General features: G+C 32.9%; 1 protein-coding gene across 2 annotated transcripts; it reads left to right on the top strand.

The window, feature by feature from the left end:
* Positions 1-15,159: 15,159 nt before the first annotated feature.
* Positions 15,160-36,605, top strand: LOC107165857 (uncharacterized). Of its 2 annotated transcripts, none has more exons than XM_015514275.2 (3): positions 15,160-15,618; positions 20,601-21,399; positions 34,597-36,605. In XM_015514275.2, exons 2-3 carry the CDS (start codon positions 20,648-20,650, stop codon positions 35,825-35,827), a joined length of 1,983 nt encoding a protein of 660 aa, XP_015369761.2. In that variant the 5' UTR covers positions 15,160-15,618; positions 20,601-20,647; the 3' UTR covers positions 35,828-36,605. The 2 variants fall into 2 exon arrangements, with proteins under 2 accessions (XP_015369761.2, XP_015369760.2); XM_015514274.2 differs by having other exon boundaries at positions 15,161-15,618; positions 20,636-21,399.
* Positions 36,606-53,383: the final 16,778 nt, after the last annotated feature.

The raw sequence follows: 53,383 nt of genomic DNA, 5'->3' as shown, positions 1-53,383 counted from the left end.
TTAATCGGTTGATTTTCTAACGCACGAGTTGTTTTTAACTGGGCGGCCTGGGCCATAAATTTAACTACACACAAACACACCTATATAGTTTATTATAGGTGTATATGTATAAAATACATAAAATAATATAATGTTTATGACATAATTAAATAGCATTAAAGCATGTTTAGTCGTATAATATAATGTTTAATACCCAGAAACACGATGGATTTGAGTTGTATAAGTAGTTAGGTTTGTGCTGCCGATCGGTTTTCAAAAGAGAGAGATACGGTCAGGGCAGTGAATTTATTATTTAATATACTAAAAAATTGAGAAATATGCATTAAAAATTAGCAAAAACATTAAATACAAATTACAAGATATGTTAAGATAAAAAAATAAAAAATAAAATATACAATAAATATATAACATAATATAAAACATAAGATAAACATTAACTTTATACTGCGTAGACTATAAGAACAGAAATGTTTTGAACTTATTTTTAAAAAATCCACTTTTTATACATACCTATATATATATAGGTTCATTTTTTATCAATTATACTCTATAATTCGAAGCAAACAACGATAGTTTAAGGAATTAAAATGACTGTAGCAGTGACACTATTTAATATTATAATCGTGATCATGATGAATTAAGCGGAACCACTCCTGTATAACGACTTCGTTGTCCGAAATTTCAAATTTGATCGGGCATCGATGTGAAATGTATGTACGGTCACATTTGCATACAATGTATAAAATAGGTACAATAAAATCAATCCAACAATTGTAAACATTCTCATAATATTATAATATGCCTATACATCGTAAGAAAATCTGTCGAATGCAGATCAAAAAGCTTTTATAAATTTAATTCAAGGTTCTTCATAAGTTTATATTATATGTAATTCAAAAAATGTTCATTCGTTATAGCCTTATAGCTAAAAATTGCCTATATTTAAAACTAGGTTACTCATAAATATTTCATATTGTAAACATAAAAATCTAAAAAAATATGTAAATACAGTTATTTTTAATAGATATTTTAAGTTCAAATTTAGACAGTTTTAATTAAAATTAGTTGAAAAAAAAAATTGTTCGTGGGTACTTGAATGTTTTAAAGTATATTATTATATATTATACTCGCAATAACATTTTATTATGCAGTGTTTTCGGCAAAAAAAAAAAATTCAACCTGTTATTTAACCTATTATTACTAATAAGTAATAGCAATGATTTTATAATATACATATTAATTAATAGAAAATCAATACTATAATATTAAAATAAATTACTTAAATATAGTATTACAATATTCTGATGAGTTCTGCTTCGTGTGAGGAAAGCTTCTCATCAATACGTCGTCAAAAAAAGTGGCTAAGCGTTAGTATGGAGCAACAGCGTTTAAGATATTTATATCAATATTAAATATTGAAAAAAATGTTATTAATAAAATTAATTCATCAGAAACAATGGAAAAGTATTCTATCTATACTAGCAATAGAAAAATAATATTAGTATGAAATAATATATTTAAATATAAACATGTTTAATCAAATAGATATATTTATCTATAAATTATAGCTTAGGTATACAAGTAAATCTTAAAAAATTATTTTGTATAATTAATTCTTAATTATTGTAACAAATGTTTAAACAAAATAGTTATTATAATTTGTTTTTATTTAGTTTATATTTGTATCACCTTAATGACATAATATATGTACCTTATGTGTTATGTGTTATGTAATTAGGTATATCGCTTTTTATGGATGGTTAATGGTTATACTGGTTATAGTAATTAGTATATTTATTAAATTGAAATATGGTATTTGGGGGTGTAGTGTTATAGCCCCCACGAGTTGGTGTCCTTTGCATAATTTTAACAACCCCATTGTTTGGCCTCTATAGTTCCGCCTATAGCTTATAGTTATATCGGCTGACAGATCGTCTTCGCTCAATCATTTTTCGTATACAATAATTTTATATCATTGCATTCAAATTGAATGCATCGATTATAATGTCCCAGATAGGTACATATATGTACATATATGAACAGTAGAGCGGTACTTATTTACATAACTTTTTTAATCTATAATTTATGACATTATTATTATTATTGATTTGACTCGCCAAATTTAGATTATTAGATAATATTAAAAGACGTTTGATTTGTTCTATGTTAAGATTTATAGATTAACATACAATCTAGATTTTTCCGGGATATATTCATCAATCCCAGCATATTTTTATGTCCTTCGCTCCGATCCCTTTTTTCCGACCCGATGGCCAGCGAATAAAAGACGAACAAGACGAATGCCCTGTAATCTGTATGTTATCATATATGTTTGACGTGTTATATTATAATATAATAATAATAATGTATTGTAATAGAGTATTGTTATTATCATTATTTCTTTCTTTGCGAATATTTTATTATAACCGTAGGTATATGTAATAATAATAATATACACTCGGAGAGATTTTTACACACAATGCTATGCGTTTTTTTTTTGTGTTTGCGTTTTTTTAGCCGTCGCGTCGCCGCCGAATACTAATCAACTGGACGGGAATGGCGGGTTCCCCCGGGGGCGGCGGCGCAATAAAGGAATACGACTGTATAATACGCGAGACAAACGCCGTTCCCCTCCACTCCTCGTCGCGAACGAGTGAAAACAAAAGGCGACGCGGTGTGGAAAAGAGACAAGCGCGGTCGTCGAGAATAGCTATCGGTATTAGAATAATAATTATTATACGATCGTAATAATATCCTAGGCAGGTACAGGTCGTATATATGTCATAGGATCTAATAAAACGGACGTCGATCACGCATGACGTATTCTGCAGATATTAATTATGTTTGTTAAATATTCAATTTTGAATAAAAAATAAAAAAGCACGGTGGAGGCTATAGACAAGGGTTGTTTGGTCTTATATTCAAGAATAATTATTTCCCTACTTCCTAAAATGTTTTTGATTGCGTGGCGGCGGTGGTAATTTTTAAAATCAATAATTAGTGATCACGTTATTTTGATCAGTTCAGATAGAAACGATTTCGTATACGATATTGTCAGATCTAATATTACATTGAATATTGACCTATAATGAAACTTAAAAGTAAGAATATAATCAGTGTAGTTGTTTATAATTTGGCGTGTTACGATATTTTTAATTATAAAAGAATTATCATTACTGGATGACTTCTCACATCAAGCCTGTTAATATTGATTATTTTAATTGTGTAAGCGATTATTAAAATTGATTTATATGTTTACTCTAACCACATAAGCATATTGTGCCCATAAGGTATAGATTGCTTATTCAAAAAAAACAAAATGAATTAGGAATTATGAGTTAGTAGTAGCATTGCAGGTTTTCTAATATATTATAGTAGATATATTAATATATTATAAACAATATTATATATATATATATATATATATATATATATATATATATATATATATATATATATATATATATATATATAATACATAGAATTATAAAAAATGGTTTATAAAATACATCACATCATCCTCTTCATAAAATGTTTCTAAGACGGCCCAAGACCGTCGAATTAATTATTAAACCAACAATTTACGCAGCGGTATTTGATTGTGTGTTTTATTATAATGGATATCTGCATTTTTGTACACCCAATGTTTAAACGTTTAATATTTATTTTGATGCAATGCGAAATTCAAGTTATTTCGATTTGGCGTAGTATAATACGCGTAGGATGTACATTTTTCAATAAGTATCGTCCTCGAAAAAATGTTACACAGGCGCGCATTATATACACACATAAGACACATTACGTCTATAACGTTTATTTTTATTTAACTTTCTATACAGATAATAACATGAATATTTATAATGATTATTTTATTGGTCGCGTAAAATTTGGCACGTCCAAGATAAATTGAATATAGCTACGCAGCTTTAATGTTAGAAATTTAGTATTTTGTTTAATGATTATTTTAAGTTGCTAGTGTGTAACCATACAAACTGCACTTAGTGATGTCCTGTTTGAGGTTGTGTGAGGTCCTGAATATTCTTTTTTGCACACCAAGTTCTATATGAATCCTTTGACGTGCAAATTCTGATCAGTTTGAATTCTGTAGTTATATTAAGCGTAGTACAAGGTATCTCGTATATATACGACTATAGTCGTATCTATACCATACTTTGAAACTCAGTTATTCTAATTAAGCATAATAATATATTACTTTTCTACGTTGTATACAAACACTAAATCAGTTGCAAGTTAACTAAAATCTTCTTTATGACCATAAAAACCATATTTATAAATGTAGGTATTCATAAGTGTGTCCAGACTTCATTGGTAGGTCATGCACAATAGTAGCATATCCAGGGGAGGGGGGTAACCTTATTTTTATTAGATAGTATTATCAGTTTGGTAACTTCTAAATCATAATATTATTTGCTATATAAAATATAGTTAGTATATTTTTTTTTTACATTATAAAATGTATGAAAATAAAATTTACCTGCAAATTAATATACATATAATAATGTATTCTTTGCCGCGTAAGAATTTCCATATCTCGTTTTTATATTCGTGTAGAAATTAACATATAAGATTTTGTACTTGAAACTCTCGTATAGGAACTTACAATTCTTCATTCATATAAACCTATACTCACACCACTTTTTCCACCATGTTGGGATAACTTACATCATATACGTACCTTTTTTTTTGCTTTGTAGAAATGTATATTTTTATATATTCATATATCTCTATCCTCATTTCCATATCTATCATTTTCCTATCGTGTTGGAAGTAACACGTGTATTTTTTCACCTGCTAGGTCTCGTGTCAGAACTTGCATTCACCCATATGTGCATTTGTCACGTTTCTCGCAGTGAACACGCCTTTGCGGTGCACTGCTGTGCATTGCATCGTAACGGAGAACCGCCGGAACGAATTTAAGACTCGTACGTATAATACTACTCGAATACTATGAAACCATCATTATACCCCATATAATACCACACTTAATTATTATTGTCTCGATTAAAAATAAAAACGTACACGAAATCGGGTGCACGTCGAATGTTGAACAGTTTTCGGCTGGTGCGATCGGCCTGCATAAGTCGGCGGTGTGGGTGTGACACCCTTTTCCTTTTGAAAAACACGTCGCGTATATATTATAATATGCGTGCACGGACGCACGGTTAAGCTTAAATCCGTGCTAGGAATAACAATATTACCTATAATACAAAATTATAAATAAAAATAATAATATTATTAATACTTTATCGTACAGCATAATACATAAGATCTGCACTTCGCAATGTATATGTATGTGGTGTATAATGTATTGATGCATGTATAGATATGATAATCGTATAATAGTACAAAAATATTTGGCTCGGGTGATGGCGTTACTCATTATTCGACGTATAATGACGTGGCCTACGGAAAATTATATAAATGGCGCCGTCGTATGTATACTAGTTCGTTTGGAAATCGAAATTATTTACATTTTCGTAGATCAAAACCAAACTGAAGCCAAACTGATTAATTTCACTGCGAGAGCATGTAAGGTGGCTCTGGACTAAAAACGATATTTTGAGAAATTCATCATTATATATCTATATAATACAGCGGCGGCTCGTGAACCGTATGAAGGGTGAGGCAGATATTTTCAAAATGTAAATACACCATAGGACAATGGGAAATAATTTCCCACCAAAAAAATTAAAATCTTGAAGGTTCTGTTATAATAATAAATTAATCGGTAGAGTGCGTCAAAACAAATGTCAATATATCACTTAACACAGATGATTGTATATTATATATATATATTATTATTAAATTTCTATTTAACTATTTAGTATTTACTACACAATTTTAATTATTATTATTATTATTATTTTTTTTTGGGCGGGGGGTTATATAAAAATGAGTTTTAAGTTAACTTTTAAAATAATTCAATTTAATATTTAATATTAACCTTTAAAAATATATAAATAATAAACCATACTCAATATTATCTGAAATATCAGAATAAAGTCAACTTAAAAAAAAAAATAATACTTATTACATAAATCTCATTTACTAAAACAATAACAAAATTCATTTTATATTATGAATCGATATTTTACAAACTGCTGCTGCAGGGACGTACTCATAAGTCAATATAATATATACAATCAAATAATAATTTATCATTTCGTGATGTACATATTATGCAATGTGGTCGACGACTCATTTACGGACACGCTACTTTGAACATAATCCGAGAATCATTTCGGGACCCACGCTGAGGATTAGATAGAACCAGTGAAGTTGGATTAAAATCCTCTTTGGTACCGGCTATATATTATATATAGATGATTCCCCGTAGACTATTATTTGTCATAAGATATGTTTCGCCGCAAAATTGACCGTTACGACGCGTCGCCTAATATAATTTAAGGTAATCGGGCTGGCGCTGCAGCAGGTACGACGGTCTTATAGGTTTTCAATATTATATTATATGTTTTTCAATACCGGTACGGTAATATAACATAATGCCGTCTCACGGGTTGCGCAATCCCCGTGGACAGCCCGCTATTATACGTAATACTATTATTATAGTCGTGTGTGTACAAAGGCGAGTCGTGTTTATATGTACGGCGAGCATGACAGTAGCTTCGTCAAAAGAACCCGTAAAACTGCGTCGACGTCCCTTTCGTATACACACGCGCACATATGTGTACTTCGAAAACAATAAAATCGTAACCGTATAATCGAAAAAGAGAGATAAAATAACTGACTATAATAGGTATTAGGTACCATGCTACGTTCGAATGTGTAACACATTTTTATGAATCCCCGAGGTTTACGCAATATATTGATTTATGACGGTTTTAACAGTTACGTCTTTGAGAGATGAATACACGCCGCCTCCGCCGCCGCCGACTTTTATGACAACAGATTATATCCAGTATACAAGTAGACTTAACGTCGGGTTTCTCTTGATTTTTTTTTTTTTTGGTAAATATCGGTGCTGGTCTACTTTGCACCACATTTATACAACGGCGACAATTCAATATTGTATAATACGTACGTATACGATCCTGTTACGACGTATACAGAGTGGTGTTTCACGTTTCACCGCCGCGTTTGTCTCCGTCGATATCTGTATTTTTATTTTAACGATTTTGAAAAAAATATTACTTAATCAGTAATCTGCAGCTATTACTAAAAATACAAAATACCTAAATCGTTATTTTACGTTTTATTTTATTTTTTTTTAATCTCATGCAGACGACATAGAGCTAATTTCCGATTTGAGTTGATTATTTTATCTGAGTAAATATTTTAATAGCGATGAATTACTCTATTTTCCGTAAAACAATATAATTAATTAGTTATATACGTTTTAGAATGGCGGGCTGATGTGTGCGATGATAAGCACTCTGTATATACATTATATTATGTATGTACACAAATTCAACGTGTCTTAAGACACACACACACACTGCTGCTTTAAGACCGTTCGTTTACACAGGGATTACTGTACAGTATTACTGCTCACACGCACACACGCATACCGCATACGTATATTATTATATATTAAAATAACGTGACATAGAAATGTATTATACTATAATAGAAAATCTGTACTTAAGGTTTTTTTTGTCGGTTTCCTGCAATATAATATCTGGCCACCGTCAGTAAACCTACTGCATGAAATGGTTTTTTTCCCTCAAATCCGTGTACCATAAAAACTGTTTATTTTATGATGGCCTATGTATACACATTCCACTGTCAACGAATAATCGTACGAAATGCTCAAATGCAACGATTACAATATACATTATACACTTATATACATTTATTATATAAATTAAAATACCAGCATGTTAGACACGATAAACGATAATTTAAATATCATTATACATTATAATAAAACACATTACTGGATTACCGTATTAAAATGTAGTATGCGAAAGAAGCCAAGTTTCCGTTTTTTGTGTATACAATAAATTTTCACTGCGAATCGTCTGACGTGAGTAATACGCGGTTCCGCATAATTATTGTATATTACTGTAACCTGCACCTAAGCCTTAATAATGCTTTACACAAACGGTTTTCGTTATTATTCGTATTACAAATCTTGATATTATTTCCTGTTGTTTGTAATATACAATGCGTACATACATATTATACAAAGATCGACGTACTACTGTATGTTTATTTTATACATTATAATATGTTTGTATGTCTAAAACACGTGAAGAACACAGAGTTTAATGCCGTGTGACTGACTTCTGTATGGTGTTTTTCCTAGATTATTAATAATTGTATAATTAATTTTAAACCGGGTCGGGCATAACGGCATAACTACGACGTTGGCCGCCGCGGTTTAAGTTCGTTTATATAGTTACGCATACTTTTTATAACCTTCTTGCCGGCGTTATTTTTTCATTTAGAAGAAAAATGTGAAAATTTTGCAGTTTGTACTATATATTTTTCTACGGAAGCTAAATTTGTAATTTTCTAAAAATAATTATGAGTACGAAATATGTACAACAGTTCTGCAAATAACTGTTGTAATTACGGTTATGGGCATGTTTTCAATCGTTTGAGATTAGATATTTATGGAAATATTACTGATGATGTACACGCAGATACTTCTTTAAACTTTTTCGTATAATTAAATGAATAATTTATAAGTTGTAATCGATATGGGTTATAGGAAATAGGTCTTCAGATTATGTATAATTTAAAGTATTAAAGATTCAATTAAAGGGTCACAAAAATTTGACTTCTTCTAATACCAGTACCATATATCATTAACAATACCAATAGAACTCAGTTTTATCATTTAAATAAGTTCTATTTTTTTTTTTTTTTATATAGATGTTTTAGTGTATCGTATAATATTCTAAATAGAAACCTATATTTGCATGATGCCGGTAGTAATAAATTCAGACTGAATTTATAACTTGAAGGGAAATTAACAAATAACAATTAATAAGCTATAGCAGAATAAAAAAAAAATAAAAAAAATAGTATTCAGAATATATTACTAAAAACTGAAAATGTTACAAATAATCTGATTCATAATTTTGTATAATAATTAATAATTATAAAAATATATTGTATTCAATACAAACTGTTGTTAAAAACAATATTGTATCATTTGCATCATTATTTTATTGTCATCAGCGTATCTAAATGTTTAAAAAATAAAATAGAATAATATATATTTATAGACTTTAGATTCTGCATTTGAAAATGTAAGAAAAAAAAATAATGATTTCAAAATAAAAATATGATAACAATTCTAACTAAACATAATAGGTACTCTTTTACAGCTTATATTTCTTCGTGTACTTACGATAAAATTAGTACAGGTAATAATATATACTTACAAAAATATAATATCACCTGACACCTATAGGCTATAATATTCATATGTTTGTTTTATAAAATAGTTGCATTTAAGATATAATCTCAGTATCTTTGAGCTTATTATTTATATATACTGATATAAGAATCAAAATATTCTTTCGAAAAATTAAAATGGAGAAACATGCACGAAAAACCTATTAATTTTAATACTTTTTAAACAGCACTGTCCACGTATTTGTTAATTACATAGGATAAAATTATGCTGCATTCTCTCCCAAGCGATATTAAATCAAAACGCAAAATGTATTTTATTAATGTATTAAATAACCGAATATTTTTTGTTCGCTATAAAAATTCAAAATAAAGTTATGATGTTCAAAATAATTACCATAAAATTACGAGGAAGTCTTGTTAAATAAAAATAAATATTAATAGTAATTGGCCCAAGATTAATGGCCTAAAGGTTTCGGGAGATTTTTTATCTTTTCAGTTAATCAATTTTCTAGGGTTCATTAAATCGATATAGTGAATTGATTTTGTTATTATTCCAAACGATTTCCGAATATACTTGTGATAACAATTAGGAATTGCATTGTCATAAATTAAATTTATCAAAAACGGGATTTATAAGAAAGTAGTAATTATTTAACAAACACGATTAAAAGTATTAAAATTAAAAAAAAACTTTATCATGAGACTTAAACAATGTAAACATTTTTTCATAACAACTTACACGAATTCGAAGAAAATCAACAATATTACTTAAAATGTAAAGTATATAGGTATTGACGAATAACTTGAATTGGAAAATTATAAATCTCTGAGGGAGTGTTTACAGACGACGATGTGTTTAGTGTTTAATTCTCAAATTATATATTTTAGGAAAATTCTATACGTATACGTACCTACCTATAACTGCATTTTAATGATTTTCCATATCGAAGATGATATTATGAAGAAAACTCGATAAGTAGGTATACATTGAGGTAATTTTTGAGATCAAAAATTTTTTATTATTTTTATACATCTTTAGAATTTAACTACAATATTGTTGAAATGAAAAAGCTATATCCTATATATGATACTGTCTAGTTAATATCTTATCTAAGTTATAAATCATAAATTATAAGTTTTTTTTATTTTTTATTTGATTTTATTCGATTTATTTGTATTACTTGCAATTTGCATTAAATATCGCATGTTATATTAAACATAATAAATTCTATTGTTACTACATATATAGTAGACATTCTACCTTGTAGAAGGTACATGTAAATCTATAATAAATATATTATAAGAGATACTATTGTTTTGTACCTATATAGTGATGGGCTTATTAATAACATCATATGTATTACCTTTACAAAATTGAATATTTTATTTTCTTCTAAAATAACAGCAGTGAGCTTACAAAGATTTAATTTTATCTGGTTTAAATGTTAAAGTTTTTTTTTATTATAAATAATTAAAAACGCGGGAAAGTGGGTATCGCTCTGCTGTACATTAGGTGGTGGGGTGGACCTCTGACTAGGGTAGGTTAGATTTGAATGCAATGATGCATTAATTTCAGTGGTCTATAAATAACTCAAAAACAAACAAAAATTTGTGAAAATTAAACTGTATATAGATAACACTAACATAAACATTTGGTGAAAATTTCAAGTATTTACGGTGGGCATGTACCAGTTGCCACCAAAAAGTACCTTTTTTATACCAATTCCCCTCAAACTACCTAGAGAAAAATGCACCAGTTGCCCTCACATGTTAATATATACACGATTACAATATATAACCCGTAAAATAGGGGAGGTGAATATACAAATAATAAATAAAATATAAAATTATTTATGAAAATAAAGTAAAATAGTATAAAATGATTGAATCAAATTCATATGATTGGAATTACATATAATATTGTATTAAATATAATATACGAGTACTATACAAATAAGATGGATAAAATTAAAATTTTTTTAAATAATAATAGCCTGCTTGGTGCAAAGCTGTGGATGAAATTTCCAAACGCTCATTAAAACTAATACGTGAAGAAATTCAATCAAACGCCGTGGATATAAGTGATATAACATAAAACGATGTATAAAGTCCATTCGCAGAAGCATTTATCGTGCGAGAAGAAAAACACTTCTACCACTACCAAAATCTATTTCTGAAGTTCACTCAGCATTAACACTGTTACAATTATAAATACTTACAAAGGTATCATTTTGTAGTTGTTTTTTATTTTTTTTGACAAATTATCACATTGAGTTAGTAATTAGTATTATAATTAAATTATTTATTATGAACTTTTGTCATAATTTATTTATTATTTGTATATTCACCTCCCCTATTTTACATGCTATATATTGTATTCGTGTATATATTAACATGTGAGGGCAAATGGTACATTCGGTTGGGGGCAACTGGTATATTTGGTTGAGGGCAACTGGTATATTATTAAAATTCCGATAACAGCCGTGGGGGGCAACTGGTCAACACCCTTTACGGTGATTAGTTTTTGAATTACAACCATATAAAAAATTCGATTTGGTCGAAAACTGGTTTTGCATAAAAATTCCCGTTTTTCTGTCATTTTAAATTCTGAGCGGAGCGATGAATGTATTGATTTTACCATGATGTGTGTGTGTGTGTGTGTGTTTTTTTTTTGTGTCTGTCATCACGTTTTGGGGCAGTAAAAGTGCTTCGATTTTTGACTTCAGTATACCTCGTGCGATCAGAAAGTGAATCTAGTTGGTACTTTGGGGGGTCAAAAGTTTTCTAAATAATCGAAAGAAACAAACTAAAAACTAAGGGGAAAACGGGAAATTTTACGCTTAAGTTAGTTTGACTTAAGTTGAACTATTCATAGACATTTGAAATTTTCGATCATTATTAGTTTTTTTAAAATTAATATTAATAAAAATTTATTTGTTAGGCAGAAAAGCTTGAAAATTTAATACAAGACTCTTAACATATTGTTACAATAGCAGTTGAAAAATAAAATAAATTCATAGTCACAATTCTTTTTTATAAGCATTCAAAGTTTAAATTTTGACAAAATACGTAAAAATCACGAAAATTCACAAATTATTTTAAGCTAGAAATTCATAAAAGTTTTTCTTTTTAAATCTAAGATTTGACAATTTAATACAAGATTCCTTAAAAGTTTTTCAATCTTTATCATTAGTAAAAAGTCCATCGGAATTCAAATTAAATTTTTATGAGCATTTGAAATTTAAATTATTACAACATTGGATTTTCACTTTTAGCGATTTCCTTATTTTGGCGTAACTCTAAAACAAATGACCGCAGATACTTGAGTAACCCACTTGTAACCTACTGTACAGCGGAGCGACATCCACAACTTACCCGCCTTTTTTTTTTTTTCTCGATTTTTTTGAAAACTGTTGGAAAATGTTTACTTTTGCTATAATGCACCAAGGATATTCACTTTTACGTCGGAAACCACCCCCAAAGTTTGAAATTGTAACATTATTTCGACTAGTTATGTTGTACATAGACATAAAAAAAACATACATCATTGTAAAATTAATACATTCTTCACTTCGTTCAGAATCTAAAATTTTTTGTCAACTTTCCGCCTAAAATGTATTTTAATTAAAATATTTTATATGAACACATAGTTATTTACTATATAGTCTTTGATCACCATACCGCTTACACTTGTCCATAGTTAAACGAATTTTTAATACTTTATGTTTGAAGTATATATCCAAAATACTGGGTATTTTTATTAAATAACGAGTATATAATAAAGAAATTTACCAAATTTATATTTATTGGGTATTTACTAATTATCCATCACTTTATCTATATTTATATTTATATATAATGTTATGTGTATTATCTTTGATTTGATAATAATGCAAATACATAATTATACATATAGCTGTAGTATAGATATATGAGTAAATAGTGATTTATATACATATAGGTTGTTGTCATTTTAGATTTTTTTCTGATGTCTGATTGTTATTTTTTATTGTTGTGTAACTAAACCTAATAATATACCTTTCGGCTTATCAAATTTTATTAGAGATGTTACAAACCATAATATAAGGTCGAACCGAACCCGAACTGAACTTTTATTTAAATTAACGAACTCGAACAGATCCGAACCTATACACTTTTAATCGAACTCGAACCGAACATTAAAAGTTAAATTTGATATTATTTTATTTAATATTTATTTATTTATTTATTTATTTATTTATCATTTAGCCACCATACCTCAGAATTATTGAATAAAGATTTTACTACTATTTACTTAACTACTTTAAATACTTTAATAGTTAATAATTATGCATGAGATTTTTAATTTTTAATTATTAATATGATGATAACTGATGAGAAAAAGCGAAAAACATTAATATTTTAAACAAGCAAACATTAAACAACTAATAAAATCTATTTTTGTATCGAGGGTTTTCATAACGAGGTCCCCCTTCCCCACCGCACAGAGTATTTACTATCTAGACAGTCTCGGATAATGCGCTGAATGGTCATTGGCTATGAGTGGTAGGAAAGGTGTGAGGTGGCCGGTTAAAACACGCAATTAACAATAACAATAGTAATAACTAATAACTTATAAATAATAAATATTAATTATTTATTATTTATTAATAATTTATAATTTTAGCCGTTACTCCATCGACTTATATTTTTATTTCTCTAGTTCGATTATCGAACCGAACTATTAGATATTTGGTTCGGTTCGATTATTTGGAATTTCCAGTTTGGTGTTCGAAAATCGAACAGTTCATAACATCTCTAAATTTTATATTAGTGCCGCGTGATAATTTATAAATCGTAAATTAACCATGCTACGATATTATAACATATTACTTCATATTTCAATTTGTCCATCATACCTACAATCATTGTTGTCAATACTGTACTTTTTTTCGTTTCCTACTGCCTGATTCAGGTTCTACTGTCGCGGCCGTTATCCAGTAAGGCCAGTGTCGTGCTAGAAACAGTTCAAACTACACTGCTGTCTTCCGAGATTACTCATTAGTTATTACTTAATTACCTACCTATGGTATGTTACTCATTTGGTATAATATTATCGACACACCGTCCTCACTCGCACGTACAAGTCGTGTGCTAAGAGAAGGAGGATGGTACATTGGTACGAGAGCTTAAAAAAAATAATTATAATAAATAATAATAGAATAACAATAACAATAATAACTGCACCATATAGATGACTTACGAGTATTATAATTCATATTTTACTATTTAGTGTACACCGTGTCGCTGTACTGTAATAACATTCTAATATAGTACGCACACTACTTATATTATGCCCGTCGGGTGGACGTCGTAACCGCCGCTGCCGCTGCCGCCGCCTAGGTCGTACGCTCACTCCTCGTACCCACCACTCGAGATTTCTATTTGGTTATAACTTTTCCGTCTCTTCTTCTGCTTTTCGTCTTCCCCGTAGTTCTACCCCACTTCGCCAACGACGACGCTGACGACCGTGTAGGCAGGCGCAGGTGGCACGGCGATGTACAGGTAGCCGTCCCGGTCGCCGGTCGGTCGTAGGTATATACCTACAGTAGTTTTTAAATTATTATTATTATTATCGTATACCTATGTACATGACGTATAAAGTTACGTGAACACCGCGATAGCGCACGCACGATCACATCGTTAGTGCCAGGAACCGACAACAGGTGACGCTACTATAGCGTCGTCGTTCGAAGGGCACCGACACCGTAGCCGCAGCCGCCGCCGACTCCCACTCAGCCACCGTACTCCCCCCACTGCACCGTACAGGTCGTCACCCGCGCACCTTGGCATCTGACGGCCACCGCCGTTGACGACGACACGACGGAACCAGTACCCAATACCAGCAGAGGCTGAGCGATCGGGTACCTGTTTCGTTAGTCTCTCGTCAGTATCAGTATTTATCCGTAACGACTAAATAGCAAGTACGTCTCGCCGTGTATGTACGCGCCCTGCGTGAGTGCGTCGTTATACAGTGCGTCCGCGTCCGTCCGCCCGTTCGTTCGTTCGCCGCATTTTTTCGGCGCGGATCGATGCGTTTTTTTATTCGACGGCGCGAATTACGATTTTTATTATTTATTAATCGTTTCACTCGATCCGGACGGTAGTCGTCGTTACGACGTGACGTATGCGTGCGCCAGTAGTGTTCCGTTTTCTATTTCCCGATAACAGCGGCTCCGCCGCCGCGTGTGGACACATCGGGTTTTCCGACGTCCGTCCTACTATCACGTAAGTGTAAATTCCAAAAGTCGACTTGTAATTATTATTATGACACAGGAATATCGCTGATTTTATATTTTTATCCATCATCCATGCGATAAGCAGGCAATGTGTACTTACCCGTGTTATCGCCGTCGTTACTGTCCGACGACATGCGCGTATTGTTACGTACCTTCCGGTTCGAAACGATTAAATATCGTTCTTTTTTAATCGTTGTCTAGCCACAGTTATCCGCGCGTTTCGTTCATAACGGCGGAAAACGTCCAAAAATATTCGCTAGTGGGTATGCCGTCGGTGCAGATAAATTCGATCTGTTGGGTGGTGGGGGTGGAAAAACCGTGGTGACAATATTTTCAAAACAGACGTAGGTACATTCAAATTAACAATTTTCAAAAATATCGTGGAGGACGTTCGAATGACCCACGACCACACTCCCTTCGCCATAAAGCAATGGTGTCGAGTGTTTAGAGTGTTTACTGTTTAGACGTCAGTGAGCACAACTCTGAACACCGTTGCCGCACATTGAACCTCGCATGGACCTTCGGAGGGAGATATCGCGGAGGCCCCGTCCTTGCAGAACCCGCGCGAATACGAACCGATGGTTGTTCCTGGATCCTATGACAATAAAATGTAAATTTTTACAATATTTCGTTAATTTTATGGATATCTTAAAAATTGCCGGTCTCGGACGGATGAGAACCCATAGGAATGTCGCTTTTTGTTGATTCTTTCTGTTCAATAACGGTGGCGCGGCGTATATAACTTGCTGTGGTTAGCCGGTATACAGGTAGCGGCCGACAATGTATTTTTGTAGTAAACACGACGATGATAAATGTTAGTAAAATATCTATTATGAAGTTTGATAAGATTATTTTACCGACGTGTGCAATATCACTATCTACTTTTATACCAATTATACGGATGTCGTCGGTTTGTGATTAAGTACGTGTTGTGAGCATTGGAGTATAATAGTAGCCACCGTTCTATTTGCGTGTCGGGAAACTTAGATCATTAGACGAATATTAAAAATCATTTCCCAGGTTGTGCCTCTTACACCTGTTAAATCGTAGATTGGAGAATGAATTCAGTGTCTCGACAATATGAAAATAATACATTATTTTTTATATTCAACTGGATCGGTATAACAAATTCTTTGATCCTTGTGTAACCTTTACTAGGTAGTTCGGTTACGTATTGGCAAGCGTTCTGGATCATAATTTTTCTCTTAAAAAGACCTTTTTAATTAGCATCTTACCATTATTGTCAAACCTTATTTACGTTTATGGTGGCATTTCGGAAGGTGAGGGGTAAAGAAGATGACGAAGGCGGTCGCGTCCGGTACGTGTTGTTTGTGTACAAACACTACAAACATCAAATGCGATCTTTATAGGTACTCTTTTCGACCCTTTCGTTCGTGGTCCGTCCACCCCCTCGATGGTCTTACAATCCCTCTGGACTCAATATTGCAACAACAACATTAACAATAATAATAAAATATCAGTCTCTCGTTTGTGTTGCGCTCATCCGTCTTGCATTATCCAAATCGCATTGTCCGACCTCAATTCGACAATCTGCAATGACGTGCATATTGTATCGGCGTGGTTGCCATCGACAGTCAAAAAGAAATAATATCATCGTCGCGGTATGCACAATGCAGTGCCACCGAAAACTATAACGAATGACGATTGTTGCCAGTCGTCGCAAAATGTTAACTCTATTCATTCATAGGTACTCGAATCGTGTTCTGTCCGATTATATTGATAACAATACGCCAATACGGTTTGGTATTTCACATTATTCACATTTTTTCGACCGCTGACATTTTTATGTATTTTTGAGGACGTTACGGCTCTGTCGTTTTTTAATATTTCGGGTGAATAACACTTTTAATGTCAAACTTACAGGTGAAAGATATCGTTCTTGCGTAGGTAATGTTCCTTTGTTATTTAACCGATATTTTTTACCTTTGTAGCGTTTTGAAATTTAATCGTACCTATTTAATATTCATGAGAAAATGTTTTGAAAATCAATATATTTTAAGTATATTTATGATAAATCAAGTCTTATGGTTAAAATACTGACGTTCCACACAATTCCATATTTTTATAGCATTGTATTTATATCGTGCATTTGGATTCGCTACGATTTAGCTATAGAACTCGTTACAATGTAATCGTTATCTATGTACAAATCAATATAATATCTCTTCATTGTTATTTTCTTGTACTTAAAGTATTTATAGCCGTCCGCCGGGAACGAGTTTTTGACTACGATATTTTGATTGTTGCATAAATATTATCATCGCTTACAAATCTGTACGCGCGACTACCGTGTACGCGTCGCTACACGTTTTACAATAATAAAATAATAATATAAATGCGTATATTCTTCGTAATCAATAATCGTCATTATAAAACCCAGCGCGTGCAATAATAATTGATGCGGCGGTGCCTGTGATAACTGATAACGACATGCATTTACTTGATGTTTACCAGACTTGGATTGTATACCTACGCGATTATCTGAATGAAACGCGATCGTCAAACATTTTTTTTGTTACAATATATCGAGTTCGGTAGACAGTTGAAAAAATTCTGTTTTTTTCCGCTTGCATTTTTATATTCTCGCACGTGATTTATACATGCCTATTGTATTTAAATGCCGCGTAGTCGGATCATCGGACTCGCATTCTCAGATTTGTGATTTCGGATAAAAAAAAATAATAAAAAAACGTTTGCCATTGCTTTCGTTCTTGTAGTATAATATGAACAGTAAACACGTTTGATGCGTACAAAATATATAGGCCAAGTTACCTTCTTAAATAACAAAATTATATTAGTATTAGTATATAAGTATCCTGTATAGCATAATATGCGAATCCATAGCCTGCTGTGCAGTTTATTATTGAGAGCTACGGTGGTTTGGTATACGTCTTATTCTTAATATAATAATATTAAGATCGGTAACCACCAACCCCAATATTATTTATTAGCTCGTAATTTATACAAGGTTCAGTTTTATACGAATTATATCAGTACATTATTCTACTAGTATGATCAGTACAGGTTTCAAATTAGAATAATATATGACATTTTAAGCACACTACAATATTTATTAGTTGAAATCTACCGCTTAAACATAAAAATAATAAAATAATTTTAATATTCAATGAATAGGTACGACGAATAAAAAATGATTTTTTAAATCTTAAACGTATTTTATTGTGTACAATATCGAATAATAATATATAATAACAATTTTTCCGTGTACACAGTATAGAAGAGCACTAGAGCCTCAGTGGTGTTCTAAGATTTAATAAAATATTTGTGCAATTTATTCTATTATAATTTATTACCAACTATTATGACTATTACATTTTAGTGGTTAAAATCTTAAAATATAATTTTCCTAGCGTTTAGTTATGTCGTAAAATTAACTTTATTTAGATATTCCTTCTGGTAAGGATTCATATTTTGTTAATTTATTTACTGCTTCGTTTATTTCTACACACATAAAAACCATCATTCTAATGCACAACTTTAAAAAAGTTTCTACTAATTTACCTATAATAATTCAAGTTATTGATGTACTTATGTTTAAACACATATGATACGCCGTAACTTACTATTGCTAAGTTAGCAATGCTAACAAAAGTGAACATTTTCTTACGTTTCAAACATGATGCTGTAGTCCCAAGGTCGGGTCGTAATGCCGCATAAACTATAAATACATTGATTAAATGGTGAGGGATTAAGGATTTAGCCTTTTTTTAAATAAACACCAATATGCGATCTTATATTCTTATAATATACATATATATTATAATGATCATCTGCTAATACTCAACAGTTTATGTAGGTATATAATATAATGCAACATACCTAATCTAATAGTATCGGATTACGTATACTCATGTAGGGATGAATCCAGAGCAAAGATCCATTACGAAGGTGATAATTCATTTAAATGTATGATGTATATGAAAAACAAATATTCGTAACTTGTACTTTCTTTAAATATAACATAACCACATAACTATTTAATCCATAACTATATTAATACGGCCAACTAAAATTAAGCCGCTGTTGTCCTGCTACGAGTGGCTGTTTTCTTCGTAAATAGTGGTTATCATGTTGCTGAAAATCCCAATGTTTACATGCATAGGTAATTGAGTTTACGATGCTAACTCAGTGATAAAATATTGTACAAACAAATAACATGTAATATGCATAACTAAGTGTGAATATTTAAATTTTAATAATAATTTGTGCTTACAATGTTCTTTAAATAAATATACGTGAGAAATAATATTGTGGAAACCCTGACAAAAAACAGCTTCTTGGAGCATAACAATCGCGGCTCATTTTTCGTTGGTAAGAGCACTCGTTAAGTTATCATTTTGAGACGCGCGGTATTATATAAATACAGTAAATAAGAAAATTAAAGACTATATTATATGGAATAGAACCCTTGCTCACTGTCTCCCTCCTGGATCCGTCGGTGAGCGTACTACTACTATTTATTAGTAAATAGATTGTTGTATTAGTTGTAGTTTTTTGTTTTTTTACTATATTGTATAGATTGTACATAATATAATGTGTATTATTAAAGCCATTGATTTTATGACTGTAGAACGACTTACTTAGAAACTGTAAAGTCTTCGATTATTTTTGTAAACTTACCTCTATAACACCAGTATACCGAGTTTTGAAAACGCTCGACGATCTCTCTTGAAACGAAAACGTCCTACGAATTACCCGTCCATTGTTTATTATAATATATTATATTATATAGAAGCCGGTTTGGTTTCGAAGTCAACTGCTTTGTTCACGTAACGAACGTACAATAATAAGAGTGACAAAGAACAAAAAAAATATATATACATCCTAAATAGAAGCGTTTGACTCGCGCGTTCAGTCGACTATACAATATAATATATAATTGTACCTAAATATAATAATAATACAATATTATAATGTATGTGCTTACAGAGAACAATGCGACTTACGTGAGGCGTGTGTTTCAGGCGATTAGCATAATGTCGAGCGGAAGCAGTGGCGCAAAGTCGGCTTCTGTCGGCGGCGAGGGCGTAAAGCCGGGCGTGGGATCGGCGTTCGTGCCGGTCATGCCGTCCAGCGGATCGTTCTACGGACACCCGTCGATCGCGTCGCTGCAACAGCCGTCGCCGTCGTCGGCCGACTTTTTCGCCGCGTCCATGATGGCTGACAAGCACAAGGCCCTCCACCAGCACCACCACCTGTCATCGCTCCAGCAGCAGCAGCAACAGCCGTCGCCGGGAATGTACGTGCCCAAACACAAATCACAGCAGCAACAGTCGCCGTCGGCCGCGGCTGCGGCAGCGGCAGCCGTTTCGCTGCTCCACCAGCAACAGCAGAACGAACTGATGGCCATGGCACTGGACAAGAACAAGGTGTTACAGGCGGTCATGCACCAGCGGGGCTATGCTCACCCATTCCTGCTCAACCCCGGCGGCCAGTACGGCACCCAGCCTCATTCGTCGCTATTCGGTGGTCCAGCCGCGGGCACCGGCCCTGGTTCGTTTGGCTCGGTAGCCGCGAGACCGCGTGCCTCGGCCGTGGGCGCGGGCGCGGCTGGCATCGGCCGGGCATCCCGACCGAAAAAACAGTTCATATGCCGGTTCTGCAATCGACAGTTCACCAAGAGCTACAACCTATTGATACACGAGCGGACGCACACGGACGAGAGACCGTACTCGTGTGACATTTGCAAAAAAGCGTTCAGGAGACAGGACCATTTGCGCGATCACAAGTAAATACCTAATTTATATCATACGTAGTCTTATCGTACATTTAACATTAGTTGTAGTAGGTTTTTACTGTAGGGAAGAGTATGGTTGATTTGGAATACGCGAATGTATGGCAGGGTTAATCACTAAGAACCTGGGTGGTCACCCATCTGGGGACTAGTGGCACGACCGGTGCTGGAATTCGAATCACGTCTTGCGATTGAAGCCAAACACCGCGCCATTTAAATCTATTGTTCGACTGTGTTAAAATATCAACTCAATGCAAATATCTTCTACTATTCTAGAAATTAGCTTTTGACAATATAGGTGTAATAATACTAAAGATAATACTATAAAGAAAACTTGAAGTGGATTAATAATTTTTATTTCCGCGTTCCTAAAAGTATGTAAATTATTAATAATATATTTAAACTAGGTTATTTAAAAACCAATCATGCTTAAAATTTTAATGAGTAAAAATCTGCAAAATATATTTTCACGTATCTACTAAAAGTTACATAATATTATGTTAACGATTCAATGTGATATTTAACTACATTTCTCTGGACTAAATTTATTTAACGAAGTCAGATATTGAAAAAAAAGTTGACAGAAGAATACATTCAATTCTTAGTCTTTATGAGTTGTAGCAATATTATTATAAGATGACTGCATAGAACAATATCCTTATTAAATCACGTACCTATTATTGTAATTTTTTTTTTTACATGAAAGAGAAAATTGCGTTTTATTTATAAAATATAGGATACATGGGACAAAATCTGAATTTCAGTTCCAACCTTGGGGTTTGGCTTTAAAAAGTAACGCTCTCACGCAACTCTTAAATACTAGGAGTTGCTCCTTCTCGAACAGTGCTTTTTGCGCTGTCTTGTTTGAAAATTTGTGCCCTGTACCCCCTCTCCCATCGGCCATCGCTAACAAAGGACGAATTATCAGAGTAAACACCCCATACCTATATGTGCATATAATGTAGTTTAGTGTCGTTTAAATAAAGAACACGAGCACGGATAAAATATACGACGAAATATGTATCCGATCGGTATTTTTTATTTCAGAAATTCCAACCTAACCTGTAGCAGGTATATGTATTGAATTTCGAGTTGTGATTTTTTTTTATACGTTATGCTTATGATCGTGTGCGATTTCGCTGAGAGCGAATGTACCTCGGTGGCGGCGGCAGCACGCGGCCTAGCAGGTATATAATATAGCAAAGTGATAATAAAATCGACCACCTTGATGCGGTGACAAATAATATCACTTGGTGATTCTCTGTGCGTAGGAAAAAAAACACAAAAACCGGTTCGTGTGTTAATTAAGAAATGTAGTAAAGGACCGACTGGTGTACACGTGTTGATGTGCGTGCATATGGCATCGATCGAAATAGGAGGATTGATAAAATAACGATGGGAATGATAAAAAGTTGAAAATATAGCAAATTTTAGTTCATCGTTCAATCCGATTGTTGCCATCTTTCGGAAAAGTTCGTTGTATGTATTTAGGTATATTAAATTATTATAATGACCAAAGTTAAGCCACATTCCTTTGCTGGGAGCAGGATGATTTGTGACTATACACGTTTAAATTGATTGCATATATTTCTAACTAATTATAAAGAATTTCTTTGAAGCAAACGCGTTTTGCAACAGTGTATATACCAAAAGGAACAATGAGAACACTCCTCATCGTATTTATACGCAAAATCTTAGACGTCGTGAAGGTCATATCAAGTATTTCAAAGTAAACATTTTTCAACTTTTCAGAAATTTCTTTTACTTCATTAATTTTGAGAAGTCCAATCCAGTACCGGATCTACAAATTATGCAACCCGGGGCACAACATAATATTAGCGCCCCTAAAAGTCACCAAATCATAAAAATGATGAGTTTAAAATTTGAAATTGGCGCCCCTCTATGATAAACGCCCGGGGCATGGGCCCTGGATCGCCCTCCCTAGATCCGGTACTGGTCCAATCATCAGTCCCACTAGATTTTTTCAGACTTCTGTAACCGTAGTTCCGTTTTTTTCAGAGGCCACTTTTACAGTATCTCAAAATTTTTATTCATCTATTATCTGAATCGAATTTTTATGTTGATTTGTTTTTTTAAATATTTTTTTTGGTTTCAATTTAAATCGATTCACTACGGTGAATCATCCATCTCTATTATATATAGAGTATAGGTATAGACAAGTTCATAAGTAAAGTTCAAAAACTGTCGCGCCGAGTTTATCACGCCATTGATCGGGTATCTACTATCCGAGTAGATTACATTATTTTTCGCATACTCTTGTTATAATATTTTACGCATGTTATAACACGATACGAATATAATATAATATAGGTAATACACGAACGACGGGTTTTAACTTTTAATTATTATCGGAGAGAACCTGCAGACGCGCACCGCAACCGTCTAGGCTACGATAGCTGCAGTGCATTCAAGTCTCGACCGTGGTGTATTATAATACTTATTATGTTCCTATTCCTATACATATATATATATATATATATATATATACGTAATATACCGTGGTCTGTCCGAACCAGGTGCGTGCAGTGCGGAACCGCATGCGATGTGATTATAATATACGTGGCGGTGGGTGTATAATGTATACATATATCGTGTAAGTAATATATAATATTATATTATGCTCGTGCAGGAGGAACGGGGAGAGGATGATCTGGTTTTATATACGCGACGGAATGCTGTACTTTCGGTGTATAATAATAATAATGATAATAATATTATTATTATTATTAACAACATTTATGCGCACACGAGCGTAATCGCTCTGCTATAAAATACGACTGACTAGGTATAGGTTATTATTATTCGCAAATGTATATAATTGGAGCGCGGTAATAAACGTTTCGTCAAAGGAAAAAACCTCACTTATATATCTCTCGTATAAGTATATCAAAATCGGATAATAAAATATATGGTCGCAGTGGTTTTAAACGAATTCAACCGATTTATATAATCCACTTATTAATATCGTATAAGTATTAAATATAAAGCTTTTTCCAGCGGACCTATTTTTGGAGACTGCAGTACTCGTTGTTCGCGATCTTAAAAGAAATAATTATATGATTAAAAATATACCTGTTTTCGTCGTGTATCCACCACTTTGTGATGATGATAGTTTTGTGGGGAGGGTTAAATTGCACCGAAACTGCAGAATTAGGAGTTATTTTTATCAAATTAATAAAAAAATTTTGTTATAAGTTTGACAATTTAAGTATAGAAAAAGCATGTATTAATTTTTTACTGTTCTATGAACTGGATACCGTGACCGTGTTATATTTAATGCGATTATTACGTAATGATTGTAGACTGTTTTATAATATATTTTTTATTTTTTTATTTAATTTATTTTTTTTATTTTTTTTATTCATCGTATATGATTTTTATTCGGCGTGTCGGCCGTCGGGTGTATGGTGGACATATAGCGGCAGCGCCGTCGTGTGTATGTGTTATACTGTTATGTATATACGTCACATGATGATAATAATAATAATTGTGGTAGTATTAATTTACGACGACAACCATCACGAGCCTAGGAGGTATAAAATATTTACTACGCCCGTCATGTATAAAACCAATGTGGCTGGGGGCCCCATGCTGGCCCGACACTCCTCGGCCGAATACTCTCCAGGTATACGTCTCGTGTATAAAATTATCGTATATAATATGCACTACGAATTTATATGTTATAAACACCTACTCCCACCCATTCTTGTGGTTTTCCTCTGTATTAATGTTTTTTTACTGTCCCTCCTATGATTTTCACGTTTCAGATTTATCATTATAACATCATTAATATTATATAAGACATATATAATATACGTATAAAAATGATGCACTCACGCGTATATGTAACCCGTTCATGGTGTGCCATGGTCTCATTCGCGTGATACGCACACCTCCGCCCTAACTAAGCGCTCGATCCTCTCTCGATAGATCCGGGTCTACAGTCTATATGCAATGCCTGCCGATTTAATTACCGAGATTTTTTTGCTGCATAATATTAGGTTATAATATATTATGCGGCTTTGTACGCGACCAAGCAGTGGGTATAAATGCATATTATATTTTATTACGCTGCACATGACTATGTGGTATAAATTATAATAATATTTTACGAGACCCGTAGCCCACTAATGGAGCTTACCTATATTATAAATCGTATATATAACCACCCGAGTCCGTTTTTAATTCCTCCCTAAACCCCTCGGTGCGCCACCCGGTCAATGGCCGTACACACACACTTACATTTTATATGTGGTAGTATATGATGTTATTATTAATTGTCGTTGACTTCACGGGGGATACAAGTCGTTTGGATATTCTATACACCACTTTATATAATATGATGTACTCCTAGGTAGTAGGTTGTGACGACGATCGTTTATCAATAAACCTGCACAAAAGTCACATTACTGCCGCTGTGATTTTGACGTGCATTAGTCCGCGCGTTGTTATTATTATTTTTTCTATATTACATTGTGCATCGCGTATTATGTTATATTATAATCTTTGTGTACGACGCAGCGACAATATAATGTGTAAAAACTAAAAACGAAAGAATATCACATAAAATTGATAGGTAGTTTAACGTTATACGACCATGGTGTTTTTAATGATTTTATTCTTTTCGTTTACGGAGATGAGATTTTCACATAAAACGTGGTGTTATATTGGGTTAGTTTCATAGCTTACCCGAAAGAATAAAATAATATACATAATAATATTATATATACTATTAACACGTGCATTTAAAATTAAAACAACACTCACTATCTCCCTCTCGTATGCATTTAAGAGCGAAAAGGTATTTATTTTTGTTGAAGACCTAAATATTGAATTTATATTGTCGTGAACTTCAAACAAAATATCTATTAAAATCTGACACTATATAGTATTTAACGGATGCAGGTCGGTGCCGGGTGTAGCGTTAAAGTCTCTGTATCATATCTATATTTTATTTTATATAGGTACTTAAATGTATGTACTTCTATTGTATTTTATTAATGTCTGGTTGTTTTTCTAATATACAAAATCACTCACCTCGTTATAATATTATAGTTGCAAACACCTTAGGCAACTCAGCTCCGTATAAACAAAATTATATTATCAAAAACGTTATTGCATTGTACCGATCTCGCTCGTCGATATTTATATTGGGCAACACACAACATATACTCTCGCGAGTACCCGTGACCGACAATCGCTGCAGTCTTAGCTCACAACTTATATGTTGTAAGTTATAACACGATCGCCACAGCATTCATGCATTATATTTATAGACTTAAGTGTAGGTACTACTAAAAGAGTAAAATATACGGTATGTGACATAAAACCATTTTTCGATTTCACGCTTCGATACAACAAAAATCTCAATAAAAACTGTCACGCTGTGTGTCACGAAAAGCCGTCGTCTCCCGTCGCCATTAGTTATATGTTATATTATAATTGTAATAATATGTGATATATAATAGGCACCTATATAAATGTATTACTGCGGTTATAATGATCAGTATATACAAGCAATATATAAGTGTAAAGTATACTTCCCTATATAATACGATGTGACGCGCGTGCTATCTGTCATAGTTTTTTCGTCTATATTTTAATAATGCATTTGTAGGGACCTAACCTATAAGTATCTCTCATATATTATGTTTACGATGTTTTTCCATTCTGTCCTCATCGTCATTATTATTATTATTATTATTTCGTGGGTCGCAAGAAGCCTCTGACACATTATTCACATTTCACGCGGCACGTCGCGGTTTATTATTCGTATATCTGACTAAAATCAGAAAACGTGATAAGACTCCGTGGAAAAACTCCTGTGCGCACGGCAGCGGTTTCGTGCACTCGGCGTGGTTCGCGTGACGTGCGCGCTCCTTCCACACGGTACGCCTGATGGTCTCTATCTGAATTCTGAACGCAGAGACCTTGCGCTTGAAACACGCACACGACGCGTATTATAATAGAAGTATAGGTATACTCGGCTTGCGGTGGCGAAAGATAATTTTAAACCGTTGCGGGCAGCAGCAGCAGCAGCTCACGTTTCCCCTCGCCGTCTCCTGTCTCAATTCCGGCGGCGGTCTAGACCCGTTCGTGATGCAGTGACACTGCAGTATGTGCGAGCGATCTCGATTTAAGAGAAGAAAAAAAATTGCAATGATAAAAACGCGTACATCGTGTGTAGGTATTTTATATATTTTTATAAAGCCGCATATGATATAATAAACGAATACGATACCGTGTTTGTGGTCGTGATGAAACCGCGTTGTCTTGGGGTATATACCCCGCAGTATTATGTATTTTCTTGTAGTAGAATAGAATCTTGTTCACGTTGTCATGCCACGCGTACCTATATATATACATAATATACGATAAATACTATTATTGTATACCTGCAGTATATTATAATACTCAGAGCTCGTAAGTTCATGCAGCACTACACACAAATTAGTTGAATATGTGTATGCGCGTCTGTGTATTATAATAATAAAAATGTTGAATAACAAGTATGCACCATAAAAATACTTAATATATGCTAAGTATTATGTAAAACTAAAATTTAATTTTTAATCATCGTGGTATCTTGTAACAGATTTTTATATCGCTTATGGCGGTAATTATTACTTAGCGAGACTGCATGCAGATTATAATATGGAAAAGCATAAAATCATGAGCTCTAGCTGATTATCATAAATTCATAATATACATCAGCCCAGGCGTGGAAATAAAATCGGATGAATACAAACATCCGATGTATTATGTATATAAAATTCACATATCATATACATTGAACGCATATATAGTCTGGACATGTGTATATTATATTCGGCAGCATGGCATGTGTAGGTATATATTATGCTGTTATAAATCAAATATCAATCATCGGTTTCAGCGGACGTGGATGGACATTGCAGTCGCGTGTTTTCTCGTCATCGTATTATAATATTATGTGCGCATACGCAATTTATTAATAATAATAAATAATAAATAATATAATACAATATTGTTGCGTTAGGTCGATCGACGATAGACGTGCAGCGGCGAATCAATCGTCGCCGGGTAAAGAAAATTATTCGTGTGACGAATCGTTTCGGTCATCGTGTGACGCGTATCGCTGCAGAGTGTTGCAGTATTGGTTATAGAACACCAGATACCTACCAGTATTATTTTATATATATATATCGCATATATATATAACGCGTACAATGTAATAATGCGTGGCGTAGGTACATTATGACATTATGTATACCGTATATAGGAGGATGTACATACGATAATATGACATTTTTTTTCCCACACCGTCGTCGCGTATTCACGTATTTCATGACCGTCTCCGTCCTAAACGCGCCCCCGTGCATACAAAGGTTTGACAGAAGCATTTGACCGGACCCGTAATGTCCGCTTGCACAATGGATATATCCACTATACGCTGCCCTTCGAGTGACAGTGACACTACATATATATATATTAATGTAAGGCGGTCTGTATGTGTAGCATATTATGTATATGTGATGGCGTGTTGTTACCTCTTCTCAGCGTGCATACCCGTCTCCTTTTCTCCATCGAAAAGACTTAATGCTCCTGCCAGCATGTGGCGGTGGCGACCGAGGCTTGTGTTTGTGTGCGCACTGTATACACACATATTTATATGTATAGATGTGTGTGTGTGCAGCGTGTGATCCGTATTGAAAAATGACTATAGAACTGGTCCGGTCGCGGACAAAACGTCGGGCCGGCCAACCCGATCGTTCCGAAACGTGTTTTTTTTAATATCTATATAATAGCGTCTATATAATTTATAATAATAAATAATAATCTTATATAGCAAAGATTTTTAAACTTGGACAGTTTGTATGTAATATGTATAGGTACTTATTTTGATTGAGTGTCAAATAGGCAAAATAAATGATATATTATTATTATGTTGTACGTCGAAATTCCGAAGACGGCTGTATAACTCTCAATCGTTTTTTGATTTATGATATACTATTACAAAAAGCTAATGCGGTGTACAAGAACCAATAACGTATATAATTGCCAGATTGAAAAAACAACGAACGCTAATTGTCTATACAACGTCCAAACGAGCATAGTGATTTGCCGAAAACAATCGCACATCATATACTTATACTGTGCTATTATACACTTGATTTTCCATAATAATATAGCAGCTGAAGATCCCGGTGATTATCACGAAATCTGCGCACTTGAAGTTTGGCGAGTGTCAGTAATATTTATCGTTTTTCGCCAAGAATATCGGCGACTGCGGTACTTTTGTTCCGCGTCACGCGGTTTGATTAATGGCTTACCCGCGATCGTTGTCCCGAAACTTTATCGTCGCTCGTACGTATCTAATAGGACTTCGACGTTCGTGTTATAACTACCTAGTACCTACACGTGATAATATTATTATAAAGTTAATACGTCCAGGCCTCGTGTGCGGCGATTACGCTGCTACAATCGCGAATCGGTGCCTTTGAATTTGAATTTTAAAATTGCCCAAATCGTGTTTTTTTTTCAGGAAATCAATTGATGTGTTTTTTGAGTTTAGGGACTCAACTTGGATACATCTGCTGCAGTTCATAATAATATAATTACAACCGTATTATATCCTCTTAAGTCTTAATACGGTCGTCCAAAAATATCGAAACCTGATATAAGTTGTCCGGTATACACTATTCTTTTTTTCTGGCATATAAATGATTAATTTATTTATTCGCGGGGAAGAGCGTGTGCACAAATATTTTTCGCTAGTCTCTGCGGTCTTCCGCGAGCGTAGGAAGTAGGCGCGTGTGTCCAACGCTCGTTATCGTTTCCGGTGCCTCGCAGTAACGTGTCTGAACGCCACGTAATTTCCTTCTCAAATTGAACTAAAATAAAAAGCGTTTTCCGTTCATACAATAGTACCTATATATTCAATACAGTGGCATTTTTCAAGTATTTGAACAATGAAACGAAATTGCATCTAGAAAGTTGTATTAATAACGCCATACAGTCATATACATAATACATATCTCTATTTAAATGTAAAATAAGTTTTTTTATTGACTGTTAATTTCAGAAATATCTGGATCGATTTAATTAGAAATCATGTCAAATAGATCTTAATTCCTTGTTGAGACACGAATGGTGTTTTATAAGCTTCTTTTTTCAACCCTTTTAGGTTGCTATTGTGTGGATCACAGTCTCATCCTAGGATTTCGTTTTAGCTCACAAAAATCAAATACATTTTGTTTAATAGGATTACCATTAGTTTTCGGAAATACAATTAAAAATAAAGATATATAGAAAGCTTATAGTTAAAAAATATACCAAGTGCTATATAGCCTATCCACAACAGCCAACAGGTTAATAATTGCTTATTTTGGTGTAGATATTTAGTTCACTAAGCGATATATATCCCTATTCCGATTTTTCCGTTAATTGAGATACAGACATACAGTTAACATTATTATAATATATAGTACAAGTCGTCTGCGCTTTAATAATAATAAACACTCTGTATGGCGATATTATGATATATTATGATAGTCAGGTATAATGATTGTATGGAAGTCGTGTCACCGCCGCCGCCAACGAGCGTATAATACGATGAGGAGCTTACGCGCAGATCGACGCCAGTGTGGGCATCATAAGACGTCGACGATGATTACGACGAATGCCATCCGAATCTTTTATTTAACATAAATATTAAATTACATTCACACACTATAAAAATTACCACAATTATTACAATACAATATACATAGTATCATCTTGCGCGTGGCTGTGAGCTGACGACTCGTCACGGCGACGACGACCACTGACTGCACCAGCCCCCGCACAGCCCGTCGACAGAGCGTGCATTGTATAATATACAGAGTGAGCATCACGACCGTCGCCTGCACGCGCGTAGAATATAGGCACATTATGATATAGCGTTTGGTACAATATACAATATTATAGTAATGTTTGGCCGAGTATGAAAGACGTACGTAAAGGATTTTTGTTATTTTTTTTACGACGCTTTTAGACTGTTCAAATACATTCGGCGTTATTTATAAATGCGCTTTAATGTAATTCCATCATATATTACGTATACATACCACCTATGTGCGTGTGCATACGAGTACGTATATATTATATTCACTAATGGTTTTTATATACATTTATTTTTTTCCGTCTGGCCTTCTTTGAATAACGTAAAGTCTCGCTGAGAGTATAATAATAATAATAATACATAGACAGACAGAGAACCGGTTTACCGTACCGCACGACCGTTTCCACCCACCATAGTCGCGCGTTCGTCATTAAAAGGCATTCCAAAAAGTCGGCAGACGAAAGATGTGTGGAAAAACATCAAACGACAAAGTTTTCGGGAACAGATAATGAGTGCACCTACTGGCGGTATACTTTTTCGGCCAGAAACCCGTGTATATTAAGAAGTATAGGGATACCACATTGGTAAATTTATTTCAAATGATATATACCGCAACCTCCATAAATTATAATCAGCGGATTCTAATGGGTATATAAAATTTAAACTGGTTTCCATATATTTTATATTATTTTTATATACGCGTGCGCAAACATGATATATCGTAGTATGACTGGTTTTTTACTTATAATATTATGTTGATTTTTTTTGTGATTTTTATTAATGAAGTCCACATCCGGTGCCAAGCACTTTACAATCTAATAGAGTTACCTTTACAGCGATACCTGCACGCGGATTTTCGACGATCCCAAAGCGAATAGTAATGTGTAATATATTTTTTTTGCCAAAACATTCGTGAAGATCGTTAATTGAGCGACTCGATACAAGTACGGATTTAGCACTAAGTGATGGGATATCGGTTCTGACTTTTTTGAACTGGTATTTTATATTGCACGTCTGTGCAAGATTTAACAAAATAATCATACCTAAATCTATTTGGCAGGTATACCTATCAATATTATATGACACGATGAACGGAAAACGTACGACTTACGAGTCGTAAAGAAAAAGAAAAAATAACTAGTTAAGTAGTAATAAACAACGTCAAATTTATGTACATCGACCGATTATGTTAATCCTCAAGTCCGAAGCTCGTGTATCTGCGCTTACTTTTATCGGATTATGGGGTAAAAATACGTGTTTATTATATCGTAGTAATTCGTTATACGTAAAATATAATAATATAACTCTATATTATATACGTATATAGAAACGCCACGCATACATTATTTTACACGCGTAATTTGACTACACGAATTTGACGGGAATCGCACAGCGTGGGGTTTTCGAAAAAATAATCCCCGAACCAGGGGTATGTGTGTGTGTGAGTGAGCGCGGGTTAAAAAACAAATTCCCTATTAATGTTATATTTTTTTACCGGCACATCGTACGTTCGGTCTCTGGCGCATAAAGACATTATATTGTTATATCTTATAATATAATATATACTCTCTCACACAAACAAACACACACACTATACAATATAATATAATAATAATATGTAATAACGCCGAGCGGAGGACCTCTTGCGCGGGAGAGATTAACAGTGAACAGATAATAATAAAATATATTATTATATGGTTAGTGAGAGAGAGAGACGGAGACTTGACTACGTTGCCGCCCGGCGCGCGCGTATCAGAACCGGTCTGTCCAGAGGCGATGGCGAGGTGGCAACGTGGCATTTTGGGCCTGGCCTCCGTTGCACGTTGGACAGAATGAGGTTGGTGTATATTTATATATATATACGTGTGTACGATATTACACGACTATAGTGACTATATATATATATATATATATAATATACACATCGCCGCCGCGAACGTACTCAATACACGCGTTTATAATATATTATTAATATAAGATATACATATACGACGACGGTAGAATACTGAAAGAGCAACGTATATATAGTATACCAACACTATGCGCGGACAAGATAAATTGAATTTCCAACGGTCCCGAAGCGAGTGCGGTGTGGCCGAGAAGGAGACGCGATGTTTCGGAATGAAAAGGCTTGTGCTGCAGTGTAGTGATTTCTCGTGGCCATGAAACGTTCGTCGTCATTATAAAATATCTTATGCCGCGCACCGCTGGCGTGTACGACACCCAATATTATACCACATAAATAATAAATAATATCAATAAAAATAACGATGTAACTTTATTACCTACGTTATTTTCTGTTTTGCCCATTACGACGTTTATTGTTACATATTATTATTATTTTACTCGCGGTTATTGGCGGTTTTCAGTTATCGGCCGCGGTCGTAGTCGCGGAAACGCCTTGAAAATTAGGGGCGTGCTAAGGGTGGAACATAAGAATATACGCTTTGGCGTTTTTCCCACTTCCTTCTGCAGGCGTCCGTCCGCCGATGACTACCTGCCATGTGCACCGCTGCAAGTCTTGGTTGCGGGGGCGGTGAGCGGACAGGTGGCTTGTACGACTACGCGCTGCTACTTTTACACCCACTATTCCGTCCCGATTTCGTAGCTACCGACGCTCCCGCCTCCGCCGTGATTGTTATTGTCTGTTCATTGTCGTGATCGCCCTCAATCCCCTCCCGCAACCCTTTCCACGCGAGTCAACGGAAACGTGTCGCGGTCCACGACCGTCAAGTCGTGACCGGACGAGAGACTATATACTAATTTCTTCACGTACATGTGCGCACCCAACTAACCAACGGCTGACAATTATTCGTTTAAACACTTCATATAATGAGTGAGTGTGTGTGTGTTTGTGTGTATGGAATGCGGGAACGCGTTTTTTCTGCAATACTATGATTAATATAATACAGTCTCTTGTGATCGATGATGAAAATATTAAGACGCATATAGCTCCTCCGCTCGTAGACGAAACGCAATATTATGGCGCAATGAATCAGCTCCCTACTGAATGTATAGATTTCGTTACGGTTCGTTAAGTGTTTTGTGTGCACCATAACTGAGCAATGGCGAGGGAAGAATATTGTATATTATTATATTATAAGAATAGGCTCATAATATCCTTTATATTTTAATATTGTTCGTATCACCTCGTCGCGGTCCGTGGCTGACGACAATATAATATTTTGTATAATTGACTACGCGCACAATATTTTACGCGTAACACGCAGTAATGAGCCCTTTATAACCTTGCCAGGCGCATACGACGTGGTAAACTAATCACAAACGTTGTTTTGTTGTTGTTCTAGGTACATTCATTCCAAGGAGAAACCGTTCAAGTGCACGGAATGTGGCAAGGGGTTCTGCCAGTCGCGCACCCTGGCCGTGCACAAGATACTACACCTGGAAGAGTCACCGCACAAGTGTCCGGTGTGCAAGCGCAGCTTCAACCAGCGCAGCAATCTCAAAACGCATCTTCTCACGCACACCGACCACAAGCCTTACGAGTGCTACTCGTGCAACAAGGTGTTTCGGCGGAACTGCGACCTGCGCCGGCACACGCTCACGCACGCTGTCGGCGACGCGCCGTCCACAGGTACGTTGGGTGGCGGAGGTGCGGCGTCCACGTCGCCCGCGGGTGCGGTTGCACCACGATTGGCTGCAGACGACGAAGACTATTGCGACGATGACGACGACGAGGATGAGGACGAATTGTGTTCGATGTTGCAAACGCCGTCCGGTCGGAGCCGCCGCCGTGGTCGTGACGGTGAAGACGACGAAGACTGCGGCGAGGATGTGGACGACGACGAAGACGTGGACGTAGACGAAGAGGACGCGGTTGCGGCCGCAGCCGGAGCCCCGTCAGAACCGTCGGCGCCAGTCGCTGCCGTCGCCTCCACATCCGCCTGTTCGTCAAGTGGTGCCGAAGCAGCTACAGCCGCAAAACAGGAATCGGCGTCGTCCGTGGACACGGGTTCTGCGACCGCGGCCGTGGCTGCCGCTGATGAGGAAGAAGAGGAGGAGGAGGACAACGGACAGATTTCGCTGTTCCGGCGGGCAGCCGTACCCAGGGCAGTTGTACACGAAACAAAGTGTCACGACGAATCGTCTGCGTATACTATGCGTCCGTCGTCCAGCTATCATCACCACCACAATCGTTACCAACAACAACAACAACAACAACAGCAGCCGCACAACCTTCACCAACCGCAACAACTCCATCTATTCCTACAACCGCCGCTCCTTCACCATCAACAAGTCCAGCAGCAGCAACAGCAGCATCACCACCACCACGCCATGTTGAACGTCAGGAGAGACTTGCACGACCGATCGACGAGAATGGTGATGCCGGTACCGTCACCACAAGCGTTGCCTTCGCCGCAGCCGCCCGCGTACCAATCGCTTTTCCAATCGTCGTCCGCCGCGCCTGCCGTCTCCGTGCCGCCGCCGACGCCGCAACAGCCGCCTGCTAATCAGAACAACGGACAGCCTGCCCCGCCCAAGCGCAAAGGGTTCAGCATCGACGAACTGATGAGTTAACGCGTGGCACGCGATCTTCGGCCCAATACGGCCGCGCACGATCGAATAGGACGAAATTCAATGTACATAATGTAGATTACGTTTTAGTTATATGTTATAAAGATTTCGATTTTACATATTGTTTACGTCACGTGAATCATTCGCAGTACCAGTGAAAGCATTTAAAACAAATGTCGGACGCTCGAGACCTGATCTCGGAGATTCGTGACAGTTTTTTTTTTTACAAGATTTAATATTTAAATCTTAAAACGAGATATTGCCGTCCAGGTTTTATTTATTATTTTTATTATTAAAATATATTAGTTACGCAAATCTAAATTATGGGTACATATAGAGTGTATGATATGTATTCTTTTACCATATATATTGTATAGTATTATATGTTATGTGCGAAATAAGTTTTATTTTTAGTTAAGTACGCGAAGAATGAAAATAATTTTAAATAAAATTGTTAACAAATTGTAGATAGCATATTTAATATTATAATTTTGTTTTAGTGATCTCAATACTTTATTATCCGACAACCCATTTCTACATTAGTTTTAAGTTCAAACGTGCAAATGTTCTATCGTTTTAGTATTTAAATTATTGTTTAGTGTGTACCTATACAATTATTATGTAATATTATATTTTACGCGTGTGTACGTTTTATTATTTGTATATTATGTATTACTATTACCTTTAGATATAGGTACTTACTTTTGTAAACAACTTTCATTATATAGACTGTTAAAGTTTAAGATTATTTTTGCATATTATATGGTTAAAATATTTAATATATTATTATGTTTTTTATTGATAGGAAGAATGTAACGTTTTTATTATTTATATTATAATGAGTTCCAAACTGTTCCGCGTTCGAATTAGTTAACGGAATCTGTTTTGATTGTTTTGCAATAAATAGATTTTTAAATATTTTTATTATTATATTAGACGATTTAGATTAATATGAAATTATTGTTTATGCTTAATTAAATGACGTTTATAAGAAATATATAATATAATAAACTAATTTTCCAAGATAAAAATACATTATGATTTGCGTAGGTGTATATTATACTACCTCCTCACGACTTTCGATAGTCACGTGCACTTGTGTCGGTCGCCTGCGATCTTTGCACGATGTTCGCCAAACTGCATGCAGGTAAAACACAGAAATCGGCCTGGTAATTAACATTCATTTGCCGTGTGAGCCGTATAAATCTTTCGGGCCGGGCAGTGACATTAAATTATGCAAAGCGCTGCGAGAATGTGCCGAGATTTGAATAATTAATCGTCTATAGCGCACATATAATGCAGTCTTAAAACCCTCTGCGCACAGAGGTCACGAGAATTATTATTATTATCATCATCATACCGCGTGTGTGATGTAGTGTGTATCGGATTAAAGTCTGTGGAAAAAAAATTAATATTCTCTCGCACGGGAGTGGCGGTGCGTGTGTAACACACCGAACCAGTTTATCCGTTCTAGTTGGGTGGGAGTCGTAAAAAAAAAAAAAAAGAGCGCGTTTTATTTTTTTCATTCTCCACGCTTTACAACACGATGTGATGGTGTTCGTCGAGGGCAAGTGCCGCGATTCTCTTAGTGTATATAATATTAATACATATGTACATATACCATATAAGGTAATATATATATATATAGGTACTCGTACCCCGGTCATAAAAATATACGTATAGGTACAATAACGATAATGATAATCGAATCTCGAGTCTCAGCATCCTTTTATGATTTTTTTTTTTTTTTTTTTTTTTAATCCAGTTTGGGACAATAAAATAGTCTGCGGGCCATGGACTATACTAATATAATACGTTGCGCGGCGTATAATAGTGATGTCCGCCGCCGTCGAGTCCTCTCGTGCAACGGAGAACACACGTCGTATAATTTGACGTCATATATAGATAGTGTAATAATTCGGTATATTAATAGTTTATATTTATTATATAAATTATAAACACGAGCAGAGGGATATATACGCGCAGAGACCTGGGGGTAGAAAACTCACAAGGGAGCTATATATATATATATACAGTAAACGAGGACGAGTCCGGGAAGACGTGCTGTGATTGATCCCGCCAAAGTTTTTGGGTATTTATTATTATTATTTTTTTTTTTAAACAATTTATCGACGGCAATAACGATCATAATAATAATCGATAAACCATCGTAACATATATAATATCATATCATGTGATGGATAGCGCGTGTTTTTACCTGCAATATAACATATAAATATATAGTGGCGGAGATCGATGTTCGACCGTCCTCCATACAGTCGCTCGAGGCCGTCGTCCGACGAGTATCGCTAAGACAATAACCACCCCCGTTATACCGGGGGTTAACATACAGGTATAATTCCCAACGGTATGGCGTCATCGTTTTTTCTTTTTCTTTTCAAAATCGGTACAACCGATGGGTCTGCTTTCCGTGAGATACTGCTCGTTATTATTATAAATATTATTGGGCTGTTTCTCGTTTGGCATTCGGCGTGAGAAGACCAACACGTTTTATGACATATTATGTATAGAGTACATCACCGTCGTCGTCGGTTTAAGTTTAAAATTACCAAACTTCCGACGGACACACGTGACACGTTACACAAAAACACATCATTATATTATTATAAAATAGTAGACATGTATTGTGTGCATTACACGAGATTACTGCACAAACGCGTATGTAATCAATTCCATATTATATAATAACGTATATGCGGCACGTATGGTAATTTTTTAAGATGATTATTTAAAATACCGACGTGTACATCGAAATATTGCCGACTGTATGGGAATATATAGGTTTTATCGCAACCGACATGACGTCATAACGGTAGGCTGGTAGGCATTGTAAAAAAAAAAAAAAAAATATTAAAAAATGTATAATATACACGACCAATAAAAATCGTCCGATCTGAGTGCCTTGCGAGCGACAATAAATATGTTTATTATTATACGTGGAACACAAACGGTTTATGGTAAACGTCAAATAAAAAAAATTATAGCTGTGTAGCCTTTGATATATTTATAGTATAATATAATAAATGTATAATAACGAATTCGTAATATTTTTTTAATACGTTCGAGTGGACGCGAGTAATAAATATTTCATACGACAAGACGTTACGAAAAATAGGTACATTTTTTTTACTCAGAGACAGATCCACAGATCATAACACATCGCATCACTAATAAAATAAAATAATAACATTTTCTGTTTTGTCTCAAATTATTACTTTTTATTGTTCATATAGATACGCATCAACGCATCGATATCAATATTCCTTATTTGAACATAATTAGTTGATGACGATTTACAAAAGTGCAACTGTAGTATATGTTCATTGTTCATACTTACTAATTACTAATCATTTATTTGGATATAAATTATAATTATTATTTATTAAAATGAGTAATATTTGTATTATATTAAATTATTCTTTCATCTGGCATTCTGACTAATGAAATCGATTGTTTTATAATTAGGGATATTTATTATCCTGGAACTGTTATATTTAATTTGATACTTAACTTAAGATGTGTACACCGATAATAGTATATCATTTTAAATGTCACATGTGGATTCTGTTGTATCTCTTATTTTAAAATTTACTTATTTTATCCACGATAGGTAGTTGACGAGTTAACTCCATGACACGATAAAAGTATACAACTACATATAATATTATAATAGTAATAATATTTTTTTAGATTTACGCATAACATTAATCTAAAATAAAATTCTATAATAGGTATACCTCATACTGTGTATCAATACATTTTGTATACTTTATACACCATACAGTTATAATGTAGATAATCAGAACTCTACTTATGATGGGGAGGGGCTAGTGAGCCGCAGCCACGGACCTTATAGGAATAATTAGGTTCTCATGGATAATTTTGGCTTTATTAAGTCATTCAAGTTAAGTTTGCTTAAGTATCGAAACAAATATTTCTAACATTTACGACAAATTTCTAAATTGTTATCTAGTCGATAGACTTATTCGATAAAGATGAGCAATACATACATAAATCATAATTATACCAACCGATGAAAAATGTTAAAAGCTAGTATATCATACTACATGTGAATTATGTGTATAATATATTATATCATCTTATGAGAAATCGTTAGTCAGTTCGTTACTTTGAGTGCGTGTGAGTTCTCATAATATTATTGTATACTTAATTTATCATTTCACGTTTCTATCAATAGTATCTAAAAAGAGAAAACGCCGACGAGGCGCGCGAAAAAAATGCAAATTAAAAAGAAGAGAGAAATAGTGTAAATAAACACGTTGCCAAAATTATGTGATTTCTTTAAACCTATAGTTAAAGTTTACCATCATTAAAATGTATATAGTAAGTACTCCTAATGCTCAAAATGTATGATATGTTATTGTTAGTACCTAGTGTAGCTATAGTGCATTAGACATTTAAAATTTTGATCAATCTGGTGAGTTATAATATTATATATTGAATCAAAAATCTACAATAGAAAATCATAAGTCGTTAGTGGCCAGACTAGTTACCTAAAGTGAGTACCCAGACATTTTCAATGAGGGAGGGGATTATATTGATCAACAATAAATAATAAGGTATTATAGACTTATTGTATGATTTATTTATAATCGTTTATTTTTGTTTTTATTTTACATTAAGATACACAATTTGTACTATTTAACACGAGTTAATGTGATGATAGAATGAAAAACATATATAAGCAAAATATAGGAGTAAGAAACCCATATAATTATATGTATATTATCTACATTATGTATTATATATATACCACTATATTAGTGATGATGCTTGAAAAATGTTGTTAAATGCTAATCTTAAAAAAAAAAAACGATATAAAGAGTAAAAAGTAAAAGACTTATTATATAATTTAAGTTAATGTGTCCTCAAAATTCCTAATTAAAACTCTGTATAAGATTACAATATCATATAGTTGTACAATATATCAATGTTAAGAATCACATATATTATTATGTTCGGATGTCCCATACTTACATATTTGCTGATTTAATAACAATTTAATGAGAAGATATTTTCAGATTATGTCTTCAAAATCATATTTCACACAGTTTTATTCGCTTACAAGTCGCGTTCTTCCTAACACAAATTATATTATTTTATTATTATATATTAAACATTACATTATTAGTAATAGGTACAATACACGCTATAATATATAGCGGCTATATCGTTTGAATTTACCACTGTCGAATGATTTATAATCATACCAGAGACGCGCGCAAATAATTACAACAATCGCTTACAATAATTTACAATTACAAATACCACTGCTGGCGGTTAAGCCTTTTTTCATTTTAACAGTAACATAATTATCACTAGCTGGTAGCTACTTCGAGGGGTGTGGGACAAAAATTATAATACCAATTGACGGTAAATGATGAAATAAAAAAAAGTTCATAAAAACTAATGATACGCGGCAATCTCTACGCTTCTACAGTTTATGATATAGGCAGTGTATCTGGAATTCCGACAGTAATTTCTTTACACATTACTCGCGAGCAATATTCAGTGTGGTCGTTAATCAAAAGTCAAAACACAAAGATTGTTTGGTGCTGAAACGGTTCGGAGCCGTCGCCGTGTATATAGCTCATACAGTAAAGTTGTACATATAATAATGTATTATATTTAGGCTAACTGTTTTTCGGCAACTGAAATAATACACGGAGACCTGCTGCAGTAGCGCGCCCAACACGGCAACACGTACACATTTGCATTCGCCTAAAGTCATTTTGTATTGGAGTGAAGCAAGTAATAACTAATAAGTATAGTGTGTATAACATAATAATAGTGTATATAACATTATGCATAAACGTTTTAACTATTTACGTGTAAATTATACTATTAGAGTATAAATAGTATAATAATTATACATGAACGATGGGATCAATTTAAACAAGCTAAGCACTAAATTTTCAAGACAATTTTTTATGTTGTTGAAAATAATCTAATAGATTATTTGAAGTATTTATAATACTGTATTTCTGAAAATATCAATTTTTCACCATTTTGATTATGAACAGAGCGTTGAATTTGTCGGTTATACAATGATGTATTTTTGTTTTATTTTTTGGTGTCACCTTTTGGAGAAGTAAAAATGCTTCGATAGTGATGAATGATTCAATTAAAATGCTTAAAACACCGAGAGTGATTTCTAATAGACAATTAGATTTAATCGTTACTTTGGAGAAAAATAAAAAATATCCGTAATATACGAAATATATATATATATAAGTATTTACTCAAAACCATTTTTTGACAAAATTGATATGTTAATAATTATTAATAAGTAGATAGATATAGAGATTTGAAATTTTCATCAAATGTAAATAATGCAATAAGCATTTTCTATTATAATTTATTATATGATATATCACAGTATATAACAAATGTTCTTCAATGAAATCACAAACTTCCTCTTCCGGTTTTTCTTATTGATTCGGAATCTGCCACAACAAAACCGAGCCCTGCTGTTAACTTGTCCCAATTTAATAAGTAATACATATAACTATATAAAAGTAAACAATATACTGTCTACATATTCCAGGATTTATTCATACTAAATTCTACAGTAACCAACTTTAAACAGCATATTCATTGTGTTGACAACCATCTGTCCAATTTGTGTCAAAAATCTTCGTGCCTTCCAGCAAAATGTATTTTTATGAGGGCGGCTAGATCCAGTATACATCCGACTACAATTATATACTACATCCTGATAACTACCGTGGCTTTATATTCAAATCCAAAACAAAAAATCTACAAATATTAATTCCTTTTATTTTCCCCGATATCTCATACGGATCGTTAATATTTTTCTATTAAAATATTTTCTTGTAATTAATTTTATTGATGGCTCATTAGTTACCCTATTACTTACCCTAGTCATATAAGTTTCAATTATTTTTCTTTTTGACGTATACAACACGGAGTAATCATAATAATAATAAATACACATCATTATTATCCGATAATCATAAGTACAGTTCTTCCACAAAATCAAATACAAAATATATCTTATTTTATATAAATACTCAAAAGAGAAAAAATACACCGTGGTGATGTAGATATAATATAATGGTGTATTTATTGCCTAGTGTACCTACATTCTTTTTAGTCTCAATAAGTCCATGGCACCCTACAATAATAATGTGTTAAAAAGTTTCGGCCGAGCACAGTTGTTACTTGTGAAAACCCGAACACTTAATAATAATAATAATAATAATGTAATATAATTACGTTTTCAATCTTGCCGACCAATTAGTTGGTTTCGGACCAATGTGTTCGGATAAATTCTATGCTGTTCGATAAAACGCTCATAATATTATATTACTATGCATGTATTATACACATCGCACACGCAGCTCTACACTACACATTTTAATATCTGTGCGTACGAGTGTGTACATATATTATATATTATTGATGGACAGATGCGATCTGACCGGTGTGGCAATGCCGCGCGTGTAATTACTCGAGCCGCTGCAGGTCCTCTCTCTCGTCCGACACCACCACCGTCCACCACCATCACCGCCACCGTCACCATACTGTAATAATATATATAACCTTGTCCGACGGCTTCTTAGACGCATAAAATACATACATAAATACTACCAGGAACGAAGGCAAAAATCAAAACTCTCCCGGCGTTATGCACATGCGCATGCGTGCGCTCGTTTTTGTGTGTGAGTTCAGCTGTCGAATGCGTCAAAAAAAAAAAAAAGAACATATAGGTGTATATACCTACATTTTCCTTAAAATAAAAAATGAGCAACATTTATAAACGGAACAGCCTCCGGAATAGAATACATTATAATATAAATAAACGCTTAAGCCGGTGTACTATAATAGTATAATATGAAAAGTATACATATTATTATGATGTATAAAAATATTATATGGGTATAATACATGCGTGGATGGTGTGTTCGTGTGTATACTTACAAACATATCGTTTATGATTGTGCGCCGTGTGCCAGTGTGTAATGATCAAAATCAAACCGATCAAATGATTTCATCTGTTTTACTAAAACTATATTATATAATATACGTATATTACCTACGTGTATATATATTTATGCGATATGCCGTGCGTTTGACACGTTTTGTAATTGTGCCGTTAGGTATTTGCTACCTATACATTCGACAATGTTGCGAATAGGATAGTGGACAATAAAAGGGCTTCGAGTATTTTATATTTTAACGATTTAACATTATGAACTCTCCCGGATTTTTTTTTTGGTCAGAGATGGTTACTTTATTAGCACCACTGACAGTAAACAATGCAACTTTTACAAAAGTGTTCAACTATAATACACATATTATGATGTGTTATTGTTAAATTTTGTCTGACTTTAACTTGTAGCTAGGTATTACACCTGACGGCGAATGTCATCGAATCTACACTTGATTTTTGAGGGGATGGCTCTCATATTATATATTATCTACACTAACATGAAAATAATTTCCGATTAGTACCACGATTACATAAATACAAAAACAAAAAAACAGCCTAATTATTATATGTTTGTATAAGCACCGCGAAGGGTCAAGGGGGGCTAAAATAGCCCTGGAGTCATTGCAGGACAGCAGCGGCCATTATAATATACGCTACACATTAATATCATAATATGTAACTACCTAATTAATATTAAACAATATAGGTACAATGTACGTATATATACTCCTCTCCAGCAAGCGTAGGCACCTAATTCTTGAATAACGCCTATAGCAGTGCTGCATTTCGGGGGCGTGCTGCACTGCTTAATGTACCAGCGACTATGCTCATCCCGCGGCCAGTCAGCGATCGCAGCGGGGTGGTCACGGGAAACGGTCCGGTAAACGCACCGCCCGAATTATTAAAAAAAATAATAATAATAACAAACAAATGTATCACGCATTGTTTGGGTCAAGTAGCTCTGAAAAATTAAGCGCTATACGACAGCGTGTATATGTACAATATAGGTGTATAATATATAGTATAATAATGATAACGATATCATTCAACGTATAAGAGAAATAAAATGATGTAAAAAGGACATTGATGTATTATGGAGGAAAAAACATATAGGAACCTATTATTTTTATAATGACGATAATATAATGAGAAGAAATTACTTGGACTTGGGTCTTGCGATCCATCTGTTCATCGTCGCGCAGTCATTGAAAAATACATTTTTCTTTTCCTCTATTATAGCGTTAATTATAAAATTTTTGACGAAACGATGCATTCTTTAAAGATGTCCAATACCAAGAAGTTTATAGCATTATATTTTAAATATGTGACTCGAAATATCTCACGGATCGTCATTATAATAAGACAAATGATACATACATCATACGCGGCTATACGTAAATATATTATATAATAATATAATATCTACTTATTATTTTTATATTGTGCGAAAAGCACATATTAACTAATTTAAAATAGTGAGGTATTGGAATTATTATTAGTGTTCGGTTTTTGTTAATACATGTGACTTAGGGTCGGGATTCCGGAGTTGTACATATGAGCTACACAGGGTGATTCGTGAGGCGTAGAACACTCATTATTTATAAAAACTATTTACTTTTTTCAAAATTTTAGGTATATATGCTGTTCTAAAACTATATAAATTTTTAATATTTTTCACCTTTATATTTATTAGATAAACCACTATCAACTTTTGGTTTTTAAATGGAAACCTATATTAACAATATCATAAATTAATAAGGCTATTTTTTTAATGAATTTTCACGTTTAAATTTTCATTTTTCGTTAATCCGTTGACGAGATATATAGTCTCCCAAAGTTGGATGGTTTTGGGATGGTGTTTGTGTATAAATGTGTTATACCATGTCAGTACCGCAGCCGCAGCAATTGGGATTTTTGTACTCTAGCGTAAATTATAATACACTTTTCAAATAAATTTGGTAGTATGATAGTTAAGTCTAAGTTGTGCTCCAAAATAGGTAAACATATTAACACAGGACAAACGTCCTAACGAAAAATGAAAATTTAAACGTGAAAGTTTACTAAAAAAATTGCTTTATTAATTTATGATATTTTTAATATAGGTTGCCATTTAAAAACCAAAAGTTGATAGTGGTTTACCTAATAAATATAAGGGTGAAAAATATTAAAAATGTATATAGTTTTTGAACAGCTGTATCTAAAATTTAAAAAACAGTAAATAGTTTTTATAAATAATGAGTGTTTTACGCTTCATGAATCACCCTGTATAGGTTATATATAGACCTCTATAGAAAACCAAGAAATATATCTACCTTATACTAATCAAAAATAATATTTTAAGATATTAAAACACAAATTTCAAATATAAAGGAACGCAATTCTATAATAAAAATACAATTTCTGACTCAAATGAACTGTCAACCGATATAATAATAGGTATTTTTATAAAGTATTTTATATATTTTATTTAACAAATATTTACCTAGAAAAATAAAATCTACCCCAAATTGTTGGGAGGGAAGGCGAAGGAAAAGTAGAAGATTTACCAAATATTTACCCATGCATCGTGGGCAATGTCACTGTTGATGTTGTGATGAGTATTCGAATATAGTACTCACAATACTAAATACACTAGAACTAGCTGTAATATACAATACTAAATAAATAAACCATGTTGTACTCATTGGTTTATTATTTATTAATAATCAATCTTTTGAAATTTGTTTCAGGAAAATGTTTAAATTTGATTTATAGTATTTATACCTAGCCACCTTGGTACTAACGATAACTGATAAGGTCAGTTAAATTAATACATTAAAAATCCATAAAATATGTATGTAATTATTCACTCAAAAAACAAAAATAGAAAAATATGCACCAAAAATTCTAAAATATTGGAAACCATCTTAAAACAAACTAATTGAATTAGCAATCAATTTTGTTTAGGGCTTGAAAAGTTGAAAGGTATAAATGTTGTACGTAAGATATAAAAATGGATTTAAAAGAGTATTTCATGAAAATAAAATTAATCATAGTAGTTTCTTAATGATATACTCTTTATTTTATAACATTGCGTATTAAAATATAATATGCATTTTTATATTGGTATACAAAAGACCAAATTCATAATTTTTTATCTCAAATATGCAACAAAAAACAGTTGTGCGCATATACATTACCGTCTTAAATAAGTAGATAAAGTACAATTTATACTTACTTATTATTAATTTAGAATAAAATCCATTGATACTCAAAAATATTAAATTCGTTATCCTTTTAATGAAATCGTTATACGATGCTTGTTATTTATTTCTAAAATCTTCACTTAGTACAATATAATATATGTTATCGAGTATTACATGTACTGAAATATACAAAGAGTTATACGTAAACTGTCCTAGTTAGGTTCTAACTCATCATTTATTTGATAATTTTTATACATTTCTTTTATATTATATAATTATATTGTCTATATTCATAAAAACTCGTAATCGTATAAATGCACATGGCAAACAATTTTTACAAATAAAAAAAATATTGTTGAATGTAAATGATTATATTACAATTATTTATATGTATAAACGTTTCAAACATGAAAACTTGTCTGAAACACGAATCAATCGAATGATGCATTTATAAACTATATGTGTTGACATAGAATTAAAAATGTTTCATGTGAATTATATTTCCCTATCATTTTTTTTAACCTTATACTTGATGTGCCTAACTGCGCTAATGTAAACGAATATCTAAATTATATCGTGTCATATTAGTGTAAGCTATAATAAGTGTTAATCTTACATGTAAGTACACCTATATATGCTTATACATAAATATAAACTATAACAGTGTATAATTATAAACAAATTTCAGTTAAACGATGGCTGTGTTATGTTTTAAAGATTTAATATGTGTGATGGTAATAGGGTCATATAAGGGGTGTAACGCGTATTTACCCAGTGGCGTAATAAACATAATAAATGTATTTTATTTTTCACTGACTTGAAAGCAACAGGTGCGAGATGTATGAGGGGTTTTTTTTGTAGGCTGCCTGGTAAATCATCACATAATTTCAAACCCCTTATTGTGTGTAGTCGTGTATAGATAGTTTTCTATACCACCATGGCATAGCACCGTTCAGCAATTGTTCAACATCACTGATTCAGTCAACACTTTACATCATACATATAGTTGTTTTGTGTATTTAAATAGTGTATGTACGTGCTATATTGTCAAATCGAATCATATTGATTTTACTTTTTTGTGATCGTTTTTTTCAAACATAATATTATTAGGTATGTATATAAAGTCTGTCTCACATGTGATATTAGAAGCTAATGTATATTGTTATTGGTCAATCCATCATACACTACAGATGCCAATTCTTGAACTACATAGAACATGTTTAATTACGTTATAAAATGGATTACTTCGAAAAATGCATGGTTCTACTTGGTAACGCAAGGGCGAAGGACACAAGTGTTGTCTGTTCCACTTCTGAATTCTTCCACTGATATTTAATCGTAATACGGTAAAAGTCAGTAAATAATAACAAGAATATATTTATCCAACTATGAATTTGTATGCAAAAATTTGTTTTAAAAATTTAATTTATTTTTATTGTAATTTTTATAACCATTAATAACTAATAAACAGATTTGTAAAAATCAATAATAAATTGTACATTTGAATTTTGCGTTGAATCACTTACATTTACTTGGTAGATAACCATTCCCTAAATCAGCTAAATCACGTAGTAGATCACTTACTACACGTATACCAAAATGTTGTAGAAATTCAATCACTGTATATATATAATACAAAATCTCAATAGGTATCTTACGCTTAAACCAAATTTTGTTAAAGTTTGATTTTCGGGTAAACATGTTTTATATTGCAATTAGTCACTAAATATATCGAAATTAATAATAGTACTGTCATAGGATTACCTATTTGTAACTTATCCTTTAAATGTTTTAAAAATTAATATGCTCGTATTAGTGTATAACCAATGTATTTGAATATTCAATTGTATGTTTAATAATAACAAAACGATTGCCTATTTAAAACCCCTTAAAGATAAGTGATCAGTGAATTTTCAGTCTTTCTCTTTCTTTATTTCTTTTTACCAACATATATTAAACAATTATTGTGACTTAACATTTCTTCAATTATCGTTATTAGTTATTACTTACTGAACATGCCAAATATTTCATTGAAACGACGTCTATTAAACTTTCTAATCTGACAAAACATTTTTTTGTTATAATACAATTCTGATCACTTATGTTGGTATTTATGAAAATAATGACTATATCTATCCAGCAGACAGTAATTTACTAGCTTTGAATATTGTTGATTTCATTAAAAAAAACGTCTTATCACTTTTCAGCACACCTGAATATTGAACCTATTTTTGGATTTTTAAGAGCAAACTTAAAACGTTTACAATCTACGAGATGACTAGTGGATGAGATTTTTGGAAATTTAAGTGCTGGAGGCTATTATAATCTTTGATCCTAGCTTATTAGTTACTATACTATCATAATCATCGGCTGCCTTGCTCGGGCACGTTTATGTATAGATATATTTTATTCAATATTGTGCTATTGTAGTGCCCATATATTCACGTACGATATAATATATATTATTGTTATTATTATTATTTTATCATTATAAAATGCGATTATAGAAGAATTTGTTCTCGGATCGGAACAGGTTCTCTGGTTACAAGTGTTATTATAATATTCCGAGGTCCCGTACATCGCTCCGTGTACGGTGGACTATTATCCGTAAGTATAACTATATATACATAAAGCCATATAGGTAGTATTAGGTACCTTCCTACAACGAATCCGTCATTATATTTTTCCGCCGTCATCTCACGCACTTATAAACACGCGTTCGGGTCTTCGGGTTTTTTGTTTTATATTTTATTAGTCTACGTCTACCTCTACCATTATTCTAAAATCACCACTACCCGTCATTATAGATGAACTGAAAACACGACATTTTTGTGAATTTTTCGTCGATACTCAAGCATGCACTCATTTCTCTCTCACGCGCACGCAGTGTAATAATAATCGTTAAAGCTTCTTTCTATTCTTAAAACATTATAATATTACGGTAGCTTTTCGGTCGGTACGTCTTCTGAATATAATATAGAACACGTTTTAAATGTATTTTTTTTTAAACGATCAAACCAAATATTATAATACAATATCGTGTTTCAAAAAAAAAATTTTAAAAAATACGTCGACAATGGAGTAGATACATAAATATTTTATATATAGCTGGTAGTTATAATATATTTAGATTTTATTATAATATTCATCCAACTAGTTTTATGATAGATATCTACGATGTCTGTCGCATTTATTTCAGAGATACAGAGTGACTCTAAAATGTTTAATGTAAAAGACTTACTCCACAGTAAACCAATGTTTAAAAAAATTAAATTTAGTTTAAATTTACGACCATATCTGATAATCGTTCTTGTAAATCCCTTGTATTTTCTTACAATTCGTCTATTTCACTGTGTACGCATAATCAAATATTTGATGGGTTTAGGCAGAATTTTTGACACGTTCTGTATATGCGAGTAAGCTTAGTTTTCGATTAAATAGTTTGTTCGTTCATCTTATAATTTATTATCTATGTAATAAAAATAAAATAGTGTTCGTAACCGCATTAATCGAAAACGGCTGAACTGATTTGACTATTTTTTTTCAAGTGTTTATAATATTCCTAATGATATTTTTACGGAAAGAAAATTTTGACAATTTTCAAAAACTGAATGCCTTTATTCATTGAGATTTTCATTTCTTATAAAATGTTTATTGTTTATATGGTCAATTGTTGTTTGCAGTGAAAACATATTATTCTTATAAAAGTTGAAATCGTAGTGTATTTTTTCTATATAAATGGTTATCACTGATGATTGCATGTAATGTATAAGTAATTATTATTATGATTAGATACAATAATTTTGATATTTTAATATGTTCCTATCTTTTTTACCTGCGTTGGTTTATCTGAAGTTAAAGTACTCTAAACTGTATTGGAACATTTGCAATAAGAATAATATCAATAAATTGCTTGAGATCATAGGGTGCTTATTGCTTATTTTTTCAACTTCTGTATAGGTAGTTAAAGGCCGGGTAGCTCACACTCGCATTGATTTTCAGCTCACGAAAAAAGAATATTTGTTTGCTTATTTATAGAGTTTCATTAATTTAAACTTATATTATCGCTATAATTGGTAGAAATATTCAAATATGGAAAATATTTTTTTTTACGAATATATTTTTCTATACCTCGTTAATCATCATTGATTGAGTTTCTATAATGTACCTACCTATGTGTTAAGTTTGAAATAAATGTTAAATATAAGCGCGAAAAACCATTTTGAGTGAATTGGATCTGTCAAATTGTCAACAAATCTTTGGAGCGGGTAACCGCCAGACGGATCAGATAGTACATGTATATATAATCGACAAGGATACCCATTGTTGAATACATGGCCAATACATACATATATATATATAATAACGCATTATCATATATTATTATGTATGTATATTATATTTTGTTCTGTATAATATATCGAATACCTATATATGGTATAATTGTATAAATTATATTTTATACGCTGCAATCGATGCAGCGCTCGCGATTCGATTAAAATATCACGATGTGAGGTATAATGTTTGGCCGTGTCCTAGCGATTGTAACCAACCGATCATTATAATTTAGAGCCGATCGTTTAAACAAGGTTTATATTTTTTGGGTTATATTTGTATTAATTTATTCATGTACTAGAAACAAGTATTATTTTAATATACTGCTTATTAAGAGCTATTGTACAAGATGTTAACTGTTAAGTACGCGCAGTGTTTACCTATATATGTCGTATTATCTTCAGCGATGTTCATCTCTCGACCATATTTTCTAGCGAATGAATATAATATAACTATACGAGTCATTTATACTGATTAATTGTCTTATGTGTTCAGCCTATAACCATCCTACAAAAATATAACATGATATTCGTACATCATTTCAGTATTATATATTAATCAATTCCAAAATAAAAACAGTGCAAGTATCTAAAATAATTAAAGTTTCAAAACAAATGCAGCATATCATTGCAACAGACTTATCGACTAGTTTCATACTAGAACTGTACTCTGTAATAGGTGAATATTTTTAATTGTATAATTAAAAAATTGGATAATAAGATAAGTCTAACATAGCATCATCTATACCTATATGGCTATATACAGAATTATTATTGATTAAGAACATAGGTATAATAACATCATTCCATAATTCCATATTATTCAATATAAAATACGTACTTCACGATGTGTAGACACTCAACATATGACTTCTAAAAATATCACGCTGGTAACAAAGAACGCCAATATCTTCGTAAGTTTATTGTTGTACCAAAAAAGTGCAAGAATATGAACGTTAATTTTTTGTCAATAAAACATCTAACGAAATCGGTCAAATATTCGTATTTTGGGGAAGTTATTACGAACTAATAAAACTTTATTGTTTTAAATATTTATATATATTTATATGATGATTTCAATTGTTCTTGTGATGGAAGACAAATAAAATAAGCAATACACCTGCTACAGACAGTGTGGCCAGTGTGGGTGTATATAATTGTAGGTCTAATATGTATATTTATTATAAGCCAGCAACAAATATAAATCTTCGTTTAAAAATAATTGTTGCACTCAATTATTTTTTACACGTATATAATATTAATTATATATACATTATTACATATAGGTGCCCCAGTGGAGACTCCTAGGGGGGACTCCGACAAAGATAATCCATTTTAATTTGTATAAACAATAAATACATGTTTTTACTAACAATACTATTATACGTTCCAAAGGGGTGAGGGGGTCCGGATCCTAAGACCACCACCCCGGTTACGCCACTGAGGTGTCCAAAGTACGGGCTCATCATATTTTCACCCAATTAAATCAATAATATCGTGTCGTGAATATTATACAATATTATATTGACCTTGCCTGCGTGGTATTAATTTAAAATTTAGACTGTGCCTATATTAAAAACTTTTTGTAATAATAATAATAAATACACACATACATTAAAGCTAAACTTCTAATTTACAAATCTCTAACTCAGTGTTGAATCCATATAATTTTTCTGGGTGGGGCTCATTTTTTTTTTCATTGGTGAATGGTGATACGTAATTTTAGTATTATGAATTATATCTATTAATAGGTAGTTATTCTTATTACAATTTATAATTTAGACATTTCAAATTTATTTAAAACTACAAAACAAATTTTTTTTTTTTTAATTTTAAAATTTATCTAAGGTTGTCACACATTATAAACCGTATTACCTATTATTATTATTTATTGCAATTTAGAAATTATAAATATTTAAAAAGTTTTAAAACAAATTATTAATTTTAGATTCTGAACGAAGTGATGAATGTATTGATTTTACAATGATGATGTGTGTTTTTTTTTTGTGTGTATGTGTACAGCATAACTAGTCGAAATAAT

This window comes from Diuraphis noxia, unplaced genomic scaffold (assembly GCF_037042655.1).
Source record: "Diuraphis noxia isolate RWA-SAM2 unplaced genomic scaffold, SU_Dnox_SAM2 contig0003, whole genome shotgun sequence".
Taxonomy (NCBI): domain Eukaryota; kingdom Metazoa; phylum Arthropoda; class Insecta; order Hemiptera; family Aphididae; genus Diuraphis; species Diuraphis noxia.
The sequence above is the reverse complement of the archived record's forward strand: the minus strand, read 5'-3'. Positions and strand labels throughout refer to the sequence as shown.

What these genes read in the sequence shown, in the direction of transcription:
- LOC107165857 (XM_015514275.2), top strand. Translation starts at nt 20,648, where the DNA reads ATGTCGAGCGGAAGCAGTGGCGCAAAGTCGGCTTCTGTCGGCGGCGAG. An exon ending in GACCATTTGCGCGATCACAA is followed by an intron (nt 21,400 to 34,596) that starts GTAAATACCTAA and finishes TTGTTGTTCTAG; the next exon opens with GTACATTCATTCCAAGGAGA.